Source organism: Bombus vancouverensis, unplaced genomic scaffold, assembly GCF_051014615.1.
Source record: "Bombus vancouverensis nearcticus unplaced genomic scaffold, iyBomVanc1_principal scaffold0028, whole genome shotgun sequence".
Classification (NCBI taxonomy): domain Eukaryota; kingdom Metazoa; phylum Arthropoda; class Insecta; order Hymenoptera; family Apidae; genus Bombus; species Bombus vancouverensis.
Window position 1 is genome coordinate 445,428 of NW_027468919.1, and position 72,089 is coordinate 517,516.

Consider the following 72,089-nt stretch of genomic DNA (forward strand, 5'->3'; position numbering starts at 1 on the left):
ATTTCAATTTAATTTATGGTTGGAACAAAAGACAGTTATTTTTCATTAAATGAAATATTGCAATGCAGAGTACTTTCCAAAATACGCCGAGAGTATTCCTGATGGTGAAACGAGCGTTGTTTCATCGAACGCAGCTAAAGAAAACATCTATGTAGTTGGTGGTACGATGCCTGAAATAGAGGGCGATAAATTGTACAATACCTGTACTATTTGGGGTCCCGATGGAACTTTGATAGCAAAACACCGAAAGGTAAGTAATATATTCCTTTATGGCTTTGAATTTGAAAATAATTTAGGAATATACATATGTACATACGTATACTATAACCAATACTATAATTTACGGTTTATAAAATACGTTATGATACGGGAAACGCCCATTTTTGTTGTAATGTGTTTGTTGTTGTATAAATTTTTCACATACGAAAATACTTATTTTTTCTCCTTTTTAAACATTATTAAATGATAAGATTTTTTAATAAAAGAAAGTGATAAAAACGCTGTCAGTTATTAAATAAAAAATAATTAAAGTTTAGGAGTTGGTAACTTTGATATTAAATTACAAAAGTTGCAGCAATAGAATTAGCGATTACATTTTTATGTTATTAGGTACATCTATTCGTGTTAAGGAAATTTGAGGATTTGGGAATACAAATAATTGACTATATTTCCCACACAACAGTTATACATCTATATTACACTCTGAAGAACGTCTTGCACGCACGCTTGTCGCCAACCGACTATCCTAGATTCTTCTAACATCTGGCAACAGTCTTTTGTCTCAACTAAGGCCTGGACGCCCTCTGACCCTTACACACACACTCTCATGTACAGTGTAAATGTACCACTTCCCTAACAATTTTTATGATTAGATTTAAATTATTAATATTTGTATTTTTAGTAATATTAATTAGTTCTTTTATTTAATTATATATAATTAGATATATAAATTTAAATAATAAATATTTAATTAATCGTTTTTATTATTTAATATTAATGTTTTTAATATCAATAATTTTTTAAATTTTGAGACCTAATATATTAACTTTATTATTAGGATGAGATGGTCTGGGTTTAATTTCTTATTGTTTAATTATTTATTATCAAAAATTTTTATCATTTAATTCAGGAATAATTATAGTAATTTTAAATCGTGTAGGAGATTCTAGTTTATTAATAATTATTTCTTTTTTAGTAATTTTTGGTACATGAAATTTAATTTTATATAAAATAGATTTATTAATTTTATTAATGTTCTTTTCAATAGTATTTACAAAAAGTGCACAATTAATATTTATGATGTGATTACCAGCTGCAATAATTACTCCTACTTCTGTGTCTTCATTAGTTCATTCATCAACTTTAGTTACTGCTGGAATTTATTTATTAATCAATTATGAGATAATAATTGATGTTAAATATAAAAGATTTATTTTAATAATTTCAAGGATAACAATATTAGTTTCAGGAGTTATAGCTAATTTTGAAATAGATTTTAAAAAGATTATTGCTTTATCAACATTAAGTCAATTAGGTCTTATAATAAGAATTTATTCTTTAGGAATAACAGATTTAACATTTTTACATTTATTTATTCATGCATTTTTTAAATCTATAATATTTATGTGTGTTGGAAGATTTATTCATTATATAAATGGTATTCAGAATTTTCGTTTTTATTCTGGTATATTTTATTTATATCCAATAAAAGGATTATTAATAATATTTTCATTATTAATATTATGTGGATTTCCGTTTTTAGTAGGATTTTATTCTAAAGATTTAATTGTTGAATATTATTTTTTAAATATGAAAAGAATTTTTAGTACAATAAATTTAATTTTTGGAACAATTTTTACAGTATCATATTCTTTTCGTACAATATTTATAATAATGGGAAATAATTATATAATAAATTTAATTTATTTAAATGAAGATTGTATTATAGCTGGAATTATATCAGTAATTTTAATAATTATATTAATTTTAAGAAAATTTATTTTCAATTTTTTCTTTTATCAATTAAATATTAATTTAATTTATAGTTATAAATATCTTGTATTTAAGATAATATTATTAGGATTAATATTTTTAGTATTAATATTAAATATTTATTTGAAAGAAATTAATATTTATCAAAAGATTTTTTATAATAGAATTTTTTTATAAGTTTATAATGAGTTATTTAACAAATAAAATAATTTATTATGAATTTTATTTTGAAAAATGTTTAGTTGAAACATTTACAGGAAAGATTATAGGATATGTTTGTGATTTATTAGAAATACATTTTAGATTTAAAATTTCTTATTTATTATTAATATATATTTATTTATTAATATTAATAATAATAATTTGATTATAAATATATTTATAATTAATTATTTAATTATTATTACTAATTTATATTTAAATTAAATAAAGAGAAAGATGAACTTGTTTAATTTAAATAGCTTATACATTTAGAGCATAATATTGAAAATATTAGGGAAATTTAAAAAATTTTTGAATATTAAAAAAAAATATTTAAAAATATTAATATGTATGTCGGATTAGCACTAGGAGTAGGGTTGTGGGCGTCAAATGAATCCTCACGGGAATTAGCCATTGGTACGGTACACGCATGTGTAGTTTATTACAATAATAGAGTTATTACAGTCTTGACAATTGATCACGACAATTGGCACTCGCGACACTAGTGACGATGGTCTCAGGCCCGATAACGAATCCGCGGCCAACGGGATTACAAAAGAACGTGTCGGAGATGAAAGGAAAACCGGAGCCTTCCCTTTGCAATTTTGCGAGAGTCTTCTGGTGCTTTAGCCTGGATTTTGTCATAGCTGTAATTAAGCAATTGTTGTCATTTGTAATTGTTCGATATATGTGATGGCGAGGGTGGGTTCGAGGTGGCAGCTGGTCGCCGAGCGTAGCCGCGGTCACGGGATAAACGTTTTGCCTGACGAAGGTGTGGATCGGTTGTATTGTTCTCCCTAGAAATCACATAGAATTGTACTTTGGAGATGTCGATATAATGGGACACACGTTGTATTAGGAATCAGACTCCAGACAGAGGCTGCCTAGCTACGACGTTTGGATCTTTCTCGATGCTTCCAAAGAGTATACAACAAACTCTTGGCAGAGTCTGCCTAGCAGCGGCGATTGGAAGCTTCTCGATGCCTCCAGCGAGCATATAACGAACAAAATGCAGTCGTACAGCGAAAAAGATTTTCATCAGATATTCATTCGTGTGATCGCCTTGGAAAGTGATACATCGAGCAATTTACCGAGTGCCTCAGCAACCGTATTTTTTTTTTGTGTTTAAATTATTCTACGCATAGTAAAGAGTTATCCCGTTGACCGTGGATTCGTTTGGAATCATTAGTTAAACTTATCATTTGTTAATCTTAACGCCTTAAATTCTAATGTTAACCCGACATATATATATATATATATATATATATATATGTCGGGTTAACATTAGGATTTAAGGCGCGTAACGATTCTTCGTTTGAATTAGCCATTGTTTTACAAAACAGAGAGTATATTTACACGAATAAACAAGGTTTTACAAATATTATGAATAATGAATTTTTATAAATGATATGATTGATTAACAAATGATAAATTAAATTATTAATTAGATTAAAGAATAATAAGTTTTATCGAACAATAAGAAACGAATAATATATCTTACGATTTACTAATTTAACGAATAATGAAAATTAACGATTGATAAATTTACAAATATTGAATTTAATTTACGCTATAAACAATGATCCGGGGTTCAAACGAATCCACGGTCAACGGGAAAACTTTAAACAATTTTATAACACAAAAAATACGTTTGCTGAATCACTCGGAAAAAATTACTCGATGTATCACTTTCCAAGGCGATCACACGAATGCCTCTCTGCATAAAATCTTTTTCGTAATCCGACTGCATTTTGTTTGTTATATTCTCGCTGGAAACATCGAGAAGGTTCCAATCGTTGTTGCTAGGCAATATCTGTCAGAAGTTTGTTATATACTCCTTGGAAACATCGAGAAAGATCCAAACGCCGTTGCTAGGCAGTTTCTGTCTGGAGATTGATTCCTCATACAACGTGTGTCCCATTATATCGACATCTCTAAAGTACAATTCTATGTGATTTCTAGGGAGAACAATACAACCGATCCACACCTTCGTCAGGCAAAACGTTTATCCCGTGACCGTGGCTACGTTCAGCGACCAGTTGTCACCTCGAACCCACTTTCGCTTTTCACAAATGTCAAACAATTACAGATGACAATTACTTAATTACAGTTATGATAAGATCTGGGGTAAAGCATTAAAAGGCCTCCTCAAAATTGCATAGGGAAGGCTCCGGTTTTCATTTCATCTCCGACATATATATATATATAATATTTTAAAATATTAAGAAAAAGTAATAATATTACTATAAATATTTAATTATCTATAAAATTAAATTATAAAATATTAATACTTAAATATTCTACCCTTTATTTTTAAATTGTTTAATATACAATTTTTTTTATTTTGAAAAATGGAAATTACTATAATATAAATTGTATAATATATAATTTAAAAATTTTTTATTTATGATATATATATATTAAATTATAAAATATCAAAAATTTCAATTATATATTAATATAAATAAAAAATATTAATGATATTATAAAATTAAAAATATTAAAAATTTTAAGATTGTATTTTTAATATTAATAAAAAATATATTAATAATATTACTATAAATATTTTATTTATAATATTTAAATAAATATAATTATTAAATTATAAAAGTATTAAAAATTTTTAAATTATATTTTTAGTTCTAATAAAAAGATATTAATAATATTATTATAAATATTTTATTTATAATACTTATATAAATATAGTAATTATTATTATTATTAAATTATAAAAATATTAAAAATTTTAATTTAATATATATATATGTCGGAGATGAAAAGAGCACAGGAGCCTTTGGAATTTTGGATAACCCCGCAACATTGTAACCTAGAGTCTACTATAGCTGTAATCAAACAATTGTAGTTATTCAACCCGATTGTAATTATTCGAGAATTGTGATAATGAGCTTGGGCTCGAGGCGACAGTCAGTCGCCGAACGTAGCCGCGGTCACGGGATGAACGTTTTGCCTAACAAGGTATGGAGTAATTCTATAGCTCTCCTTAAAAGAAATATTCGTGGCGACACGCGACAGTAAACATTCCAACGGTTTCTGTCCCGTGGCTCGCCACACGCAGACCCTATTCTTCGAGTAAGATGATTGCCAGAAGTCGATGCGTCTCCGCAGTACATGTTCGGCTAGCCCGAGGGCCCGTAATAAATCTTAAGGTTTAGTTAACTAAAGTCCTTCAAACAGACAAACAGTCTTTGTCCCAGCTACGGGAAGATAGGGGAGACATATTTTTTAACGAACGGCGTCTCCCACTAGCAACTTTCCCTCGAGGGCGGCTAACATCCTTTTCTAACCACCGATATAGAGATTGACCAATTAGCAGCAACGCCAATTTCCCTTACTTTCTGAACGAAGGCTTTTCTCGACGAATCCGATGATCTCGTGTCCTTAGACACACCCCATTATAGTTTTCCTCTGTGGCATCATCGGGACAGGAAAGGCATTCTCGCTCGCGATCTCATCGATCAAGGAGTAACGCCTTCGCGATCAGTGATTATTTTCAGACTTAGACTTTGTGTGAACGTTCTGTCGTCATCCCGTTGGCCGCGGATTCGTTATTGAGCCCGAGAACATCGTCACTAGCGTCGCGAGTGCCGAACCGCTGTGATCAACTGTTAAGACTGTAATAATTCTATCATTGCAATAAACTACGCCTGTGTGTACTGTATCAATGGCTAATCCTCGAGAAGATTCATTTGACGCCCACAACCCCATTCCCAGTGATGATCCGACATCAGAAGTGGGATTCGAACGGTTGCGAACGCTGGAAGGGCAGGTCGCTACCATGAGCAACCTGATGCATACGCTAATGCAACGACCAAATACTGGAATCACCAAATTCCCACATTTTAACCCAGAAGTCGCAGGCGCCGACCCAGCCGCGTGGTGCGCGGCTGTTAGTATGGCCATGGAGGACAACCCCCTGCGAGGTGGCGCGCTATACTCTGCCTTAAGTGACTCTCTACAGGGTTCTGCAGCACATTGGCTGGCGCGAACGACGGGAAACGGAGAAATTACTTGGCCTAAAGTTAAGGAACGATTCCTTATACAGTTCGGTGGCCGAGAGACGACGTCCTCATCGTTAATCAAGGTATTCAGGGAACCGCGGGGAGCGGGCGAATCCACGGGGGCGTTTGCCGGCCGTGTCCGCTCCCTCCTGCAGATACAGTGGCAACATTCTACGCTAGACGAAATACTTAACGCTGTCACTCTCTACATATTAATTCCACACGACCAACGTCTTAAACGACTGGCCCTCACGAGCGATATCAGAACGGAGGACCAATTCCTGAGCGAAATGCGACCCTTTTGTTACGAAGAAGAGTCGACATCTTCGCCGAGATATGCACCGGCGGAACCCGAAGCTAAGCGACGCAAGTTATCGGGCCACCAGACGAGGTGTCATTACTGTGGTACTCTCGGACACAGAATCAAGGACTGCCGCAAGAGGATGCAGGGCGAACAACAGAGGGATGCACGACGCCAGGAAGGAAACCGACCGGCCGCACCGTCCAAGGTGGTCTGCTACAGGTGTCATGCGGAAGGCCATATCGCACCTAACTGCCCGGCACGACGGGACGGTAGACCAGGCCTCAAGGATGAGCGTAAAGTCAACTCCTGCGTGGTGGAGTCCCCAGCCGGTAGTCTAAGTCATCTGGGTGAGTCGTTCCCATTTTACTTCGATTCCGGAGCCGAGTGCTCGTTAATTAGAGAATCTGTCGCTCCGAAATTCTCCGGAAGGAGAACGACAGATATAGTAGTTATGCGAGGAATAGGAAACACCTGCGTTAAGAGTACCTCCCAGATCTTATCTACGGTGCGCATTAACTGTTTTACATTGGAGATAACCTTCCACGTTCTGGCCGATAGTCACTTACATTATGATATCATGATTGGCCACGAGATCTTAAGCCAGGGTTTTGATGTAACTATTACACGGGATAGCGTCGATATTTGTAAAACGAAGACTATTAATGCCTGTAGTAAAACCTCCGAGGACGAGATCAATATCAATGCGGTTGACACTGACGTAGTTGGCAACGATAAAAGTCGGTTAATTTCTGTCCTCGAGAAATTCAAAGATTCATTCATTACGGGCTTCCCACGTACTCGCGTAAGCACGGGCCAGTTAGAAATACGGTTAATCGATCCTAATGTTACCGTGCAAAGAAGCCCCTACCGACTTAGCGAAGAAGAGCGTAGGATAGTGCGTGAGAGAATAGACGAGTTAATTAGAGCAAAAATCGTGAGGCCGAGCAGCTCGCCGTTCGCGAGCCCTGTCTTACTTGTAAAGAAGAAAGACGGCTCAGATAGACTGTGCGTAGATTTTCGGGCACTAAATAAAAATACGGTCGCGGACCGGTATCCCCTACCCCTCATCGCGGATCAAATCGCGAGATTGCAGAAGGCGAGATACTTCATTAGCCTGGACATGGCCAGCGGATTCCATCAAATTCCCATTCATCCTAATTCGACGGAATATACGGCGTTCGTTACACCCGACGGGCAATACGAATACGTGACTATGCCGTTCGGTTTGAAAAACGCACCATCCGTTTTCCAAAGGGCCATTCTCAACGCCTTAGGCGACCTCGCGTATTCGTTCGTTGTTGTTTACTTGGACGACGTCCTAATTATCGCCGACTCAATAGATCAAGCTCTAGAAAGGTTGAGCACCGTATTAGATACCCTCGTGAAAGCCGGATTCTCCTTTAACTTTTCGAAATGCTCCTTTTTAAAGACATCGGTACTCTACTTGGGATACGTAATCCGTAACGGAGAAGTCCGTCCAAACCCGGGTAAAATACAAGCCTTGAGTTCTTTACCTGCACCGTCGACCGTCACACAACTTAGACAATTCATAGGTTTGGCCTCTTATTTCCGAAGCTTCGTTCCCAAATTTTCACAAGTAATGAAACCCCTGTACGCACTTACCTCGAGTAACAAGAATATACCTTGGACGGATAGGCACGAACAGATAAGACAAAAGGTAATTTCCGTCCTGACTGACGCGCCGGTTCTGATGATATTTGACCCCAATTACCCCATAGAACTACATACGGACGCTAGCTCGGAAGGATATGGAGCCATTCTAATGCACAGGGTCGAAGGCAAAAATCGAGTAGTGGAGTATTATAGCAAAAGGACTAGCCCTGCGGAATCTAGGTATCATTCCTACGAATTGGAAACGTTAGCAGTTGTAAACGCCGTCAAACACTTCCGTCATTACTTACACGGACGAGAATTTCTCGTCGTCACCGATTGCAACTCCCTGAAAGCATCCAGTAGTAAGGTACACTTGAACGACAGGGTTTACAGATGGTGGGCTTACCTGCAAACTTTTACCTTCGACATTATGTACCGGGAAGGTAAACGAATGGCCCACGTAGATTTCTTTTCGCGAAATCCCGTAGACTTGGATCGCAGTACGTTTAGCAAAATCGTAGAGAAAGAAATTAACCTAACCGAAATCTCCGACGATTGGCTACTAGCGGAACAACGTCGCGACCCACAAATTGCCGAGATCGTCGATAAATTACAGAACGAAGAGCTCGCGGAAGATGTCGCGAATACGTATGAGTTACGGTCCGGCACCCTTCACCGTAAAATACAGAGAAAAGGTAGAACTCTCTGCCTGCCCATCGTTCCGAGAGGGTTTAGGTGGTCTGTTATTAACCATGTGCACCAGTCCATTATGCACTTAGGTTGGGATAAAACGCTTGAGAAACTGTACGAGTATTACTGGTTCGAAGGAATGGCGAAGTATGTTCGCAAATTCGTAGAGAACTGTCATGCTTGTCGAGTTTCAAAGGCGAGTTCGGGTAGAGTACAAGCCGAACTACACCCCATACCTAAGACCAGTATACCTTGGCATACGGTTCATATGGACATAACGGGCAAACTAAGCGGTAAAAACGATTCGAAGGAATACGTCGTTGTATTGGTCGACGCCTTCACCAAGTTCGTATATTTGCACCATACCCGTAAGTTAGACTCCGTTAACACCATTAAAGCGCTTAAGTCCGCTATATTTTTGTTCGGCAGTCCCTGCCGGATAATAGCGGATCAGGGAAGATGTTTTACGGGCAAAGAATTTCGCGACTTTTGTCAAAGTAAACACATAAAACTCCATTTAATTGCGACCGGAGCTAGTAGGGCCAACGGGCAGGTAGAGCGAATTATGAGTACGCTAAAAAACATGTTCACGACAATAGAAACCACCGGGCGGTCCTGGCAAGACGCGATCGGGGAAATACAACTAGCCTTGAATTGTACCACCAACCGCGTGACTAAGTCAAGCCCGTTGGAACTACTAATCGGTAAAACAGCGAGACCCTACGGCTTATCCCTACCCGACAGTATCGAAGAAAGAGAGGTAAATATCTCCCATGTAAGACAGCAGGCGATAAAGAATATAGAAGCAAGCGCCAAATACGATAAGGATAGGTTCGACGAAAACAAAGCTAAAATAGTTAGGTTCAACCTTGGCGATTTCGTATTACGCAAGAACGAGGAACGGAACCAGACGAAGTTAGATCCGAAATTCAGGGGTCCGTTCGTAATAGCAGAGATTTTGGAAGGAGATAGATATACCCTAAAAACCTTAGACGGCAAACGATCATATAAGGACAGACACGACAGACTGAGAAAGATGCCAGAAGGTTGCGTCCCTGCTGAGTTAGACGTCTGCGGTGATGACGACGGCGGTGATAATAACGATGCAAGTACACTGACCTCAGAGGATCATTAACACTGCGTTGTGGTCATAGTAATACACCGAGTGGTTTTATGTGCTTTTGTTGTAACCCGGTGAGTGGGTTGATGTGCTTTTGTTGTAACCCGTTGAGTGGGTTGATGTGCTTTTGTTGTAACCCGTTGAGTGGGTTGATGTGTTTCTGTTGTAACCCGTTGAGTGGGTTGATGTGCTTTTGTTGTAACCCGTTGAGTGGGTTGATACGCTTTTTGTTGTAACCCGTTGAGTGGGGTACGTGCTTTTGTTGTAACCCGTTGAGTGGGGTTACGTGCTTTTGTTGTAACCCGTTGAGTGGGGTTACGTGCTTTTGTTGTAACCCGTTGAGTGGGCCTACGTACTTTCTGGGTGTAATGCACCCAACGTGGCAATATGATCCAACAAACTGAGGTTCACGAGTGTACGAAATCGAAAATGATCTGTTGTGTCATTACGGTCTGACTGGCGACTCACAGAACGCACCTGACACTTTGAGTACAAATTATAACATTACAAATTCCTATTCTCTTTTATTTTTCTGTTGTCAAACCTCCGAACGAAACTTTGTTATTGCACTGGACCCTTGACTTACTTAGACATTTAGTTAAATCGTAAACAATGTCGGTTGTAGCGAATCTAATGTAAGAAATACGATATTTTAGTTACACACGAGGACGTGTGATAGTCAGGATGGCCGTGTCGGAGATGAAAAGAGCACAGGAGCCTTTGGAATTTTGGATAACCCCGCAACATTGTAACCTAGAGTCTACTATAGCTGTAATCAAACAATTGTAGTTATTCAACCCGATTGTAATTATTCGAGAATTGTGATAATGAGCTTGGGCTCGAGGCGACAGTCAGTCGCCGAACGTAGCCGCGGTCACGGGATGAACGTTTTGCCTAACAAGGTATGGAGTAATTCTATAGCTCTCCTTAAAAGAAATATTCGTGGCGACACGCGACAGTAAACATTCCAACGGTTTCTGTCCCGTGGCTCGCCACACGCAGACCCTATTCTTCGAGTAAGATGATTGCCAGAAGTCGATGCGTCTCCGCAGTACATGTTCGGCTAGCCCGAGGGCCCGTAATAAATCTTAAGGTTTAGTTAACTAAAGTCCTTCAAACAGACAAACAGTCTTTGTCCCAGCTACGGGAAGATAGGGGAGACATATTTTTTAACGAACGGCGTCTCCCACTAGCAACTTTCCCTCGAGGGCGGCTAACATCCTTTTCTAACCACCGATATAGAGATTGACCAATTAGCAGCAACGCCAATTTCCCTTACTTTCTGAACGAAGGCTTTTCTCGACGAATCCGATGATCTCGTGTCCTTAGACACACCCCATTATAGTTTTCCTCTGTGGCATCATCGGGACAGGAAAGGCATTCTCGCTCGCGATCTCATCGATCAAGGAGTAACGCCTTCGCGATCAGTGATTATTTTCAGACTTAGACTTTGTGTGAACGTTCTGTCGTCATCCCGTTGGCCGCGGATTCGTTATTGAGCCCGAGAACATCGTCACTAGCGTCGCGAGTGCCGAACCGCTGTGATCAACTGTTAAGACTGTAATAATTCTATCATTGCAATAAACTACGCCTGTGTGTACTGTATCAATGGCTAATCCTCGAGAAGATTCATTTGACGCCCACAACCCCATTCCCAGTGATGATCCGACATATATTATTTATTCATTAATACGTTCATGCTGTAGTACACGAACATATGCGTTACTCTGCTACTCACGATGCATCGTAACAAGTATGCATTTTTGTATGAAAAACCGTTTATTTTCATTTTATGTTCGTTTTGAAAGTCAGATGCGATACGAAATAACGTCAGTGTTGTTTTCTGGCTGCTCGCGAACATATGATATCTATTCCATTTTCAAATTGATTTTATCTACACGTTAAAGCGAGCTGTGGAATAAATCAAACTTGCTCGAGCCTGCTTGAATCTCTGTATCATTGCATCATAACGTGAGAACTTTCACAAGCCTAAATCCTGGCAGTCTGACGATCGAGAATATTGCTATCGGAAGAATCGCTCTCATCCGTAAACAAGATATTTCCAAGGATTGCGTTATAATTTTCTTAGCGGCTAACCATCGAATATTCGTCAAACGACATAATTTCGCACACGGCGAACCTTATAACGTACACCTTTTTGGCGTATTATTTTTCCCACTTTTTTTTTTTTTTTTTTTTATTAACGTGGAGGAAATCCGCACGGACACCAGGTCGCTTCTGGGAAAAAGCGGCGTGGTAGTGGCAGACGCCAACGGACTAAAACCTCCACGATGACCGTCCCGGCAGCGATCTAGAGGGGCCCGGGAACTGGTGTGAGGGATACACCCCCTCCGCGCTCAATACACCCCCTAATGGAGCGATATGCGGCCACGTTACACCGCGCCTCGTCGCCGGAGCCGCCGTGCCAGACAATCCGGTTCCCCTGCCGGGCAGATTTGCGACGGACCTAGCGCACCTCACCGAAGCGCTTCCATGGCCTCTGCCGCGCCCTCGCCGGTCAATTCTCTCAGGGTGAGAGTATTATTTTTCCCACTGCTGCGTGTGAAACCCCTATTGGACAAACTGTTCTTTGCAATACATCGATGGATAAATACGCGCACAAACACGCAATACGTGCAATAGAATGCTCGAGGTCAATTTTGTGATGCTCTTTTTCAACAGATCTTCGCAAATCCGAAGGTGTAGAATTACCTCCCAAAGACATAGGATGACAACAAACACTTTCTTGACACACTGTATAACATTGAGGTATCCAGTTTTGCCACATACAATTTTGTCATTGTCACGTTTGACTTTGTTCATTGTAAAGTCAAATTTGCACACTCCATCTGTGAAATAGTACGAAGAAATCATAGTGACTTGTATTCCTTATGATATCATGATGCCACATAATATATAATACAATACAATAATTCGCGAACAGATCACTCGTTAATTGCTTTTAAAAGAATTACCACGGAAGCTTCCTAACACGCTACCCGGGGGCCAGGGATTTATTTCGTCGATAAGTTAGGTTATTAAACTTATGTTCTTTCATTGAAGACATCGATGGACGCTGTGTTCCAGAAATAGCCAATCACACTTGGCGAAGCATAATAGTAATTTACAATAACAAATACTTAAGAATGCCTAATTTTGTTAAACATAGGGTTCAATTTACAATTATGTAAATATTACTTCTTGAAAGTAACTTCTTAATCAATTTTAACAAATTTTGTAAAATCATGTAATAAATCTTATTATTTATCATACGCGTGTATTAAGCCAATTGCCAACCGAACATGTTCAAACTGTATTTTTTTCAAAACGGGACCTTAAGCTAAAAAGCTTTATTTCACATATTCGACTTGTTCTTGTATGTGGTATCAGCACCTAGTCGGATGCCCGCGTTATGCAGGACACCCTGATGGCGTTGAACGCAACGATTCAAATTGAACTGAAAAGTCGTTATGTTTTCAGAGGACTTGTGTGTAGAGGATGGTTGATCGTGAGATTTATTAGACAAGATTGCTCGTTGTTGAAACCTTCAAGTATATTTTCAAATGACTAAATAAATAATTATAGATAATGTTCGCAAAGACGGTAGATACTCGTAGATACTGATCCATAACTCTCGTGAACTCTTTACGATTGCGTCCGTTTAAACTGGTATAGTATAAACAGATCGGGGGAGAGTCGGAGAATTCAAATTCGTCTTTGTTCGACGGTTCGACGGTTCGACGGTTCGACGGTAACGTAACGGCGACATTGTTTTGCCCGGAGTTTATTTATTAATATATTATGTATGTCCTCACGATCTTGATACTCCGAAGCAAAAAAACAACAACATGATTTGAAATGTTCTCTAGCTCATGTACCGCTACGTGTACTTTCAAGGAGCAAAACTGACACAGTTCCGCTTGTGACGCGAGACGGAGATTATCGTTTCACTTCCTTTAACGCATTTTTGCCATTGAAAGACACTAATTTCTGTGACTTGCTTTATCTCTGTTATAAATCTCTCTTTATATTTAAAATTTTATAGTTTTTGTGCAAACGTAAAAGGTAAGTAAATATTAATAAATATTATAATAATATAATATAATGCTATATAATAATATTAATAAATACTTCGCTATTTACTTATTTTATTTCCATTAAGGTATATTGTATTTTTCATTGCATTACTTTCATTTTTATTTAGTGTAATAATAAACGCATACGTTAATATTCATTGGCATTAGTGTAATTGTAAGCTTCACTGTAAATTTAATAAAATTTATAAGAACGGAATTATTAAAAGGGTATATATGTGTAATTAAACTAGATTCTATTCTCAATGTTACTTCATTATTTTATTATTGTTTCATATATATATATTTTTTTTAATTTACATGTGCTTCTAAGTTAATAGAACTAAACACATGTGTATGTATTAATTGCTATATACGTCATAATTTCAACCATAATATTAAATTATGGTATGTATTATTAAAAAGTATAGTTTAATGTATATATTAAATATATATCATTTATTCGTAGATTTTAAATATGGATACTGGATCAAAGAAGGAGATTAAAGAAATGATTACCAAAGATATATCGAATATACATAATTACTTTCATTTCGAACTTTTTTAGTCTTATTGTTACGTCGATTCTTATATTTCAAGATCTAGTCTTGTATGTACGCTGGGGAGCGCTTTTATTTATTGATTCAACAAAGAATATCGTTGTAGGTGTCATACATGCGAGTAAAAGTAACGAAGTACGAGCAGTTTCACTGTAACATACTTCCTGATAATTTCTCGTTATTTATACCATAAGAAAGTATCAAAGAACTTGATCTCTATTGGATGCTCTTATCTCTTGGAACTCTTATCTCGAACGTGGATCTATTTGTCGATAATGCATGCGTGTAATACTCGAGTGTCGTTCATACAGCGTAAATATACGTGCAGATACGTAAACCTTTTATGATTTTTGTATCAAAGGCAGACCTGCTATAATACTCGCAAGTGAAATATAATTCTACGAAAGAAAATGGAGCAAAAGAGTTTCGTTGGTAATATATTCTTCCTTTTTCATCACAAGTTTCCTCTTTGTTGTGCTTCTGTTACATTATAATCCTGTTAGATTTACGCGCGTAAAATTTCACTTTGTTGCACTATATATCTCATCATCGCCATCTGCCGAACACCTGTGAGAAACGCGGTTTACTTTGTCTCAAAGCGAGCAAACGTCTAATTTTACAAATTGGATTTTCATCAACAGCGAGAAGGGCATATGCGATGTAAAGGAGGCTGTAAGGGTGTCCTAGGGCTTACGGTGGTTGTCACGATGCCGGAAGTGGCGCCGAGCAGACACGTCAAGGGAGAATCAGAATCGCTATTGGCAAAAACCATCACGAACATTTGTCCTTCGCGCCACCAAAATTCTATCTTCTGAGATATTTTTCGCGTTTCCGAGGTCATCGCCACTCTCCTTAACTTTGCCTTACGATGTATAATATCTCGATGTTACGGTAGTTAGAAATTTGTATCAATTTGGAGAACCTTGCAAAAGTACGCAAATCTGCTACGATAGTCGGATAGAGAGTATCGGCAGAGATCTGTTCCTTTATCGTGAAACTCTCTCGGACAACTTAGATGCTACCAGATATCGATTCTCGCATCCAACCATTTCGTAATAAACGTAGATCACCCAAGAAATTTCTCAATTGTCATCCGTTAATTTCGCGCAACTTTTGCTTTATTTTAGCTACGTGGGAACCTATTAGTGCGCAAATGTTACCCCGAAAATGTTACTCCTCTGTGCCAAATATCGTTCACGTGTATAATCAAAGTTGCATAAAACCGCGTACAATTGCATCAGGAAATTTCTAATAATTTGCTCGTCTCGCAGGACGAAAACAGGCTCACGAAGGATCCCTCTGTTCTGGCTATCGAATGTACCGCAAGCACGTAGTTTCAAGTGTCCGTTCTCTAGAAAATTCGAAACAATTTATGGTCGATGGTCGAGTGAACGGTGCAACGGTCGAGTCGGAAAGATCAGAAAGACAAATCATCATAGTTCGAACAGACCGGGAAGCAGAAACGCACTTCCATGATCATTTGTATCGTTGCTCGATCTGTTGCTGCGCAATGACCGAGCAAGCTGTTGATTTTTCTTTTTCTGCGATGCTACTATACTCTACACTCTATGCTTTATACCGTTCTTTTGCCCGCTATTTACCTTGTACGCGAACTTTTTATCGCTAGTGGATTGCAAAAATCCTTTTTTATCACGAATTTTACGTGACAATGCGTAGGTCAAGGTGGACGTAAGACAAAGGAAGGTGTAGATAAATAAGACAGGGTGTATTTAAAAATAATAAGTTATTTATTACAGTTTATTTAATATGTATACAGGCTATTCGTATTATAGCAGCGATAGCTAGTGTTAAATTAACAATGACAGTTTCTATCGTAGTTAATATTATATTGGTTATTAGCCATGACGAAGGCGAATTTTGATAGCCCTGGTCGAGGTCGGTGGTCTGGATCTATAACAAATAATACTATATTAATATAGCAAAGAAATGTCGTAAATATCGATATCATTTGCAAGGCTATTCTTTTTGGGCATAGTGAAATTATGTTGATCAGTTTGTGGATATTAGGTTGAAATTAGATAATAAAGTTATAGATTTACCCGTTTTAAGGGATTGTTCAGGCGCCGTTAATTCACTGGATATGTCGCCCTGAAGCAGGATGTTTAAATTTTGGATCATATATTGTACTGATAGGAAGTATTTTATCGATACAATTATGAGTTTATTTGATTAAAATATCTAACGTAGTGTCTAGTCACCAAACGAATTAGTAGATCAGCCGTGAACAATGGCAGTAATTTGTATAATAACAAAGGATAAGCCAAATATAGCAGAATGACTCATCGGCTAGCGGGAGGTTGTGTCTAATTATCAAAAGCGAAAGAAATATGAAAGATCCTAGTTTGTAGGACTTGTTGACAATCAATGTCAACAATTTTTTCGTTTGGTCCATAGAATGTTTTGAGTGGGCTGTATTTCGACACACGACAAAATTGATAACGTAAATAAATCTTATATATTTGTTTCAAGAAATGATAGCTTGTTTGTGAGCGGTATCTTTAGACAGGTTGTTGAAAACTGGATGTTAATTCGGATTTTATATTTTCAATAACTTCGCATGAGTATTTTAGTCAAATCTAGCACGAATCGAACAGGTGAAAACAATCTATACGGCGTTCGTGCTGAGGTGGTATGGAGATAGGTGCGTAAGGAACTACTCTTGGTGTTTTTAACGAACAATAGTTTATTTAGAACTAATCAACAATCAGAGTTAACAATTAACAATTAACAATTACACTTAACAGACAATTGGTAACAACTAACAAATAACGATAGACACCGCGAGATCATTCGACGCGTTGCTATGCAAATAATACCGAGGAGTTACACATTTAATGGCGTAAGACAGACTGCCTGTGCTTTTGTTTCGGATCGCGCAGATTCTTCCCTTCGTAGCCCATCGATATCGTAGCCCAGTGCTGGCACGTGTATGCTCTTCCGAGAATTCGGCGGAAAGAGTGTGAAGATATCGATGGTACATTGGGCACGTCGGTGTTGCGCTTTGGCGGCGTCGCGCTTTGCATCCGGAGCCGTTGAAAAGTTCCGTGGCCCGTGCCGCCACAGTGCTTGGCAGGCTTTTATTTTGTTTACCTAGTGGATCGGTATGATAGAGTTCGAGACATGTGGAAAGTACGGCTTCCAGGCAAGCAGGGGCTGATTCAGCGCATTAAAATAAGAAGAAAATTTCGTATAAACGTTTTCGAGTAGACGCTTGCTTTGTGTCACAGTACTTTCTTACCTATCTTTAGAGAAATTACTCGAATCGACCAGTTCCAGTTTCTACGGAAACGCGAATGCGTCGCGTCATAGATCGTCCATCTTGTTCGAACAGCTTACACGAATTTGTCGAAAATGTTGATCGTCACGTCAACTAACGTTTTATAAGTAAGAGATTATAAACGTCCCCGTATTTAATAATCGAACGGATTCGGATCCGAAGAGCGTATTGGTCCGGAAATAAGGCCGGCACGATTTATCTATTTTCCAAGAAATCGTTCATCTGTGTAATGTTTAGCATCGCAAAATAAGCTATAAGCGGAACGTATGGTCATATTAGGCATATTATGTTATATAAAATTTTCTTCTTATTTCAGTATTCAGAATCAACCTCTGCCATATTTTCTACGTGTTCTGATTCACCTTGTATAATATATAAGAATGATAATTGCAAATATATTTGTATAATAACTCTATGATAAGCGCTTAATAATACATACAGTGAACTTGTAGAGAGTAACGTTTGCTGACTGTCGGAAGCACATTGTTGCTGTCTATGCAAAGACAAGTGCCCATTTCTTGTCGAAGAACTCCAGTCAATTCTAGCGTTTCACCCACATAAGTTTTCAACGCTGAAACATGAAAATATATAGTCGTTATTTTTTAGCTTTGCCTCTATTTGATCTTCATCTTATCTGCTTACGCGCTTAATAATAGAACTAGGTTTGGTCTACGTAAAAAGTAACTTCTTTTTATTAAGACTCATATTTATTAAGATTTAATAAGATACAATTTATTAAGATACATGTAACGAAAGGCAGGAAGTAGTAACATTTTACGTGAATTTGCATGGATCGAATATGCTGATGTGCTTACGAATAAGAGAGTATTGATCGATAATTATTAAAGCCAATTGTTTGTGACATGGGAATAAGCAAAAGTCATTTTTAAGTTTAAAAATCTTTAGTTTAGTATTGAAATGTGTTTAATGTATTTTAGCAAAAGTAGATAAGATAGGAATATTAAAAAGTTGTGTTTGGAAGACAAAATTTGACAAAAATGATGCATATACAAATGATATCTGTGGTCATTAATATATTTTTTCGTTATCGACAGAACATTTTCCCTTGATTTTATTGACATACTGGATTAATCACTTCTTTAAGTTACTCGTTCTTGAAACAACATCAAAATCGTATATTGTTTCGTGCTAAAAAATCTACTAAATCCATTGACAGCGAAACGATATTTCGTATACGGTTCTTACAAGAATTATTATTATTTAAGACTTAGGAAAACGTATATACAGTAGCCACGCACACTGTGCGTATTTCTGGCGCGCGTTTCCGTTCAGTGACAGTACTTCGGCGGACTGGATTGCCGAAGCGAAAGGGTTAAAAAAATACGATAAAATCACATGTAGCTCTCTATTTGTCTAGTCGCTTTTGTAGCAATATCACTATGTCCTCTGACATACTTGAGGTTTCTTACAATTCATAAATTAAATGAACAACTGTGCAAGCGAAATCGCTGCTGTAGAATCCCCGCTTCTGTAGAATCAGTCGTATGGATTTCAAAATTTAGTGTGTCGCCGGGATTAGCGTTATCCAAAGTACGCCACAGGAATAGAACATAAAGATATTTCTCAAAATTTGTTATTGCTGGTATGATATTGCTGAAATACAAGGCTGCAGTTTCGTAATGTCGTCAAAACATTCAGTTCTTTTTTGGTCAGTCACTTTTCGCGTGCTTTGTATTGCTCTGTCGAATTTGAAAGTTTCTATTACGATAGCGGATGGTGCGAAAGACGCAAGTTTCTAGTATTTTAGAGATGTCTGAACGTCAGCTGCGTGATTATATAACAAAAAATGGAGATATCCACTGAAATATTTTAACACGCAAGAGATTTCATGTTAAGACAATACACGCAAAGTAAATACACACGAATATAATAGTATATCCCTTTCGATGTCATTCGATTTTTGTATCATTCATTTTTTCCCCGATATATTTGAGCGATTCGAGATAAACAGGATACACTTCTAAACAATTTCTCTCAAAAGTGGCAGGAATTAATATTTTTTTATTCTGAAAACAAATAACTCTGGAAATATTGAAAATGTAAAAGAATAGGAAGCTTAAAATCCGTTCACTTGTCGATGCAATGAGCAGAACTATACATATTTGAGATAATAAGAAGAATATCTCTAATGATACTTTTAATACATCAAAAGGCAAATACTATAAAAAGATTCGACGCGCTCTTTGAATACAGCTACTATCAAGATGTATAAACATTAGAACACATAATTAGCCTAGATCGTGTCGAAGTAGTAAGTACGTATGTACTTTTGACGAATTTTTAAATTCAAAATTCTTTTGAAATCACGTTTAAAATACAGTTATTCTTAGAATATGATTTAAAATATAATCTTCTTTTTACTTTTTGCGTAATTTATTACGCAAATCATTACTAAAGAAAGTTACTTTCCAGTTGTGTTACAAAGTAATCCACTTTGTATACAGGTATGTAATAAATTGCCAGAAACTTTGATGAGAACGAACTTTTTATTAAAAAAAGTGACATCTTTCATGTATGATTTCCTCTTCAATCTAATATTTGCTTGGTAGTAGTATATCAAATATTTTTGAGCTAAAAGTAAGTAATAAATATTCGGTAGGTTTATATGCGGAATGCATAAATAATTGTTATGAATATTGAAAGTATTACATTTTTCTGTCTAAATCGTTTCGGTTCAATTTGGAAAATCTTATTCTGCGTGTGCAATTAATACCAGCAGCATGTCAACTCTAAAGTTTCATATCACGAAAGGAGTTTATGCAAAAGACGAATAAGAGTTAAGTTTGACATCGAGTAAAGAAAACCCAATTTGAAATTGATCTAACAGTGTTTTTCTAAATTATTTCTACGTATTGTTCAATTTGTTCTTTTCTCAATATTGTTGGATTTAATTAACGCAGCGTCATATTTACGCTAATATCTGCTTGTTAAGCATAATTTTAATATATAATAACATGATCTATAACTCTTTACAATTTATATTTTATCATGGCATATGTTTTAGAATATTCTCCGGCTTCTTGTAATTTTTATTCATACCTATTCCACGTGTATCATGTTCTCTTTATTAACTTGAAACGTTTTACACGCACAGGTGTACGCGAGTACTATCAATTACACGTACATACAGAACTTCCTCAAGCTAATATTATCAACTCTAGAGCTATTAATAAATGTTCATAAAGGGGATACTTCTTCACGACATGTAGTTTAATAGTTTATTAACACATTGACTGCCACGCGTGTTTTCAAAAAAATCTGCGTCAGGCCACGCGTACAGCAGTACCAAGCGTTCTCTGCTAGGTGCTCCTATCGATATTTTAGTAATGCGAATCGCTCAAGTGGTGGTCTCAAGAATGATCTTTCGTTTCGCTTGTTCGCTACATTAAAACCGCTAGCTGTTGTCGAATATAACGAAGGAAAGTGTGGTATAGATTATTCCGATCAAATGGTTTCTTATGCCACCACAATTAGAAAAGGAATCAAATGGTACAGAAAACGTGGCATTCAATTCCTTCTGGGAATTTCTGTTGTAAACGCTTTGACGGTTCACAAAATTGCAACAAGGAAAAATATAAATATTGGAATATTTAGACAATTACTAGTTGCAAAATTATTAGGGTTGTCTAAAAATACGAAGAATCCTTGTCTTCGACAGAGTCAGCACAATATCGCCGTTCGGAAAAATGATTCCGGAAGAAGCATTAGACGCGCGTGCAAACTATGTTATGCAAGTAAAAGACGTCGAATGGACCGAACAAAGGCACAAAAGAATTTGAAGAAAACAACAACTTCTTGTCCAAATTGTCCCGACCAACCTCAGCTATGTATAGAATGTTTTTTTTTATTTTATTTTTATTTTATATTTTTTATTTTATAACAATTTTTATTTACAACGTATTACAACGTATTTTTATTTTATAACAATTCAACAGTTTTATTATTATGAAATATCTTTTCAAATACCTACGACGATCCTTAGCAAGCAGTCAAATAAGCGACACCCGAATATGGGTTACGCGGCCTGACCAGAAACTTTGCTGACACCCGAATGCGGGTGTCGTGGTGGTCAACGTGTTAATAAATGTTCTTCAGTAAATTACTAATTTGAATTAAAATACTGGTGGAACTAATATACCTAATTTTGTTTTTATCATGTATTGTTTATGTAGATAGCTTGCTGAAAAAATTGTGCAGGAACGAATCGCGTAACAAAGTACAGTGCATTCGAGATGTAACATTTCAGTGCAAATAATAAATTATTTTCAAACAAATAATCAAAATTTTTATTTAAATCTTCTCGAGATTTTTACGTATTACAAGACAATTGTTATTTTATAAATTCAGAAACATAGTTATATCCACTGTATATGCTACGTACATATATGTATAAAATATATGATTTTTTAGGAATATCTCTCTACTTTAAACTGTTACTAGCAAAAATACTTTGTAAGTAGCATTCTTATATGTTGGATTACAAGCTATTTCAATTAGCCTTGTAGTGAATATACTGTACAATATTTGTAATTTTAGCGAATGTCGTGATATTGTTCTGTAGGAGTACCAAAACATAGTTATCTTCTATTAGCAAATAAAATTCTATTTTTGATGAAATTTAGTAAAAAATATTAAAGTATCCGAGGAACAATTTCTTTTGCCTGCAAAAGTCACTTTGAGCAGGTGAAATCGAATCCTCAAGATTTTGATTAACTTGTGATGATCCGAGATACAGTAAAACTTTGCATCGCTCTATTGAAAAATATTCGTGCGCTAGGAATAAATCTCGAGTAAATAATGTGTTTGCTATTTTAAAGATAAAACGTGTAACAGGCATTACATGTAAGAAATACAATGCGGGCAAAATAACAGCTCACTTAACACTTCTGTTAATTTCTAAATATATAGGATTTTTCACCAGATATTAGCGCTTTTATTGGAACAAACAAATGAAAATGAACAATTCCGTGTAACATATTTCGGAGCCATATTGATCTGATATGTCAAACATATACATTGATATTTCGAAAATTAAAAATTATTTTCTAGAGTTGACATGTTGTTTTTCAGGTAAGTAAAATGTTTTTTAATGTATACTATATCTAATTTATTAAGTGTAATTACTAGTTATTTGCCCCACTTTTATAATTTCCTTTGTATATTATATACATTATAATCTAAAACGTATTTGTTCAACGTATTTGTCGTCCAATACCGATGATTTAGTCATAGACCGAATTTCTTTTACCTGTAAGTTCAATATTTTGGCAACTGAGACTAAATTAGAAGATGTCCGTTTAATTTTTCTTCTACCTTTTCCCATAGAAAAATGTTTGAAAGTCCAAAACAGAAAAGAGAGAAATGGTCAGAGGAGAACATGAATGGGGGCTTCGAAGCTACTCTTCAAAAATAAAATTGCCCAAAGACAGGTCACTGAAGCTTTCAATGTTTCAAAAACGACGAATGTGAAGTCTGGGCACACGTCGAATGCGCAGATCAAGAAAATATTAAGTATTTTCCATACGATATACATAATAATCAAATTTGAATAAGAATATGTATACTGACATCTAGAGGACTTTTTAAAACATTATTAACCATTTAGAGCAAAAGATCAAATAATTAAATAATTGATCGGTACTGGACGACAATTTTTCGTTTCCTACAAATTCCGACATTACTATTCTTGCACATTGTTAATTCGTCAATTCGTATTATTGAATTTCATAAAATTAATTTTCCTACTTTTATCAAGTTCCATTTGTGCTATAAAGTCACTTTGTAAATTTTCACTTTTATCAACTCTAGCACAAGGTACCGTGCGACTCTCCCCTGCATCTTAATTTGTATGTGATTCGAAATCCAAATTATTCGATATTTTTCATACCAAACTACGATAAAGATTCTTAACAACTTCTGCAAGATTACCTATACTAGCATTTATGACGTTCCTGTCTCACAAGATCAATAACCAAGCCTTTTCCTCGATTCTTTTTCTCTGATGAAACGTTAAATAGTTTTCTTCCTTCTTTCTGTCCGGATGAATTTTATCTTTTTCGTAGGTCATTGATATCTGGTCGCTTTTTTAAATTACTTTTTCCGTAGTTTTCATGTCACAATAAAGAGATTAAAAAATGCTGGATCAAAATTCTTAATGCTTTTCTCACCCACTCCGTACTGTTATCTTTCTGTTCATGTTCAAAATAGCGAATAGAGGTTGTAATTTCGACCAATTGCGGGGAGACGTAATCGCGAGGAGAGACGTCAACGGGGGTCGTAAATCCCCGTTACGATTATAACAATCGACACCACGAATTGATCGATCCCCTGATTTCCGTTGAGATAATAGGGGTGATTGAGTTTGTATAACACTGTGATTCACAGAATTATAAATTATATATTTCCAACACTTAGATTACACTGACGTAGAGAAACAAATAGTCAACAACTTGTCGCACGAAGATGCGATAGATATGTACGCTAGAGCAGGGCTCTTATAATGGAAATTAATGTATTAATGGACTTAGCACTATAATATATTTAGGAGAGAAGATGTATGTTCGACAACACCGAGAACCGACAAAAGATTTGCGTGAAGTATGCGACTCTCGCGCTATGTGTAGACTGCCGCGTTAGACGTTAGTTTTTAGACTGACCGTCGCTCCTTTTTTCATACGGAAGAAAAGTTCGGTGTGGGTGTGCCCCTGTGCCTAAAGAACGCGGATTCGTTGTTCCCAATTTCGTTAGGAAAAGTGAGGGTAACGAACCGAGGTGTCGATTGGTCATGACCTGCATTACTGCTCGAAGGGATGAGTATGGAGTCTCCTACCATCGTGGTGGATAGATGACTGTGTGCGTGAGAAAAATCTAGCTTGTTTTATTACAGGGCTATTCAGATTTTCCTCATGGGTGCATACCCGCTTTCTCCGTGTTTTAAGTGCGACTAATAAACCCAAGGACCTCTCTAAAAAACCAGATGTGCGTCGAACATACTTTTAGGCTTAAGACATTCTTCAGGATAAACAGATTGACGACACATGGCGAAACAATACAGGAAAGTGAAAGTTATGGTGGGCCCTTAGGTTTATTGAGGGTCGAAGTGACGTTACGCAGGTCGGTTGTTGTCCGGTCGCGCGGGCTGGCGTGCAGATGTTTTAGGCGGCGTAACAGAGGTACATATAGAGGCGAATACTTCTGTGTTTAGTCTATTGACACCCCCTCCCTCTCGCCCCTTGATGAGGTTGACTCGTGTTAGATTACAATATCAGTTTGCCTAACAATCAGAACTACATGGAATTTTGGGGATATACAGGCTGAGTCTTCAACAGCAAACCACCTGAATAATTCTTTCAATTTTTTGAGACGCAGGGAAATGTTTGAAACAAAAGTTGTTTGGTTTCGAGGAGGCTATTACGCGATGGAAAAAGTTTTTCTCAGATGGACGCGTTTACGAGTTTCAAAGAACACTTTAATAGGCTTCGTTTTTTTTTAAGTGTAGCCGTGTAGTTTTGAATACCTATTTGTCCCATTGTTGCTCTTTTGAAGACGGATTTAAATATCGCGGTCATTTAAGGTCACTCAAGGTCATAAAACGTAGTAAAATAGTCCAATCGAACGTAATGTTTCAATATTCCGAAACAAAGGAAAATGGATTTACCATTTTCAAGATAAGCGGCCCGTTTATAAAACACCATTAAACTAGGAGACGCAATCAATTGGAGAAAAGATAAATTTTCTGTGACTACTTATCGTACTCGAATTCGACTCTACATCTTCGTTACTTTGTCGAAATTGCTATGTATAATAATTATTAATTATGAATAACGAAAGAAATCCTTAACCGAAAAATACTTCGTTATTCAGTATTCGTTGTTTAATATAATTATAAAACACCAATCAATAATAACACAGGTACTTCACCGTGAGATATTTGAATTATTCATCTAATATAAAGAATAAGAATTTTGGAACAAAAAATTAAACGGTTAGTACAAACATTCGATAATTGCACGAAAAAGTCCTCTACGTAGTTACACAGCCGTCGTGTCCACTTTGAGAAGGACAGATTTCCCTGAGGTATCGCGGAAATTTGGCGGTCCATTGCGATCGAGCAGTGTAACATGATCCAATATTATCAGTTATCGTTGAGACAATGTATCCGAGTAATCTTTCAAAACTGAAAATTGCCTTATTTTAGGCTTTTTAAAATTAAATTTCCACTAACGCATTTGTAGGATTTCCCCGACTAAAATAAGATCAAACATGATATAATATGAATAATATTTAATTATCAATTATTAAGTAAGCAAATATGTTCCAAATTTTATCGTGTTTGGTGTCATTTTAACCAGTAAAACGCGAGAAACATATTAGCAAAAATTTCATTGATCAAAAATCGCAAATAAGAATCTTTCAACTTATCGCCAGTCTTTAACGAGGCTCTCTTTCTCTTTCATTCGCGTTGTCAATTTTGAGGAATAGAGTCGTTCCTACGTCTCCATAATTGTAACGTTTCAGTCCCGATTTTTGTGCAATTATCGAATGTAATTATTAAAATTGTATACACGACATATTACAAACATTGAATCGAATCTTCTTCTGCAAAACGTTATCGAACACGAAAAAACGAACACGAATAATCGAATCGAAAATTACTAAACGATCGGCTGTTGGATAAGTGTTTACTAAGAATCTGACTAAGTACACTCTCTTAAATGCAAATGACTCATTGAACTTTTTTGATATTAACTTTTTAATGAACGGCAATCCTCGAATAAAATCTTACTCAAACTGATAACATTAACAAAATATTTAAAAAAATGTCAAAATCGGCGGTATCTCCTTTTTTTGTAAATATTTACCGGCTATCGAATCCATTGATTCTCGATTGCCTTATCTGTTTGCTTGTGTATATCTTTTATATATACATAGATGGATACACAAATAAGTTTCGTCTATGGCGAGATCAATTTAGCCACCTGAGTAACCAGCTATCTTTCGAATCAACAGATACAATACCGATACAATGATACGACATGCGATGTACATACTCGAAACGTTACAGATTGAATCAATGAATTAATGAATTAATGAAGAGTAACTGCTAATCATTGGTAGGATACACGCTTGTTAAAGATCGAAGATGTCCGTGAATTAATTAGCTTTGAAATTAAAAGGTTAGGTACGTGGGAGATTTTGCGTTTGAGGAAAATTATTCGAAGATAGCAATATGGTTGATGATACGGAAGTGTAGGGGTAATAGGGTGAATGCAACGAGCAATGTATAATAAACAATTGATAATTGGTAATAATGTATAAATAATTCGTAACGATTAAGAATAGAAGCAGATAGTAATATTTAATTAGAACCCATGTTTTTTGTTTCAACTTCCAATTTATGTTCCTTTGATAGCAAAAACTAAAATAGAATTGATTATAATAAGTTTTGAATATAGAGATTGAAAATTGAAATGGTTTATCAATTGGGCTGATTTCAAACTAATCTCGTAAAAAAGTTGTAAAGAGGGGAAATATAGCTTTAAGAAATACGCAATTAGTCGAGTGTTTACGGTACGTGCCAATAACAAGACAAGCTTTTGACTTTTGGAGAAGTCGACTGTAACAAAAATATATTATATTATATTATATTATATATTATATTATATATTATAGCTATAATTTTAGCAGATACTGTTTATCTATTTCGTTTTGCGTGTATTAACGTTCTCATGGTGTATCGTATAGTAATTAATGCATCAGATTATATACATATCGGTGTTTGTAGGTAACACGTTATACAGAGTGGAGAAGCAGCATCAAATTGTCACGATTGCAAAATAAAATGAGTGAACGGCTGGTGAACGAGCAAAATATTCCTACAATAACAAGTGAATGTAAAGGGAGCTCTAAATTCCAAGAAATTCCATTTTATCAGCCGAACAAAATGTATAATCTGATAACGTTTTGAGGATAGTAAGTTAGGCAGGCGAAAAAAATAGGTGTTAACGATCAAGTATAACAGATACAGTAGTAAATATTCAACAATTTTTCAACCGTAATGTATTTATACACAAATCTGCGTACTTTGTATCAAAGTTTCTGTTGAAAATGACAACGTGAGTTCGTGCTCGCCATCCATATGCAGATGCGTTAGTGATAAGAAATAGTAACTAGAGGATGATGCTAGTTACAATCGATAGATTTAATCGATAGGCTTAAGATGCTTTTTTGTTTTTATCCCTAGTTTTTGTAAGCGTGTGCAATAAAGGCTTTTTTGGTTCAGAACGGTGTAATAGATTTATCCATTCAATAAAATAATAACTACTCTGATCTTACCTCTGAGTATAGAAATAACAGCAGTTTCGATACATATATTTTTATGTACAGCATGTATAAAAAGTGTCAGGGCGTATAAGTGTCCACTAGCGTGATTTCGGAGGATCGGAGCCTCTGGATCGATTGATTCATGCAAAATTTTGTAAAAATTGACGTTTGCTGGCACCGTATGCTACTTAGCACGAGGATCAAATGGAACTTTACTGGGAAAGTATATTTGGATACCATGATGTGCAAGATATTATTCTTGTATATGTAGGATTTGTATACATTTTAATCAATTTACTTTTTTTAATCAATTTAATCCTCATTTTATCAATAAATCCAATTATTTTGCCATCTATCTCTATTACCGACTATCGAATTGTTCGTTGTTCCAAAAATGTGTTGCGCGCAATACTGGGCACTATTAAATAAATTTTTATTTAAATAATTGTTTAAATGTTAAAAGACAGAAATAAATTATGTGCAATTTCAACAAGTTTAAATATATTATTTAAAATAATGAGATTAATTGTTATTTACAAATTTTATTTTCTATTTATTCTAAAAGAAAGCTAATAAAATCAGAATCTTTGTTTGAAAGTCTTTTTTCACACAGTAGATAATTCTGTAATAATGTGAAATCATGCTGATTGCTCCATTCTGTTTATCACGGGCTATCCCACCTGCTAACGAAAACTTGTTGTTTTCTCGTTAATGTCACATTGCTTACTTTCTACCTGACTGCGAAATATAAACTTGTTGCGAATAATCTCGATGTAAGACCCAATGGAATTTCAACGTCATTTCTCCAGAAAACGGTTCAATTGCGACTCATAGCTTATTTTGAAAAGTTGGCAAGTTGGTCCTCGCGATGAGTAGACGTTTGTAAAACTGTATGATCCAGAGTTGTAGAATTAGGGTGGTCCGGTCAAATAAGTGTATTTTTTATATACTCTGTACATATACAGGCTTTTCCAGAATAATTCCATACCGCCAGACAGGATAAGACGTCAAACAAGAAAAAAAACATTTTTCTTTTCTTCAGCTTATTTTTGCGCGTAAACTTTTTGTATTTAAAGCTAAAGTTTGAAATAGTTGTCGATACTCTGTCACACTGAACGTATTTCATTGTAAGCTAGCTCAAGCAGAAACAAAGCCTTATACAAGAAAACTTCATCCTCTTCCTTTGACTTACTTTTGCATACAGAAAAATCTGCAGTCTAAGTGTGCTATCCTGAGATTCCTTGATTATACATATCTTTTCTAAATTTTTCGTTTCTGTTAACAAAACTTCCATAAATGATAAAGTGCAGGTATTCCTAAAGGAAAAAAATGTAAAGAAACTAAAATTAACGCCCAAACACCCAAAATTTCAACATTGACCCGCCATATATATATTGTTAAATATGTAAATTCGCACGTTCATGGGGAGACGCGATCTCGAGGAAGTGCGCCAACGGGAGTCGCAAATTCCCGTTACGATTGACTAATCGACGCCACGAATCGTTCAATCCCTTATTTCTTTTGGGATAATAAGGGTAGTTAACTTGAAGAGAACGCTGCTATTAACAGGTTATTATATATGTCGGAGATGAAAGGAAAACCGGAGCCTTCCCTTTGCAATTTTGAGGAAGCCTTCTAATGCTTTAGCCTAGATTTTATCATAACTGTAATTAAGCAATTGTCATTTGTAATTGTTTGACATTTGTGAAAGCGAAAGTGGGTTCGAGGTGACAACTGGTCGCCGAACGTAGCCACGGTCACGGGATAAACGTTTTGCCTCACGAAGTTGTGGATCGGTTGTATTGTTCTCCCTAGAAATCACATAGAATTGTACTTTAGAGATGCTGATATAATGGGACACACGTTGTATTAGGAATCAATCTCCAGACAGAAACAGGTCGTCCCATATAACGTAATACGTTATAACGTCATCCCATATAACGTAATAAGTTATAACGTCATACCATATAACATAATACGTTATACCGTCATACCATATAACGTATTACGTTATAACGTTATAACGTTATAACATATAACGTAATACGTTATAAAGTTATATCATGTAAAGTAATACGTTATAACGTTATACCATATATCGTTACATATGTCACGACCGGCGTACTTCAAATCCGACGGACTGACGATAGAGATAAAGCACTCGGCGACAATGTATATCGCTGAAGTGCCTAATGAACCATCAACATCCCAACGGTCCTTCCACCGAAGGTTCTCGAAGAAAGAGCACGTGGCAACGATCGCGGACGCCTAGCAAATGCATGGACGGTGGGGATGTTGAGGGATGACAAAAGAAAGTAATCGGATCCGATCGAAAGTAAAATCATAAGAGTCAGTCTTAGAAAGTCACGCCTAGAGTTCGGAAGTAGATTGTAAAGTGTATTGATGTTAGAAAAAAAATAAAGTTTTCTTTTTTTATTTTTTACCTCAAATTCCTTTTTTATTTTGTTATTTTACGTGACACATACATCGACACTCTGTGTTACCACAGATTTTATACGAAATAGTGAAATTGGAAATTGAATACTGTATTCAGAGTTAAAATATAATGCTATATGGAAATGAAATAGCACTTCAAAGACTTGATAGATTTCGTTAATAAAATAAAGCAAAATAAATCTTTAATTCACTCACCACGAATTTATGGTATTGATTAAAATCAATGAATGTAGAGTTACTTCCGATTAAGGGTACAACTGTTATAAATTAAGAGCATAATTACATTGAATTAATGGGAAAATGTTGTTATAAATTATTGGTATAACTGTTAAGAATTAATGATGTAATTGTTTTAGATTAATGGCTTAAATGTTATAAATTAATGGCTTAGAAGGTATAAATGAATAGCTTAAATGTTATAAATTAATAGTTTAAATGTATAAAATAACAGTTTAAATGTTGTACATTATTGGCTTAGATGTTGAAAATTAATAGCTTAAATGTTATAAATTAATGGCTTAAATGTTATAAATTAATAGTTTAAATGTTATAAATTAATGGCTTAAATGTATAAAATAATAGTTCAAATATTGTAAATTAATGGCTAAGATGTTGTAAATTAATAGCCTAAATGTTATAAATTAATAACTTAAATGTATAAAATAACAGTTCAAATGTTGTAAATTAATGGCTTAGATGTTGTAAATTAATAACTTAAATGTTATAAATTAATAGCACAAATGTTGTTGAGAATTGTGGATCTTTGAAGTCGAAATAATGTTATAAGAACACTAAATTTATACTGAGGATTAATTTTAAAATAGTAATATATTTATTTCATGGACGATTTCTTATATATTCATCGATACACACTTGCACGCGTCTCAGCACTTTCTTCTATACCCGACTGTTAACCGACTGAACATTTTACATTCATCTGTTTTCGAGATGCCGCGCACACACATACATCCACACGCTGATATTCACATACAAGTATCTCTACTACACATTTAACCCAGTCCAACACAGAAAATTATACATATCTCAACAAATGTTATAAATTAATAGTTTAGACGTTATAAATTAATTGCTTATATGTTATATATTAATGGCTTAAATGTTATAAATTAATAGCTTAAATATTATAAATTAATTTCTCAAGTATTGTAAATTAATGGCTTAGACGTTATAAATTATTAGTTACAATGTTGTTATTTGATATTTTTTTTTATTTACCTTATATTTAAATTCTTCTTGGATGTTCACTGTCCGGAATTTCAGGCATGAAAGAGCTCGCGCGCGACTTCCGCGTTCCTTATATATCTTGACAAGGTGTCGAGATGTCAATCAAACGTTAACGATCTCTTGACATAGCAAAGGACGGGTTTTCCATTATAACAAAATCAAATTGAACAATTTTAATCGTAATTTTTAATTTTTATCGTAAATTGGCGCCTTCGACGATTTAATACGGTATCCATTTTTATCATTTTAATAGTTTCTACAAACTAAGACTAAATTCACACCTCCTTGATACTAGTTTTCGACTATCAATTAGTTTGAACAAAAAGGGAAAAGAGCCTAACGGCAGTCGATGACGTTACTGTGAAATATGTTATGGTATTTAAATAATCAGCCAGATAAAATTCACATTAATCATTATATTATATTATCGATATTCGTTCATTTACTCGTGCTAATTACAAAATAAAATGTTCTCTTTTCTTGAATAACACCTACATCACCGTCTGCGCAATTTAAATTTCTTATTTAATGCTTATTTAAAAGTCAGGTACCTTTTTAATTCCTCTCAAGTTAAACGAGTAAATTTACTCGTTATAGTTGTAACATAAAATGGCTATTTTCTTCAATACCACTTGCATCGCTGTACGTGATACAAATATTAATTATGTATCGAATAATATGTACCAATTGGCTGTAATCGCGGTTAGGTATTTCTTCGTTTGATCTATCAAGAGATCTATTAGGCTATTAGCGAAAGACTTATTGATTCCTCAAAGATGTATCTTAACTTAAATCTTAAAGATTAACTAAATGATTATATTTGATTAGTATTCGACAGTGTCTATCATATTCAGCCACCTTCTTTTATAATTGATACTGCTCGGATCAATTATTTTATAATAAATTGCAGATTATGCCACGGTATATTATAAGATATTTGTCTATAGCTCTTTTTTTCTAATTCATTGATTTTATTATTAGTCTCGTTGGTTTTTCCTGTGAGTATCTGCTGTACGTACATTGGAAATACATAATGGATACGTACATTATATATATATTTTAAAATATAAAAATAAAAAATTAACAATACTATTATAAATATTGCTATTATAATTAATTAATAATAATTTTATTAGATAATTAAATTAAAATAATTTATAAATATTTAACGTAATAAAATAAAATTTTTTAATAAAATTGATAAAAATTGAATTATCTTGTATATAAGTATATATTAATATATAATTATTAATTTTAAATATATCAATATTAAAATCTTTATACATATATTTAATTTTATAAAAAAATTAAAATATAAATATAAATATTTTAACTTTAAATTGAAAAAAATGTATTATATATAATTAAATATTTATATATAAAAATTAATATAAATTATAAATATTTTATTATCTTGAGATATATAATTAAATTATTATTAATAATAGGTAATATTAATTTATAATTATTTATTTATATATATATATACGTCGGGTTTACATTAGAATTAGGGTTAGGGGCGTGAAACGAATCTTCGTTTGGGTTACACGTTGTCGTTATGCAATAGAGAAGACATTGACTAGTGCAAATACGATTACCATAGAACCGGACAAGTAACCGTGGTTATTAGATATTCGAGAAACTAATGACAATGATCCTACGTTCAATAACGAATCTGCGGACAACAGGACGGTAGTCGTACGCACTCGCAAAAAATCTAAGTCGGATTCTGTGTTAATATTCGCTGACCGTAAGGAGTTAATCCTTTTTTGTCGATGAGACCGCAAGAGAGAGAGACTTTCCGACCCGGTGATACCCCAGAGGAAAAATATGACGGGGTGTGTCTAAGGACACGAGATCATCGGATTCGTCGGGGACATCCTACGTTCGGAAAGTAAGGGAAATTGACGTTGCTGCTAATTGGCCAATCTCCATATCGGTAGTTAGAAAAGGATGCTAGCCGCCCTTGAGGGAGGGTTGCTAGTGGGAGACGTCGTTCGTGGAAAAATAGGTCTCTCCTGTCTTCCCGTAACTGGGACAAGGACTGTGTATCTGTTGAAGGATTTTAGGTAACTAGATATTAGTGTTTATGACGGTCCTCGGGCTAGCCGATCAGGTACTGTGGAGACGCGTCGACATCTGGTAAACATCCTGCCCGGAGAATAGGATCTGCGTGTGGCGAGCTACGGGACAGAAACCGTTGGAATGTTTACTGCCATGTGCCGCTACAAATCTTTCTTTTAAGGATAGCTATAGGATTACTTAATGCCTTTGTTAGATGGAGAGTTCGTCCCGTTGACCGTGTGACACCAATTACCTCTCAGAGAAAAGACATCGACTCCCGACTGTCGGACGCCAACGCCGCGACGCATCTTAGTCCCCATCAGAGATAAGGCCCCAACCCCGACTTTCGGACTCCTTGGAATCCACACCAAACCCCCCAACATCCCCAAGCCAGGGTGTATATAAGCCGAGACTTCATCCAGCCCGGGGAGTTCTCGTTCTAGTTGCTGTTCTTGTACAACACCCCTTTCTCTGTTCAACGTTATTCTACTGTAAGTGCCAAAGTCATAATAAAGTTCGATAAAAGAGAATTAATAGTTGGGCTACGACTCAGCTTTCTTTTCTCTCGCAACCCAAGTATCCATTTTACGTGACATTTTGGCGATCCGTGCCAGGATCCATCAACTTCAAGAAAACGAAATTACGCATTTCGGATGCGATCGACTGCAGATCAGCTCACTTTGCGTGAAAACGACTTCTACGGAAAGCGGACTACGGTCATCACCAAAACTGAAACTGGTCACAAAAAGAAGAATATTCAGGTAAAGAACTGGATTCTTTTAAATATTATCGTACTCGTCGCAATAGCTTCGCTAGTACAGACTCCAACAACAGTACAATAACCACTATGAGCAAAAAATCAGAAGACACATCTTCTGTTAGCCCTATGGCTACTGGTGTGGATCCAAGTATTCGGGCCATACTAGACGCTATGCAGAAGCAGAACGAAATCAAGTTAAGAAAACTGTTAAAGGAGACTATTAAAGCAGCGACTAGTCGGAGTTATCAGGGTAGTTTAGTTTCTAATAATTTGAACAAAAGCTTGGAGAAAACAGACGTTACTGTAGGAAATGGTTTTGATAGAATTTTCAAAAGAATTGCAGTCTAATGTAGAAAATTCTTATGAAAAGAAAGTATCAATTGACACCGCTTCACAGGATTATATTTTCATTAAAACAGACTTAATGTTTGATGTCAATAGCTCAACAGAATACCAGAAAGAGTCTGTGAAACGAAGGAAAGAAGATATTGCAGTATTGTATAATGATTTGTCACCATCTTCGTCACAAGATACTCAAAATTTACAAGAATGGTTTGACAAAAAAAGTAAAAGTTTAGGAGAAGCAGCAAAAGATCATAACAAGAAGGATAATATTTCAATGAGAAATATTTTGGACGGCGATACAAATAAAGAAAACCAAATTGAAACGAAGGAATTAGAAGCAGTTAGTAAATCAACTGCTGAAAATGATACAAAATCAATAGACAACGTTGAACAAAATATATCATTAGAATCCATACAAAAAGCAAGAGATAATGCTTACAATAATGAACATTTGCTTATAGAAGAAGACCAAATGATGACAGCGAAAAATGCGTGTGACACTACAGAATCAAAAACGTCAGCAGATCTTATGTCGAGAAATTTAGATGCTAATACACAAGAGAAGTCTTTAGAGAATAAAGATGACAAGAATCCATCTCCATCTATGTTAGATAGTAGTAAACGGAGCAGTCGTTATAATGTTGCTGCAAAGCCTGCTACTTCGCCAAAATTTGAAGAAATTGTTTATAATCAAACCAGACAATCAAACACAAATAAAATTTTGCGAAGCGCTTTAAAGACGAAATTAATCGAAGACAAGTCTGAAATAATTAATAAACAAAAGGCATCGGAAAATGTAGAAAATAAATTTGCCAAAGAAGAAAAAAGAGGTGTTAAACAAAAATCAATTTCAGATAGTGAAAACGAAACAACTGATACTCGTCAACGAAGGGAAGTTCTTTTAACGAACACAGCTAGTGATAGCGATAGGTATAAATCTGTAGAAAATGATAATGCAGTAACGGGTGTAATAGCAACTGATGAAGCGAAACATAGAGGCAGACCTAGGAGATCGGATAAAGTCGAAGTTAAAAAAGATGAAGATACAAGGAAGATCCTACAAAATGAGAAGGGTGGATTAGAAGAACAAAGAAAACTCGAAGAAGATACAAAAGAAGAAACTGCAGAGACAGAAGTCAATTCAAAAGGTATATTAAATAATAAGTGCGATTTACTTGATACCGAAAGAGCTATTGAAATTAATGATACGGTTCAAGATATTAAATTTACTGAAGGTAGAAGCCGCATTCAAAATGATATGGAAGATGTAGTAGAAGATTCACAAGAATTATCTAATAAAAGTAAGTTATCAGAAATAAGGATTGCACTTAACAAAATTGAATATACAAAAACTATTTTACGGAATAAAAAGAATTCATTAGAAAGAGAAAGAGGAGTAAGAGAAAAGAAGAAAATGTACAGACAGAAATTATTTCAAAAAATATATCAGATGATAAATGTGATTTGCTTTAGAAAAAAAAAAAAAAATATTATCCACAAACTACATTAGGAATTTATCTATTTTAGTGAGGAGAAAGAGAAAGGATAGAGGAGTTGATCAATAGACTGTGGATTTTGAAGCGTTTATGAAAAACTCACAATTTTAATAAAATATTCAATGTAAAGTCTTTGTTATAATATTCAAATAAATAGATGAAAAAAAACTGAATTTGCATAATTACTCATGGCTTATTGATCAATCATGCGACTCGTTCAGAGGTAACTCGAGTTGTAAAGGCGACAATTTATTAAAAATGGTATATCTGACGTACGATGCATTTGCTCATGTTAAACTATTTAAATAAGTATAAAAATCACGCGAAAAAAAATCTACTGAAAATAATGTTGAACTAGTTAATAATAATAAATCATATAGTGAAACACAAACCTTAAATCAAGATTTTAAGTTCAAAAAAAAAAAAGAAAAAAAAAGAAGAAAGAAGTTGATAAAATGACAGCAACATGTAGCAGCAGGCGAGAGAAAATAAGCCAAATTTCTAAAAGAAGAAACGATGCTCAAGAACTCGAAATTTCTCGAGTGGATGTGCTAAAAAACGAATTTAATGAACAGTTGAAAGAACGTGAAACAGCAATAGAAGACTTACATCAAATGTTAAAGCATCAATCGGAAATTCATAAAGTTACCTTAAATGAAGCAAGTTTGAAAATAGGAGAACTCTCTGATAAAATAAAATGTTTTAAAGGAAAAGATAGCCAGATACCGAAACGTAATGAATTACTCGAAGAAGAACAGAATAAATGGAGAAGTTTAGAAAAAATGATTACAGAAAAACTTGAAGAAGAAAAATCCCGTTAGGAAACAGCTGAAGACGAAGTGAGAAAGCTTTCCAAATATAACGAGCAACTTCTAAAATATTATCAAGAAATCCATAAAAAAAAAAAGGTAAAGAATTAAACATGTACCTCAACTGAAAGATAAAAAATCAATCGACAGGATTTATATGCGAAGAACATAAGAACACAATATATAGAACAGCACAAGATGATCGAAAAATTGAGAGCAAAAGGAAAACGTGTGCATAATAAAGGTAAAGAGAACACATAATGTATCTCCACCAGGGGCGCATGATCCAAAATTAAATAATAAAATAAAAGGTTTTGTTACTGAAAAGTTAGAGAGATTTCATGACAACAAAAGCATTGCCTGTGCAGAGTGCAGTGTATCAATGTGCACTAAAAATGCAAGCAACGTGACGATTACTTTTAGAACACCACAAGCACCACGAAAACACAATCAAGACCAAACAAGATCAAGTTCAAAAGTGAAGTTATGTGAGCTTATTACTGCTAACGACCAAAAATTGAATTACGATCCCGAGCATCAACTCGCTGATCTTCAAGTAGAATGTTCCGACAAAGACAGGACGACACAAGAGCTCGAGAAGCACATAGAGGACATGAAGGAGGAAGTGCAAAAATTATAATTGCAACTCGACGAGTTACAAAAAAAAAAAACACACACGCACGTAAAAAGAGTTCAATCTTTTGGAATACAAATTGAAGAACTAACAATAAAATTAGAAGAAATAACATAAGTCACAAATATGAAGTTGACTTGCTGGAACAAAAAAAAAAGGCCAAACTTAATTCATGTGTTAGTAATTCAATGGAGGAACGTGAAGCTGGAGCTAAAGATGCAAAAGAGATAAAATGTAGTTCGTGAACCACAAGGACAAATAATCTGCCCTTCAATGTGAACTAGACGAACTAAAGGGTGAATATGAAAAAGTGGGTGATTTTGGATATAAATATGAAGAAGAAACTAATAAATTGAAACTGGATTTTAGTAAAGTAAAAGATATGAACGAACAAAATAATTTTCTTAGAAAAGAACTGGGAAACGTCCAAAAACTTTCCAAAGATGTTAATAATCGCTTACTCGAGGCGAACCAAGAATTAAAAGATTCACATAGAAAACACACTCTTATTTGAAAATTGAAAAAAAAGAAAAAAAACATCTGGAAGAATTAGGTGATATAATAAAACTTCATGATGAAGAAAAATATAAACTGATACAGCATTGGTATTCTGTAGAATGTCAAACTGCCATAAAGGGTTACATTGATGGAAAAGTGCAGTAAATATTTAAATAACAATCCATGACTTCTTAAGTAATTGTAACAATCTTGATGTTTTACTATGGAACAACTAGATGAAGTGCACAGTGACATTAATAAAGTAGAATCATCGATAAAAGTAGATGTATCTTCTTCATCAATATCAGAATCAACGACTGATATTATAAAGAATGTGTATGATATTCCAGAAAATCAAAAAAAAAAAAAAATAAGTCACAGGAATGTACAGATAATACAATTCAAGATGGTTTAGTAGTAAATAAATGTGATGTAACAGATTTAAATAAAAACAAAAAAAAATTTTTAAAGTAAGGAAAGTAGTGAGACAGAGAGCATAAAGAACGCTGCGATTAATGAAGTAGAACAAGAAATAATAAATAAGGACCCACAAATTGATGATCAATATAAAAAAAAAAAAAGATGAGAAATTTCAAGAAGAGCAAGCAGAGAATACAACTGAGATTGGAGATCATTCAAGATATGCAGGTGACACATCTTTAGATAAAGAAAGTACGAACGATGTTGAAATATTTAATACAAATGAGGGTGAACAAAACATTGAGAAACACAACGTTTGTACAGTGTTAAATATAGATACAGTTAGTGTTACTAATGCTCAGTGTCAAGCATTAATTAAAACACTTGGTGAAACTTTTGATGATAAAGCCCAAACATTGCATGTCACGGATACAGACACAGATTTGTCTAAACTAGTTGATAGTAGTTCAGAAGTAATGGTACTGACTATAGAAACTACTATATATTAATGATATGAATGAAAGTACAGAAGAAAATATTGTTTTAACTGTACATGAAAAGGATGCTGTTGTAAATTCCAATGAAGAAAAAAAAATGTTTCTGCAGAACAAAAAGGAATGAAGAACGCTGAAATTGTAAATGAAGAATTTAATTCGATAGGTTAAGCACGAGAAAGTGATGGAACAATTATAGAAGTAATTTCAACAGAAATTGTGGCCCAAGAAGTTTCTGAAAATTGTAGCCAGAAATACAATTATGACATATTAAATCATACAAAGACAAGAAACGATTCTATAACTCCTATTACCTCAGGAGTAATTAGTGATCTAGAAACTGCAGATGACATTGATATTAAAGAAAAGAATAACAAGAAACAACAAATGGATATGGCAAGATTGATCTTTTGATAGTTCACATAAAATTAATTTAGAAAAGAAAATTATTCATAATAAAATTGTCGTACTTATACATGTTGCTAATACAGAAGGAAGGAATAAATCTATAAGTGAAGCAGATAAAGTGCGCATAACTAACAAAAGAAGTGTCATTCAGGATATCTTTGATGATTGGGGCATTGAAAATGCAGAAGATGACAGTCAGTCGGTATCTAAAGCTCCAGATACTGTGGAAATTGAATTGAAAAGTTTACTAAATGACACAAAAACACGAACTATAGAGGAAAGCACAGTTGTACTGGTTGAAGAAGAAATTACATGCATGGAAAAAGAACCAGTTGTAGATGCTGAGAAGGCTTTAGAAGTTGCTAAACAAAACAAAGAAATGCAAGTATCAAAGGAACAACTGGATAACAATCAAATTATAAAGAAACAACAAGATAGTATAAAACCATTACTCAAAGACCACTAACTCATTCTATATCACAGGCTGTTAGAAAGTCTACAAAAGATTCAACACGTGATACTGCGGCATTTCGTCAAACTTAGCAAATTATCCCTATTAATCGTAGTCGAAATTTAACCAGCCAACAACCTTCACAGGTTGAAATAGCAAAAGCATATACCACGGCGAAGAAGAACAAGTACAAGTCGAACCAGTCAGAGTCCAATTCCATCGCTCCATACTGAGGAAACACTAAGATTTTGGAGGACCAAAATCAATCTAAAGATGGGGGTATGTGACATCAATCACATCTCAACCTACATCAGTGATAATACATCGACACCCGACCTTCGGACACTTTTGGACACATCACCACCTTATCATCATAGCATACACCAAGGCTGTGACGCACCTCCGTCCACATCAGAGATAGGATATGGACCCCCGACCTTCGGACACTTTTCTACATCATAACCTACACCTAGCCCCTCAACATCCTAAAACCAAAACGTATATAAACCGAGACTTCACCCAGCTCGGGCAGTTCTTGTTCCTCTTCTAGTTGCTGTACTCATACAACCCCTATTCTCCGGTTCGGTGTTATTTTGTAAGTGTTTATAATAAAGTTTTATAAAGGAAAATAAGTAGTTGGGTTACGACTCAGCCTTCTTACTACCACCCAAGTACCAACTTTACGTGACAGGAGCCGCCTCGTACCTAAGACTGATAATATAGGACTTGGGTTAAGTAGTAGAAAGGTAGTCGCGATACACTGTGTGGTTTTTAATAGTTCTTACACACGGTGTGTACGCGAACCTTTCCCACCAAACTAGATTAAGAGTGGGGCCGCTCCACTGGGATACGTCGCAAGAGAGGGTAGGAGATCCGACCGGCCTTGGATACAGTGTCCGGCCGTGGGAGGGAGGAATCCGTCTTCAATGTCTCTGCCATGTACATAGCTTTGTTTCCCCCTCCTCCCATTGTGTCTAAGGCATGAGCCTGCTAGATAAGCCTTACTGATGAGTCCACTAGCAGGCTCTGGACGAAACACACTTTTTTTCTTCTTTTTCTCCGTCTTCCTTCATATATCCGTGATAATTGTAGGCTGCTGACTGTAGATGTCGCTTGCCGGGGTGTAGTACTGCTGTATTTCCTTCTTATTTAGATGTCGTGGAAGAAAAATCGGACTTTGGAAAAGTACGAGGCGCCGGGATTTGAACCCGGGATCTGAACGTTTGTACTCTATGGCGCTAACCACTGCGCTGCCGTCGTCCGACACTAGTTGGTTTCGAGTGGTGAGATTTGCGTTCTCGTGTGCCGCCACGAGAGGAAATCTCAGTGTGGGTGTGCTTTCTGAACGAAGAACGCGGATTCGTTGTTCACACTTTTCGTTAGGAAAGTGAGGGTGCCCATTGATTATAGCCAACGTTAATGAATGAAGATAGGAGGAGGAAGCCTCCTACCAACGTGGCTCGTGGGTGACATTGTTTATTGGAAAAATAACTACCCGTTTTCTCCGTTATTTGTAAGAGTGCGCAATAAACCTAAGCATTGTTCTAAGGACCATCCATAAACCGAAAACACTTACAGGGTTAGAGATTCCTTCAAGCTATTAAGATTACGTCAAAGGATTCAGTTTATAGTATATAGTATGTAGTAGATCAGTATATAGTATAAAGTTTCAGACGACGCACGGACCATCGTACGCGCCGTAACATAGAGAGTTATAAGAATATACATAAAATATAATTAAACATCGCAAAAGTAACTTAATTAGAAATGACTAGAATGTATGATGTATAATATAATGAATTCAAATTGTCTAAAAAATATTACAAATTTATAGAGATTTTACTATAAAATGTTTTTAACAGAAGCTGATACAGTTATATAGCATTTTCAAGCATTTACGAACATTAATGTACGAATTTGAAATTAGCAATATTGAAGCGCGGTACTCGGAAGGACGAATGTACATGGATAATTGTATGCACTAATCAACGATACGGTTATAATTGCATGCTTGATAGAAAAATATCATCGTAAAATTGATATGATTTCATGGAAACGCGTTTAACTTGGTATCTCGAAAGTATCTTAAGCAAACTAATTAGCGTGCCTGTTATGTCTTTTAAAATGTAAATTAACATGTAACAAAGAAACATTCATCAATTTGATTCGCTCCAAACTGCGCAAATAAGTAGTATAAATAATATTTGTGATAGATTTGGCATCAATTCCATGTTTCCTTTAATATTTGCCTTTAGAAAGTCCAATTCGTTTCACGATTATACAAATTACTAAAAAAATGTCTATATTAGTAATTTATTTATTTTGCATTAATCGTGACATGTTAGTTGCATTATGTTATATGTAAACTACCACAGAGGAAAAATGATAATCTTTCAGTTATTAGTTTTCTGATTTTAATGTCATTTTATGAGTACTTTAACACGAGGTACTTGTAAATGAAAACAACCAATTAGGTCTAAAAACATAAGCCTGTTACCAAGACTCTTATTAAATTGAACAAGCTTTTCAAAAATCGAACGTGTATATTAACGCGAATTTATTATTTGACTGATTTGACTGACATCCGAAATTGGTGAGATCATATGAAATTTTGCTTTTCGCGGTTCGGTGTATAAGAACGCGTCACCGATTGCTCAACTTTCGATATAAAAAGCGGATCAAGTCTACCGGATTATCCTACAGACACGCATTAATTCGTAAGAGTTAGTCATCATCTGGATAATAATTATCTGAAGAAACTTTCAACGTGAAAATATAAAATTTTCATTGATTACATATTGCGTTCGCCATAATTGAAAAAATGGTAAACCTTCGATCTCATCTTTCTAATACACATTTTCTTTACCTCGTGATAAATAAATTCTTGGAAATTTAGGAAAATTTTCAGTGATCATTTTAAGGAATTTAACAAATTTCCAACGAGACTATGTGACACCGTTAGGTAAAAGTGATTCAAATGTAGTAGCGATATTAAACGAGAAATCTATAAAGGTGTCATTAGAAATTCTAAGAATGTCTCTGCATCTTTATCTTAGGTATTACGCCAATAGTATTCATTACCGTGATGTAATATTTATCATGCTTATTTTGTACGTAAAACGAATCGTTGGAATATTCCCGAAGCTAACGAAGCATTTCCCAAAAGTTAAACCGAAGAAATTAACGCGAATAGTTAAGTGAAATTTTTCCATTAACTTGCTCGCTCTTTTTAGAATTAAGGCTTACAAATTCTTAAACGTAAACGATAAAAATAAAAATTAATCTAGGAGAATAGAAAAATAATATGTTCCGATTTTTTCTCGTACAAAAATCGTCAGACTGATCCGCTTGTAATATTGTTACTTCTAAAAAAACACGAATCCTCCTTCGTGCTTTTTAATTGAATTATTATTAAAAATCAGATAATTATCGTTCACAGGAGTGATAGTGTTGATGTCCATTGAAGTGTGTCTTATGGTAGCAAGGCAACGACCAGAAATGTTGGTCCCTTCCGAATTCTTCGCCTTGCTTGATAGTCTGAGGAAGATTCTGGCGGACAGTTTCCGGCAGGAACAAAACCAGTGCAGCGCCAAAAAAGGACACCGTGCTGATAATGAGCATTGGAAATCCCTCCCAAATTGCAGCCTAATGAACAAATATTAATTTATATGAGCAAAGGTTAAATACCATGAAAATCTGGTCAAAGTATTTCTCATTTAAAAAGTTTCATTAGAAAGTTTCAACCAATATAGTTTCATATCTTAAGTTATTCCATCATTTTTTATTTTAAATTTCAATTTTTTGATTAAAGATCAGTTAAAGAAAAGCGTTGGTTGCAACTTCCAAAACGGGCTTTCTAGAAAGTGAGAAATATTTTGATCAGATTTTTATAATATTTAACTTCTTCAGGAAACAACATGTTTTAAGGTAAGAAAAAAACTATTTTACATTTTCATGAGAAAATTTACATGAGAACTTTTTCATAATTTCTAATAGCGCTTATTGTATCTTTTGGAATAAATTAAAGAGAAGTTGAACGTGGATGTACTTAGCGGTGTTTCAAAAATGTTGTAACAACAATAGTAGTATAAATATGTCGGAGATGAAAGGAAAGCCGAAGCCTTTCCTTGGAAATTTTGGGAACATCCTCTAGTACCTTAGCCTAGATTTTATTATAGTTGTAATTGCTTAAGATTTGTAATAAGCGAGATTGGGTTCGAGGTGACAATCGGTCGCTGAACGTAGCCACGGTCACGGGATGGATGTTTTATCTAACGGAGATCTGGAGTGGTTGTATGTGTTTTCCGAGAAATGTGGTTGTGGCGGCATGCGGCCTCGAGAGCGGGCCGAGCCACGTGTGATGTTGCCTCGGAGGTGCCGATGCAATGGGACATACATTGTATTAGTAATCAAAACTCCAGGCAGAAACTGCCTAGCAACGGCGTTTGGAACTTTCTCGATGCTTCCAACGAGTGTGCCTAGCAACGGCGTTTGGAACCTTCTCGATGCTTCCAAACGGGTATAGAAAACAAAATGCAATCGTACAGGGAGAAAAATCTCCACGAGGCTGGTATTTCTTGCGATTGCCTTGGAGAGTGATACATCGAGCATTTTCGACGATCGCATTTGCGTCTAAGTTAGTTTCGCTTAGTAAGGAGTTATCCCGGTGACCGTGGATTCGTTTGAACTCAAACATTGCTAATAGTATTATTTAATTTAATTATTCGTAGATCGTATTATTCATTAGGCTTAGTGTTTGTTAGACTTATTATTAGTTGTACTTATTATTTGTTAAGCTTAGTGATAGACCTGTATATACGTGTAAATAAAATCTCGGCTTTGTGAAACGATGGCTAGTCCACATGAAGAGTCGTCGCGCGCCCAAAATTCGAATCGTGACCCGACAAATATTTATTTACCGAGTCAGTGATATATGGCGCCAAAGAGTGTGCAACTATTCCGAAAATATGAATGAAAGATACGCCCTGCGATCTGACTGGCGTGGGCAGAAGTTCTGCTGCATACTGAAGACCAACATTGGCTGCCATGTTCAGACAGAATCGCGACAATATTGACATTACTAATTTCGCGAGCACTGGGGAATAAATTAAAAAATGCAAAATTAATCCTGGGTACGCAATACTTGATTGTAAGTTTAATTAAAAATATAGTCCGATCGAAGCTTAATCAAAATCAAATTAAAATTTCACACAAACTTTAAACTTCTATAAATCTCCAAATTCTAGAAAACCAACATATAGAAAATTATTGCTTCTAAAATGTGCACACCTCTTTCAATTTCGCCACTAAATTAATTCCTAATAATTCCTAAATTCTAGTTCCATCAAAATAATTATTTTCCAAGATTAATACCTTCGAAGTTGCCAAAATTCTTTTACATTCATCATCAACTTAATTTCAGATTTTTCTCAATAATACGTCATTATAATCGTTTTAATTTTACTTTAATAAACAGATCGATATATTTACTGGAATGCAGCATAAGTTCAGCGATACTGAGTACACAGGTCATTGCCATCGTGAGAAATCCGCAGAGTCTACGACCCCATCGGTCGAGCAACAGGGCGAGTAATAACCCAGCTGGAAGTTCTGTGACACAGGCGATCGAGAACGACACGAACACCGAGCTCTGGATAAGTTTTAATGAATACACGTGACCGTCGAACGAGATCAGGGTGAAACACCTACAAGATTGTATCGGTTATTTATGAAGGTTTTCTCGCAACATGAACTCGTATCTTATACTTGCCAGAATGCAACTAGAAGAATAGTGTTTCTCGCCAACCGTGGCGTTTTGAACAGATCGAGCAGCGTCGCTGATTCTTGAATTTTGTCCGGTGCCTCCATGTTACTCTGCAAGAATTTATTTCGAGAATAATTAACGAAAGATATAATACGAGTCGTGCCTTTAGCCCTTACACAGTTCAAAATTCATAACACACTGAAAAGAAATTTTATTTTCATTTTATTCGTCATTAATAGATAGCACGAACAGTGGCACTTTGCATTCTGTTTTATGGAATTAGTCGGCATGGCTTTTAATATCGAGATTTATTAATATAATGGGTGGTTGGTTGATTAAATACTTTTCTGATCCGAAATACAGTCGGGAACAAAACTAAGTGGATTAGTGGAGAAAATGTAAAAATTCATTTCAATCATTTGCTGAACTATCTGCATATTATTAGAAGGAAATATAATAAATAAAACTCAAGTATATGAGGCTGATACTAATTTGATTATACTTTCTTCACATCTATTTCCATTAACTATAGCAGCTTATTTTTATCCCCGATTGTACTTGTAAATTGTAAATATTTTATAATTTCTATATAAATTCCCAGATTTACTTCAAATTTTGTACGAGATCGATATAATACCACAATGGAATCGCGACAGTCAAGTTTCATTTCATATTTCATTTTTCATCGCGTTTCATTTTTAAAACCTGTCTATGCATGTTAAAATACATTCGCGAGTCTGTGTGTTTTCGACGTGAATCAAATATATCTGTCAGCACAGATTCAAGTACTGTACCGTATGATTTCGCGTAAGCTTTCTAGAATTCTATTTGATCGAACTTACGACGAATATATCGCAAATACGCGAGTCTGGATTTCTGCGATTGATCCTAGCTATTCTCCGTAGTTTCTCAACAACCTTGACCATCATCCCGTTGGAAACGTACCAGCTTGAACAGAGCAAATACGAGTGATATGGATCGATAAGTAAATTTGCATAAATCTCAAAGCGCAAGTTGAGAATTCGAATAATCGAACGATTAGGAGTTTACTTACCGGGCGCTCTCGGGAAGAATCCACGGTGTGATAGCGACAGATAACAGCGGTATGGCAGTAACGTAAGTAAAATATCTCCAGTTCGCGATATAATAGGCTATCCATGGTAAAATTGTACTGGCCACTGCAAAGTATACGCCAAAGGCGATATTCACGACCAACGTTCGTTTCGAAACAGCCATATATTCGAGCACTGCGGGATAATTGATCGTCGATGACTCTCGGAATAACTGATTATTATATCAAGATACTTAACGACGATTATTCTTTATGTTGCAATAATAGAACATGGAAGATTTATCGAGTGAAACCGGTTATTATTAATATGGAGCAATTGATGACGAGCCGAATGAACGATACCATCAACATAATTGTAGGATAATTGTAAGATTATAAATATAATTCCGATTTTAAATTAATCCGTTTACTCTGCAAACGTGAATGTTCCGAGTTTGAGCTGGTCCGTATAACAAAAAGCGCTACATAATGCACGTGTTTTGCTTCTAACGTATTTAAACGAATTACGTGTTGAAAATTTTGTGATAATTTTCATTTCGAACGAATATACAGAGTGGTTGGTAACTGGTGGTACAAGCGGAAAGGGGGTGATTCTACGCGAAAAAAGAAGTCGAAAATATAGAATAAAAATTTTTCGTTCGAGGCTTTGTTTTCGAGAAAATCGACTTTGAATTTTCGCTCGATACGCGTGCACTTTATCGCGTCTCGTTATAACGGATCTCACTGTAGATCGTCGTCTCGATGGAAGAATTAAAAAAAAAATTTGTATTCTATATTTTCGACTTCTTTCCGCTTGTACCACCAGTTACCAACCACCTTGTATAACTCGATTTAAGAATATCAAGATATAACTATCCTCGACGACATGAAAATCGATGAAACGATCTTTAACAATAACAAAATCAATATATTCATCTCTGGTGGTGGCAAAAGCTCTTGAATCAAGAACTCGAACCGTATAGTTCAATCGAGTACAGCAACGTCAAAATTATCTTCGAGGAACAATTCATCAAAAATTTCTCACGCAACATCATCTTTCACGTAATAGAAACATTGACTTGATACTAACGTTATCTCTCGCGTGACTGAAACATTGGCTTATCGGTCGAACCTCTCGCACTTTCTACTTCGTAGAAGGCTTACCGATAATCAGAGGAATGTTGATACAGTTATCGAACGCCAGTCCAGTGAGAAACCTACAGACGGCGAATGACCAAAAACTATTTGCGCTGGCAGTGAAAATGGAGGCAAAAAGGGCGATACCATTGCAGAACATTAAAGCTGGGATACGACCCTTGTGATCGGCGATCCAACCGACTAGGAAACCACCGATGATGGATCCGCAGAAGAAGATGGCCTGCGCCGTCGATACGAGGTATTCTCGGTCGCATACCCAATCTAGCTAATCACCAAGGTTAAGAGTTAGTCAGCGAAAAACCAGATTCATATTTTTCAGAATATAATTTTAATCCTGCTGCGGTCTTCGAATTTTTATATCTCGATTCTGCTCGCAGTTCGATGAATGAAAGAGTTCTTTATGCTCTGAAAAAAACGTTCGCGTAAAATCGGACCGAGGAATCATCCGTACTAACAATTATCGTCTTATACTTTCTTTAAACTTAAGAAATTTACTATAACAAGGTTAGATTAGATCGGAAATGACCCAAAGAACGCAGCAGAAGTGTAAGAATTTCGAAGCATGCGATTCAGACAACGATGTGAATACTTCACCTCAGTTCCTATACTAGGATATGGAATCTGCGTAAAATTATACTCCCATTGAGTACATTTTATCGTTTTGTTTGTTTGGAAGCCCGATGAGCTCAGGCTCTTATCGCTCTTCAACAGCTCTGTGAAGTTTACGTCCTTCCGTTGACATTGTTCGTAATAAGGATAAACGTTCGTCACTGGAATCGCTATCTTAATCCTAAACACCCCATACGATAGATGATTGATCATTTTAATTATTAAAATAAGAACCAAAGTCCAGACAGAGTAATCCAAAAATATCTTGTATCTTATCGTGAAATTTTTCTACAATATTTTCTAATAATTTTCGAAATGTTCGAAAATTCGAGAAATTCCAGAAATCGCGATATCTCGCATATTTTTCACAATATTTTAAAGTCACTTTCTACGAACAATCAAAAATATTCCTTCATTATACATACCTACCTCTCTTCTTCGGTGAAATTCGAGTTTACTAATTCGTCTATCCTGCACCAGTGTTCCGTGGGAATAATCGTAATGAAAAATTGCGAGAAATACAGAAACGCGTACGTGGCGCCATAAGGTAGTAACGACAATAACAACAGCCATTGATATCTCCCGTAGTCACCGACATACGGCAGAACATCATCGAAACTTTCCAATCTTGGTCTCAATCGAGTCGCTTCAGTGGGCAATATAGAGTTACTCTTCTCGTCCTTCATTTCGCTGAAACAGAATCCATCCTTGATTTCCAGGCGTAGCAGTATAAAAGTCGTATAACAAAGTTTTCAGTCTTCTAGTCTTTGAAATAAATGTCATTCGGCAGTTCCTTTGATGTTTCACATTCTGTGATTCCAATTACAATGCTCCTTTCCTCTCCCACAAACAGGAAATTATTTTCTGACAGAACGCAGGAACAATCTTACCCGTCATTCACGTTTTCCCCTTCCATAGTTCGAGCAGCAAAGTCTCAATTATGATTTTAGATTTTGAAAGGCAACGGAGATGAAAGAGGAGACCCGATATGCTGATCGAAAGACGTTCGGAAATGAACTGAAAGAACGAGCGAAGTCCGGCAATTGTTCGCTTTGTTTTCGATTCGGTTAAACGTTAAATTAAGTGTAAGTGTTTGCTCGAGTGCCGGCCAATTACTGTGCCGGGAGTCAAGTGAATCGTGACACGCGACTCGTTCAAATTGAATTGCATACGAACCACGCTCGCGAGATCATCTTTAAAAAGGGCTGATTCGGTATACGCGGCGATGTCAACGTGATATCTACATGTCTGAGGAAAGTTTCGACGAAAGAAATAGCCTCGAGTGCTGGTTAATGGTGTTCGAGTTATCGTTTGGATATCGATATTATAGATTTGCAAATGAGATAGAAGAACCGAAGGAAAGTTTGTTGACTCTGTCATATTTAATTAAATGCAGGAGAAAAATTGAATGGAATAATTTTCTGATTAATATTGTTTGTTTATTACTCGTAATCCTCTTACCCGGCGACTTAAGGATGACTTCCGGTTACAGTGCTTAACTAAACTAAGTTTTCGATCAATATATTGAACTCTATTGGAAAATAACCGAGAAAATTTTAAGCCATCGAAGGCTAAGGATAAATGAAATAATTGAAGGTTTTTCAAACCTGTTTTAACACTAATATCAGGGATATAAGAAGATGGTACTTCTGATGTATCAACGCAATTATTTGATTATTTACCATTCGTTAAAACAGACGGTCTTAGGGACTGAGGTGGTTAATTAGATATTGAAAAATTAAAAGAACGATTTCCAAGTTAAAAGTAAAATAATATATCGATCTTTCGCAAAATTTTTATATCAAATTGTTCATTTTCGTATCAGATAGAGCAAAAGGTTAAACTGATATGTTTACTTGAAAATGGATTCAGGGAAATTAATCATTTGCCAATTAAATTTAAGCGAATACGTGAAACAATATTGTCATATAGAATAAACACGAAAACGAAACAGCTGACAGAAAAACCATCGATTTCGAGACATCGATTAGAATGACTAATGTCATTGTCAGGAGCGAGAAAGTGGTCGAGTGCTCGAAATAACTGACCTGTTTGGAAAATACGACGAGAAACGTTCGTGTCTACGAGCCATCGTGTCTACATAATAAATACTTGCGTGTGTACGTCTACACAAATGGTGGCATTTTTAAAATCAAAACTATATGCAGAATATTCTTCTAGCGAAAGACAGACAGTCTCTACTCACTATGTACATACGAAGAGAAAGATACACACTACATTCCAAACACATGTCTAAACACAGGAATGACCTCGTAACTTACATAACACCACAACTGAAGAAATTACACCATATAACATTGAATGTGACGGATGTAATATGGCACATCAATTATCGAACAAAAAGTTTCATAAAATTCAAATTAAAAGAAATATGGGATCGCGAAACACACAACGGGTGTGCATAAGTTATGTACGTAACTTCCAACTTACACACATGCAATAGGTTTAACCGTTACTGGCGTTGATAATAACAGAAGCACAGTCATGGATCCGTTACCATGTCTAGCGTTGTTTCAACGAGTTTCATTCCCACTTGATTTAGTGTCGCTCCTAACCGCTGGTTCACGCAACAGAGAAGGATAAAATGAACCACGACAGATATACAATTACATACTTACGTACTATATGGTTCAAAGTCTATAAATAATATTGTAGACGGTATAATTAGAGGCCTTCTGTACTATTTCCGCACGCAGTAACGTCCTAAACGTATACACGGAAAACTTTAAATCGTAGCACAATTGAAGCCAGAAGAAATTTTAAAGTGAGCCAAAAAATGAAAAACAAGCCGAAGAATTCAAGAATAACAGAATTACACTGGAAACTCTATTTGGGTGGGGGGAGGGGAGGGTGCGTTTGAAAATCGATCGCGTATTACGCGGTAGGTAGTAGTTGACTGATATGATTGGAGTAATAAATGTCATTACGGATTATTTGATATCACTTTTGAATAAAACTTTTTGAATAAAATTCAATGTCAAGATTTATTCATTATCGATACTTATCTTGTTTACAGTAGATTGTAGAATCGAGATATTCTGTTCGTAATTTTTTATGAAAATGTTCTTCGCTTTGATGAAGAATTTTTATTTTTAAAATGATATAAATGTGATATCTCGACGATATAAACGATGCTTTTCTTTATCTGTATATAAACTAAGCAACTTCTAGTTTTATAGATTTTTACACAAAGTTCGTCAAAATCATACGTAAGAAATATTTTCTTTAGATCTTGTACCGATTTACTGAATTACATATAGTAAATCATGCTAATATTTAATAACTAAATATAACTAGATATAAGTAATTATATTAAATAACAAACGGGATTACAATATTGTTTATGGGTACAGAGACCTTAGAAAAATTATGATCGTAGTCACGTAATTACATTGGTTCCTCAAGAATCCTGTCTACCTTGATAGATCATTAAGCAACGTGACTGGAATCGCATTGCGTCGTCGAAGGAAAATTTTTTATCTTTACTTTGTTGTATGAAAATGCTTTCACTGACTGTGTAGAGGTCGGACTGAGGGAAATCTGTGTTCGCTTCTGGTTTCCATAACAGTAGAACGATGGATCTTGAATAATAGATACATTTCTGTTATGTATTATAAACACGTAACTAAAGAGAATTCCATAATATTACCCAAAAACAGTTCATTCAATTTTAATTTCTGACTAGAAGAGACGAGAAATTCGCTAATGGAAAATTTTCATTTTTAAAATGCTTTACATTTATTAATACTCTTTTTTCGAAAACGATACTTATCGCACCATCTAATACTCAAAGATCAACGCTTATCACAGTTTTCTGTTCCATCTTTTTTAAATGCTTAAAATATTAAACCTAAATTTAATATTTTTTATCATTTTATTAACACGAAATCTGTTATTAATTATTTACTGTAATATTGTACAAATATTTCAGTCTTCATTTTGCCATACTAATACATAATGATCGTGATCTATCTTGATCATCTATCTTTTCCAAACTGATAATGTATTCCTTCATGGAATTTACCAGTTTCACTTCCTTATTGTTCATTTATCACCTAGTATCGGTAACAGATTATGTTATACGTGTTTCGTCGGCAAAACAAACAGAACTAAAGGATCTAAGAATCGCTCAGTAAGTAACAATGCGATTATGGCTGATTTCAGACAATCTGCGGCATTAAATTTTCTCACGTTGTCTCGTAACGATTGTGATTTTCCTTCTGATCCTTCAGATTAAACGTCCTTGAACATCGTTAACTAAATCATGAATTTATAACGAACCCCATTTTTCATTATTTTTTAACAAGATTCCAAAAGTTTATCTGAACAAAATATTTATCGAATAAATCGAAATTTTATTACACGTATTTAAATATTTAAATAATCTATCATTCGAGTGTGTAATTTGTAATTATAAAATTTTATAATTCGTAAACTCGTAGAAGGCAATTAAAAACTCATGAATACACAAGTGTGTGTCACTTCATGTATGTACTTGTTGTATCGGGTATTTATGACATTCAAATAATAATATCTACATTTAGCTTTCGAAAATTAACTTGCTAATACGAAGCGTATTTACCTTCATATTTTATAATAAACTTAATTATTTCGTTAGCAATGAAACATGTGCGTCTCGCAGAAATGTAAAAAATCGTAGACAAATATAATGTTCCTAGTTTTACTTAACTTCTTAATTTTATTTACAATGATTATTGTAACGAAGTGTCTTCAAGTGGCAATAACTCAAATTTAATCCAATTTTTACGAACGCATAATCAAACTCGAATTTTATTCTTTAAGATATAGTTCATTCGAGTAACTCTGAAACGTAATTAATTAAAGCTTAGAAACGAAAGATTAAAAACATTTAATCCCCAATGGTGTATCTATTCCACTCTATATTAATATTAAAAAAAACATACAAATCGGCGTCAAAAGATGTCAATATTTACAATCATAAAAATCGCCACGTTAAATCATCTTTTCATCTACTAATCCCACTCATAACAGCACACTCACCAAACAAACTATCAATGATCGCAAACGAGTCACAATGCCTTTCACATTTTACGTAAGCAAAAAAAGAATACAACGATCGTGATAGAAACTTTACAAGTGTCCCATTTACATATGTGCGTGTCTGTGTCAAGACTGCAATCAGTAAGATTAATCTCGTCTGTCGTCGACAACATGCTTCTCCGCAACTTTACTAGTTGGCACCGAATAATGGTACAATCGTCTCGTAACATGTATGATTGATAACTCGTCACGCTAGAGGGGCATATTCATTACTCGTCGCTTCAGATTGCATCACGTTAATATTAATTAGCGACAGAAACTACGATAAAGGTCGCGAACTCTCGTATGTTGAACCTTAACATTGGGGCAGTGAACGATATTTATGGAGTAGAGATGATATAGCACTGCACGTACGTAGCTGTGCGCATAGCATCGGATTCCATTGACTGTTAAGGGAATTAAAATGAGAAGAGAGAAGAATTTTCCATAACGATGCTACTAAACGGTATCGAGAAGAATCATTTCGTCGATGGTCTACAATAAAAGATTATAATACATACTTGAGGCGGATAAGTCTCCTACGTGAAAATTACATTGAAGAAGAAGAAGAGAAAGAGAGCGATATAGAACCATGCGTTCCTTCAAGAAAAAAGAAGAAAAAAACCGACTAGATGAAGTAAGTAGTTCGCAAAAATATAACGTATCGTACCTTCGTGACTTTCCATACGAAAGTCGTATTCAGCTCTCCGCGGCTCACCGAATTAAAAAAAAAATCGTGTTTGTAAGTGTGCTTTAGATACCGAAAAAAACAAGTTTTAAAAATCATGTGACAAGCGCATTTTTAAATCTGAGACGTTATCCTCTTTTGTTCTCCCGCCCCTGCCTTTTCTACGCCCGTCGAGATCGAATTCTCGCGATATTTTGCAATTCGTAGCTGCCTCTTTGGCACGAACAATTAATGTCACGTTTTTAGAGGATTAGACGCTGAAACTATTAAGAGCTGCTCGTCAGAATATTCCTTTTAATCTTTCACACGATGTAAACTTCCGTGGTAATCGACTTTGAAGTTTATTATCTCGTAATCTTTTCATCGAATTTTAATCCTTTTAGGCTTAAATCTGCCGAGTTTCTGAGCACTGCGTACACATGCAAGCAAAATTTCTCTGAGAAGTGGAAAACTTCGAAATTTTTGTATTTATCTATAACGGCATTATTTTGCATTTGTATTTGTATTTATCTAAATTTCAAGAATGTCTGAAAGTTGCGAAAATTAAGACATCGATATTTTCTTGGTTGCTTGTGGTAGCTGGTATGGCAAAGTAAGTGTACGAAATTTCTGGGATCTATGGGAAAATTCTCGTTTAGCAGTTACGCGTAGGAAAACTTTCAGAAACAATCGTAACTAATAAATTGACAGTGGAAAAAGTAATTGGCCGATCGCGAATGGTTTTTCCACGCTTATTATAGCTTTAAATCGCGTTACATCTACAATTAGTCTTGAATTGTACCTCCGTAAAAACAAAAACATGTTTCTCCACTGTAACAGCACGAACGACTCCCACGCATACGTCGAATACTCGCTGCGATTCGAATTCCAGGTATTTGTAGCTCGACGATATTTCTCGAAACACTCTGAAATTGGAATATTCTTCGCGCATTTCTAAGATTCTCCAAGAAGAGATTTCAAGCACTTCTAGGGAGAAATTTCTTGGAAGATTATCTCTGTACTCTTTATGAACATAACGTGAACTTGGCATTATAATATACAGCATGTTGAATGCTGAAATTATCGATTTTATATACAGATTGTTACGACCGTTCGCGGAGAGACGTTGTTGGAATAAACTGTGATTTATAACTTGTTATATCGGTGTCTTATTCAATTCAATAACGCACACAAATACAAAGGAAGGGTATTGCAGATTTATGGAGATTATGAAGAAAGATATTAAATTTGTCAATAAATGCTTTGTTACAGTTGGTACGACCGTTCGCGGAGAGATGCGGTCGCGAGGACGCGTCAGCGAGAGGCGTAAATTCTCGCGACGACTATGTTAATCGACGCCGCGAAATAGTCGTTCCCCTGTTTCGGTTAAGACAACAGAGGTGGTTTAATGAATGTAACACTGTATTAACAGGTTAACATAGAATGATATATTTTACAATAATATGATGAATATGTTACAGAAATTTGACTCGACTTTACGATATCTCTAGATAAATTCGTTTGCTCGTCAGATTTGTCGAAGTGTCACGTTTGACTCGTCAGAAGGAACTGATCCCCTTCGATTATTCCTTTGTCTCATTTGGAAGATGACCCCCACTATGCTCGGGTCACGCCACCGCTCGCGCCTATGATCACGTATGCCTCTTCTTGTGTGAAAAACGTAACGGTCAAAAATCGACGTTTCTAGAGCTCGCTGCTTGGCAACAACTATGCTCTTGTCGATACATTGTATATGATCCGACGGGCAGATAGGGTGGTCTGCCTGCGACACTGTAGGGCCGCGAGCGACGGTTAGAAAATACAGCCTGTGGTAAGCCTCGTGGCGTAACACAGATTTTACGTTAATTTTATTCGAAAAATTTAGGTCAAATTTTTCCTTCGAAGAAGATTTTTCTGTCTTCAAAAGCGATATTCCATCATTAATCGAAATATCATTTTTGCAATGGCTTGCTAGTGGGATTACGTGTTAAAACGTTCAGCTTTAAAGAGGATTATCTCCATCTCGGCGAGACTAGGCTCTCTAAAAATTGATGAATCCTGTACAGACAATATCTATAGTAAGCAACGCGTCGTCAAAACTTCAAAATATTATTACCCCGCTTTTACGTCGCAGATGTCGACAAAAATATTAATGAGATTACCTAAGATAATCTCATACTTATTTGTATCGTTAATTCAATCGACTAAGGAACAAGTGGTGAAGAACTATTAGCAGAATCCAGGGAAGGTTTTACTGGCAAGTTTTATTACAAAACATCTAAGAACGATTTACATCATAATAAAAATAATCGCGCTATCTCGTCGCGTGACATGCGCCCGAGGTCTCTGCGATTGCTAATCGATCTACGAATACTTACACGTACATATGTACAAAACTCGTGGCCATACACCACGTTGTCCATATTATTTTCATCTCGTTAATATATTTTGTATATTTATGATGTTATTATTTTACTAGTATAACGATTATTGCACTATATTCTATAAGATGGAGCTTTTGTACGAACAATTTCAGGAACTTTTATAACAAAGGAAAGTACTAATTTTTAACATTAACTACCCACGACAATTTACGACAATTACTTTAACCTACGTTCTTACTCTAATTTTTATTCGCTCGCCTAATGATTGAATTTTTAATCAATCATTGTTGATGAAAAATTGCGATGATAATTGCATTGCGGATCTTTATGCAAATGCATATTTTCGTGGATACAATAATACAATTGAATGATTTGATACAATCGAAAGGACTTGGGCAAAAGTATGTTTCTATCCATTAAATATCATCGATAGTGCTGTACTTTTGGATATTTTACAAAATTTTGCGTCATACGCATTCTATAAATTTTCGTATCTTCGAATCACCCATAATTGCATAAAAATCCGCTGTTTTGTGATAATGAATATTAATGACGGTGGAATTTAAGATCCCTGGATTCAGTAACTTGTCTTACTCTAATACATGTATTGCACGTTTTTGGAAGACTAAAGATTCTTTGCTCGAGATCAACGCGACAAATATTGTACTTCGTGGTGAACGTTTCGCTACAGCCTTTCGACCTCTGTGATCGAGTTTTCGCTTTTCCTCGATTTTATACTCGATCTCCGTAGCATGCTACTCCTTAAAGGTTCACGGCGAAGCGACGCTCTCATCGAATTCCTCGCACTGCATCTAGAAAATGATCGGAACATGGCGACCGGTGGTGTCTCCTCGTCCTCGCGTTTCCTGTCAAAACATTGCGTTTAAAAATATTGAATCCAATCGCTTAAAGATTTGAATAACTTCCCAACTCGATCCTTCTCTTCTGTTCAAAAGATTTAAAAAGCATTTGAAGAAAGAAGATAGTCCAGTTTTCTTTTGAGAGATTTAACAGATTTTAAGAAGAAAGTAATACGAAAGCATACGAAGATGTAGATCTAACAGAATGCTTGAGAATCTTGAACTTCGAGCTTGAAGATCTGTGAATATCTTTGAAAAAAGGAGACCGAAAGTTCCTTTATGTGATTTTACCTTCCGATACAAGGTACATCCCACATCTTCTGATCTTTTCCAAAATCCTCGCTGTCCTGCAGCGTCTGCGGAAGATCCTTATTCAATGTTTCCGGCAAAAAGAGAGTCAGAAGACCGCCCATAATTCCGAGTGTGCCCAGCACAAGAAGAGGTAGGAACGAGGACACAACATTGAGATAGACTACGAAGGGTGCGAGGATACTAGCAACGTATCCCATTATATGTATCAAAGCTACACCCTGAGCTCTAACCACAGTTGGTAATACTTCAGCCGCATATTGGAGACCGATATTGTATGAAATGTTTATTCAAAATCTACCGAGAATTGCCAGAGAAGCTGTATATATACCTGAAAAAAAAATTTTAGCATTAGTTTTTAATTCTAATTTTTCATGAAATAATTTTAGAAAATTTTAAGGAATAAAAAGGGAAGAAATTATTTTATCTGTCTGTAATTTGTCTGGTTGTCTGCAATAGTTGATACAAGCATTTTCTAAGCTTAATATAAGCATGCTTAGCTCTAAGCTAAGCACAAGCAATAAACTTCTTATCTATAAAACGTTAATCTAACCAATTTGAATCTAAGGGATTGTATTATGGATTACGGCTACTGAAAGTCATATAGCACTGCTGGAGCGCTGAAGCCCATCATTTTGAGGACTATTGCCAACGCCCTTTGATATATGCGGAAATACGAAGCGATCTTATGATCAAAGCAGTAGAAGGGGAAATAAAATATCTATACAACGGATACATGATAGGGCTTGGAAACTATTCTAGCAATGTAGCAAATAATCTACAAGCATTTGCATGTTATAAATATTCCAAAATATACATTTTCTTCCTTTCAAAAAGCACAATGTTATACGAATGAAAAATATTCGTCTGATTAAGTCAGAATTATCGACTTAGGTTATTTAGAAGATTGATCAGTAATATAGAAGGGTGAATATATAAAAACGAAATGTACGAACTATTGGAAACGGCAGAAGCCCAGATGCTGAAGATACCAGAAATGACGAGGGAACCACACGCCAGCCATCTTCTGCCCCATCGATCAAGAACGAGCGTGAGGAACGTGTCAGCAGGCAGCTCGGTTGCTGCAGCAATCGTGAACGTAACAAACACGTCCAGGCCTAAATTATCGACGTTTCGTACGTGACCATCGAACACCAAAGAAATCGCCATCCTATATTTCGTAAAACAATTTCATATGATGAAGAAAAGCACGCTATCATATTTCATGTGAGAAGCAAATTCCTTGCTTCAGAAATGAAGTATTTTTAGACAAAAGATATAAAACTGTTCGTGAGATTTTTACAAGATACAATTCCGATTTTACGTCAATCTATTTGATATCTGTTTAATAGCGATACGAACCAAATAACAATAAATAGAATCGTGATATTCCGTAGTCGTGGCGTTCTAAATAGATCCAACACGGAGTACGTTTTGTCTGCTTCCTCCTCTTTGCAGATTCTGGCACAGGTTTCCTGTTATTAGCAAATTTTTAACTAGTTAATGTCGTTTGTCTGTTTTTCTTACAAATTTATGTGAATCTGTTATGTGTACAAAGATTACGATAAAATCCGGAAGAAAGTTTATGTTATATTTGTATGAGACGATCCTTTCGAAATAGTTTACTTGGACGTTCGCAAATTTTTTCATTTTACTTTATAAAACATGAAACCTCTGAAAGTCGATTATCTCCTTATATCGTACATTAATGTTAATATTGCCATGATCTATTCATAGACTGAGCAGTTTCCAAATGTTTAATCTATTTGTATAAAAATTTTCAAAGATAAAAACAATATACAAATTCAATAAATAACATTACAGAAATAGACAATAACAGACAATAACAGAAATTGACAGCAATTTATCGCTGGCAATTTAGGTGATGAATAAGATATAAAATTACTAGGTTGTAAACAAGTTTTCATTACGTAAAAGACCCAATTAGACTTCTATTCAAAGAAAATGATTATATGATATGCTTAAAGGCATATAAATTGGTATTTATAGAACGCACATAAAGCAGGAAAGATCATAAAAGTAGAAAATACGGAAAAGATTGCGGTAATCGGTTTATTTACCCGGAATCGTCTATAGATGTCATCGGGCACCTTGGTGCCGTTGATTCGCTCGAATTTTCCAAGGATTTTAATGGCCCTGTCTATCTGACCTTGGCTGACCAGCCATCGAGCGCTTTCCGGTATCAACCATGGCGTACCTACGGCTAGAACAAGAGGAACTGAGGTGACAATACAGGTCATCCTCCAGTCGGCCAAATAATAGGCGATCCAGGGTAGAATGCAAGTTGCAAATGTGAAGAATATTGCGATCGACATATTCGCCACGAATGTCCTCCACTTTGGTCCAACGTATTCTAATACTGGAATAAAAAACATAATATTTAGAAGAATCATCTGTGAAAGAAATATTCTGTGAATAAAGAATGGAACAATATATTAGGTTGTCGCAGAAATTTCTTTCGTCTCGTAAGGAGATAATAGACGCATACTATTTTTTGTTTTATATTATTTTATTGAATTATATTCATTGGGACAAAATAGATCATACGTAATTCAATAAAATAATATAAAAGGAAAGAAACTTTTGGGGCAACTTAACGCAATATGAAGAAGAAAAATTTGAGTTACAAATATATAAAAAGTAGATATACAATATATAGATTAATTTAACAAACGTGTTTAGTTCTACGATTAAATCGTGTTTAGATCTAATAACAAGGACTTTAATAATTTCCCGATGATTGTTCGAGCCCATTTAAATTTCCGTAAGTGTTTCGATACTTATCGACAAGAATACGTTTCTATTTACGAATTATACAGGGTGGTTGGTAACTGGTGGTACACGCGGAAAGGGGATGATTCTACGTGAAAAAAGAAGTCGAAAATATAGAATAAAAATTTTTCGTTTGAGACTTTGTTTTCGAGAAAATCGACTTTGAATTTTCGCTCGGTACGCGTGCACTTTATCACGTCTCGTTATAACGGATCTCACTGTAGATCGTTGTCTCAATTGACGTTATTTTTAAAATTTTTTAAATTTTTAAATTTTTAAATTTTTATTCTATATTTTCGACTTCTTTTTTCGCGTAGAATCACCCCCTTTCCGCTTGTACCACCAATTACCAATCACCCTGTATTTCTTAAAGATACAAAAGGTAGAATCACGCGTAACTAGCAATATCATAAATTAACTGTGAATAAACGGATCGTTAGAGTCAAAGGATCATTTACATAATTCAAACACGAGCGTGTGTTACCTTGTTAAGCTATTTATGGTAGATATTGAAAGATCGATAAGCCTGAGATACATATTTATGTCGAAACGAACATTCTCTACGGAAAGTCGAGTCTAATTCGATGAAAACAATTGACTTCCTGAACGAACATATCGATATATATCCACAGTGCAATGACAAGTAAATATTACTCTATTTTCGTACAAGAAAACAGATTAAAACGATGAGAAGTTATCTTGAACAATTGAACTGACCTTCGCGATGAATGAATCTCGCAATTTCACGAATACGTAGACGAAATTAATGTCTGGTGCGTATACGTCCAATAAATTAGAAACGCAAGGCTGTAACTCTTTAATCGCATAACAGGACAAGATGCGATAAACACGTGGAAATATATCATAGTGAACAACGTCTATTTGTAGTTGCCGTAAAATAGGGAGTAATTGCTCTTAATGAAGCAACCGTGTTAGCCACTTAATAGTGGCTTGCTTCTAATCCGGAATCACCTTCAATTAGTTGTAACTAGTGGCTTCCTGATAATTACCGCTCAGTGGTTGTTTCTTTTTTTTTTTTTTTTTTTTGCTTTATTATAATTGCGATGCTCGAACCATGTTTACCATGGAACTCGCTTCCTTATTTAAAATCACTTTGTACCATTGAATTTTACTTTTCATGCTTCATAATGAACCAATTTATAATTCATAATAAACCAAAATGACGAACGTTCGTTTAAATCACGAGTTTCAGATATTTCTATTCTCTAAAATTACCTGAATTAATTTTTATTAAATAAAATAGCTATAGGATAATTCCACAAATCAGATATTTTGAGCAAATATCTCGGAATTTCCTGTTTAATTCGCCGTAAATTTTTCCAATACGCTCTGGACCTCCTACATATATATAACGTGTCTATACATAACTGTTAATTCATCATTTTCTCGTAATCCTAACAAACAATGCTTAAAAACTTTAACTACATTTTGGATTATTATCTCGCACGAATAAATTTTAAGCTATTAATCGCTTTCCTGAAAATCTGGGTTGGTTATCAGCTTCGGTACGAAGTAACTCGGTACGCATGAACGGAAATAATCTCCCAGTTATATCCAAATGTTTAATAATTTTCTACATAGAAATTTAATGAAAAATAAGAATAGAAGAACCTCGCATTACAAAAATCAACTTCCGTGAAATCTAAATATTATTTATGCTGTCTGTAATTTTCAACATCTTCTTTCGCAAATCATCATCACCATCATCATCATCATCACCATTGCGACAGCCATTCTAAAATATATGTATCATTAATTTAATAGAAAATAAGAGTAGAAGAACCTCACGTTATAAAAATCAATATTCATAAAACCAACAAAATATCGTTTTTTAAATATATGTATCATTCAGTTTGTATTGCCTTTACAACGCGTAGATAGGGCGAGGAGATCTCTTCTGAAGACGAGATATTATTCTCATAGAAAGGATACAGAAAGGAGAAGAAGACGTAAAGAAGCTTCTCTGAGACCACTCGTTTCATCACTTCGCCTCTGAAGGTTTACTGCCTTTAACATTACATTATTCGCGCAGAAAAAGTATTCGCTTTTCTCCCAGCTGTTTCCGTCACCCTGTAATTTCATATCGTGTTACCGTTCGATCAAAAGCGACAACTCATTTATTGTAAACGAAGATTCCGTGCGGCACAGTTAGCAAAGATAAATTACAGACGATCGTATTAATAATAATAATCTGACCGATATCTCACAATGCGACCAATCGATAAACGCGAGCACCGTCCAACGCAAGGACGTTGTTAACGTTTCGAAACTGATTAACGTTCGTTCTCTTCTTTCTTTTCTTTCGTTTCTTCCTTCTCGCCTGTTGGCTCGTAAAAGTATCTTAGCATTTATAGACATTTTTTATTTATTTATATTTATTATATATGATGGTATCATAATTAGTACAACAAAGTATTATTACGTTTCTGTTATATATTCATGAATATATTGGAATTTCATTAGGATCGTAATAAAGTCATATAATAATTATATCGAATATGACGTCAGAATTATAAATACGGTTATTATAATGCAGAGTTTCAATTAAGTAAATTTAAAAATCTATATACAAGATACAAAATTATTTAGCGTAATTATATATTTCACAGTAATTACAAAAATATTTAATTATAAAAATAGTCAAACATTTATTATATTAATAAATCCCGATATTTGATAACCATTTATTACATGTTTAAGATAACTATTTATGCTGTATATTTGTACTAAATAAATGTTTGCATTAAATATCTCGTAACTTCTATGTGCATCTTCAGAAATGCTTCAAACTTTACCAATATAATCATTACAATGCTAATGAAATTTCAAAATGTTTTATATAACACATATTCTACATACATATAAATTTTCTGTGGCAAATATGTAAATGCTTTCATAAACTACTAGGTTTATACGCTTTGCAGTCTCATATTTTCCTCCCACTGTTAGCATTATCTGCAGTTTGTATGTGAGTTGTATGAAGTTGATCGAATTCTACGCTTTCAACGAGCTGGTCGAGTGAGGTTCTGCTTGAATAAGTTATAAATCCTGGCAGGAAGAAAGGCACGTGTTATTGATATCGACTGGTTAGCTGGAATGTTGAATAGGAATTTAAAGAACCAACTCAAACTTTATCGATAATAAAATATGGAAAATATGACTGCAAATAATACGTGAAAAATAATGGAAATATTCTATAGGATATTTGAATGTTTATTAGAGAATTTTAATAATAATATGGAACATAAAGAAGAAAGAAATTCGATGATACTAAATAATGATGATACTGAAAATTTCAGTGATTTTTATTAATATAAAATTAACATTAATACAAATAAAAACAAAATATATTATAAATGATATAGACGAACTTTTTAACTAAATATCGTTAGAAAGAAAAGTGACACAAGTATACATACGAAACAATACAAAAAATCCGCATCTATCTAGAGAAATTTGTTATGAATTTCAAAGTCTGTATAAATACGTATACTAATACATAAAGCTTCTAAAGCTCTAAAGTTTTAATGTTTAAAAAAAAGTACAAAAATATTTCTATTAAAATATATATGATATTTTCCACGGTATTTTCTACGCAGTTTCTACAATTAAGGATTTCCTCGTTCCCATCGATTTTCCTCTAGTTGTGAGACCCTCGGATAATCACGTCCCTTTCATTTTATCTTCGCTACGCTCGATTATAAATACGGAACTGAATATAGAATTATTTGCAAATCAATGAATCCGATGATGTAATTTGTTACGCGCTCGAAACGAATTAGTATCACTTATCTTAGTTTCAATCAATACCTCACTTTCTCAAGTCATTGATTAAAATACGATTTACACTCGTACAGATCGAGCCTTCTTTCTCAATATTTCCGTCGAATATTCGTGATCAATCGTTTAATCGACCTTGATAATTAGAATAGAAATAAGAAAATTCGAACGCCAAATCATTAACGAACCAGCCACTTCCTCACGAATCTCGTCAACTTGGCCTTGTTTTGTCGAACAAATTGTAAATTTTTCCAACCTCGGCTTGAGTCATCGATTCAGGGTTAATGCACGTCACCTGAGTTTCTTTGGTCTCGATTTTCACAATTGGAATGCTGTCTGCAGGACAAACTTGCTATTCGATCAAGAAAACTCGTTTCAATGACTCGTCTGATGAACTTTCAATCAGCGTTCTTACGTTTCAACAGAGTCTCTTCAAAAGTTTCAATCAGGGTCTTAACGCTGTACTTTCAGGGTATAAAATATCTTTCAAGACAGAGACTAGTCTAGATTTTCTCTTCAGTATATTGATATTAGAACAATAACTGGAAAATATATTTCTACAGTATTATAATTTAAATTTTTTCATGTAGAGTTATAATAAAATTTTGTATTATAAATTGCCTGTATTATGGATATCAGACAATGAATTCAGCATGAATTATATCGATCTTATATTAAACAATTTATTAGAATTTTCAATGGAATATTTAAAATGTTACTTGATTGTTTTATATTATTATGTGATATTTTTACGAATTTTAAATAAGTTTGCTAGAAGAAGATGTTCATTTTAATTAAAACCATATACATGTATGTATGTATATATGTAGTATCGTGGACGAAAGGCCTAAGAAATATCGGGCGAACTATGAACAATGTCGCGAGAGCCGAGGCGCCGTCGGGCCCATCAATGTGTCATCGGTCTTTTCAAGTGCATAGTTTCGTGGAAAAGACCTACGTGACCCTGGCTACGAGCGTCTGCAGAACACGTGTGCGGTGGGCCTAGGAAAAAGGCAATAGAATGGGACAATGGCCAGAGAGGGTGAGTCGAGAAACAGAGTGTCAGTCGAGAAACAGAGTGCGAGTCGAGAAGCAGAGTGCGAGTCGAGCGGAGACGGAGGTTGCGAGTGGCGTTGCCGAGAGAGTGTGGATTGCGCTGTTTTCTGTACGTTTGGTGTGAATAGTTCAAGTTAAGCAACAATCGTCTTTTCTGTCTGATTAACATCCCTATTGTCCACTCTTTGTAAACATATTACATCACGATATTACATATATATACATAGATTTATAGTTGTGGAAGCGTTCGTTGTAGAACCATTCATTCGTTACCTTCGCTTTCCGTTGGGAAGTGAAAATTTATGAAAACCCTGGTATGCTATAGTTGTCCAGAAATGAAAAGCAATTATGAACAACTAATCCTTTGTAATCAGAATATTGTCTCGTTAAAAGAGAAAACAAAATTATAATTGATCGCGAGTACAGAGGGAAAATATTAGTATAGAAAATGATTGCTGTTACGACCGTTCGCGGAGAGACACGGTCGCGAGGAAAACGCGTCAGCGAGAGGCGTAAATTCTCGCTACGATTCGGTGAATCGACGCCGCGAAGCAGTCGTTCCCCTGTTTCGATTAAGATAACAGAGGCGGTTGAATGAATATGACACAGTAGTAAGTTATATTTCACCGTTTATTCCACAACTTATAACGAGGATAGTTACACTGGTGCGTATGTACGAGATGAGTGAGTGACTGATCTGCGGGTGTGTATACCCGCTCGAAGGATGTTGACCGTTTGAAGGATGTAAAATCAGTACAGTACTGGGAGACGATGATGTGTCGGAGGAAAGCTAAGGATGGGTGTGTCTAGCGCACGGGACCATCGGATTTGTTGGTGTCGATGTTATTTAGGAGAGTGAGGGAATAGGCTTCGTTTCTAATTGGTTAAACGAAGGGTCTTAACCGCCCTCGAGAGAAAGTGGTTAGTGGGAGGACAGTTACAGCGTACGTGCGAAAAACCAACTTTCCTTAGTTAAGCCGTGGTAGACAATAGTCTCGAGAAATTCCTCGGAAACAGATGTTTGTTTGAAGGACCTTAGCAGGCAAGTGACTCAGGTTTATGACGGATGCTTAACGCTATTGAGGGTACGCCGTACGGAAGAGCGGACATCTGGTGTCCGTCTGGCCCGCGGTGTGTGACCTGGACCAGGCAGAGAGTCTCCTGGCGTAACATCCTCCCCCCGTTGAGAGGGTACCGATCAAAATTTCATTAAAGGTGGAGTTAATTGGAGCAGCCGCCCGACTCCTTGTTGATTGCTGATTGTCCTTATTCTGCTTGATCGGGTTGGCTCGTTGGTAGGACGAGCTGTGTGGCACGTCGTTCCAAGATGCTCGTTGCCGTATGACTTGTGGTAGTCTGGATGAGGCCGTTGTCGCCAGGGTGACTTCGAAGATACGGTCGAAAGTCCGGTGCGTTGAGGATATGTTGTCTTCCTTGCGTTCTGGATCGCCGTGGTCATCTGCATTGCCTGGCGATTTTCTATTGCGGTTCGCGAACCAGGAAGTGTCGTGAAACAGCTCGGCCCATGAAGTATCGTGAGACACCTCGTCCCAGGAGGTGTCGTTGTACAGCTCGCCGATTTCACAAAGGCACGTGAAATCCGTGTGTGGTTGCACAATGAAGACGTGAAGGAGGTCTTCGGTGGATTGGGGGACGGGGCTCCCCCCGCTGACCCATTCGTATCGCATTCTCTTAGTGATGATCCCCGGTGGGGACTGACCGTTGGATGTCGTGACTGTGACTCGCCTTGGTGTTGGAGAGTATGTTGGCATTTTTGGAGCCGAGGGTGACTCCAGTGAGATGCCTGTGATACGCGACTCGTTCGGTACGGCGCTCTGTGAACTCAGTAGAGAATCGTTGGGATCAGATAGAATGTTCTGTAACAAATTGTGGGAGATTAAGCTCGGAAACGATTTGTCGTCTGGTGAGACCCTCTCTTTCTTCAGGTCCGAAGGCTCGTTGAATTTTTTCAAATTCAAGGTGATTAGTAGCGTTGAATCCGATTGTTCAGTTCCTGCCGATGCTAATGTGGCTGTCGTCAGGCCGCGTTTAGGTGACACGTTGTGAGTGTCACGCGATGAGGTCCGCATGGGAAGCGTTTTCTGATTTAAGGCGTTTGGCAGCGTTGAATCAGATTGTTCATGTAGCGACGATGCTAGCGTGATTGTTGTCAAGTCGCGTGTAGGCGACACGCTGCTAGTATTGTGCAATGAATTGCGCGTGGCTCGCGGCGAGGTCGGCGTTCGAGTCGATGCGATCTTCTCCGTCAGCGGAGTTTGAATAGCGTTGCGTGTTTTGTTTAAGTCATTGTTACTTCCCTTATCCGTGGGCCCTTGTGGCAATGGCGAAGGTGGCGTCTTCGCATTGTGTCCAGGAAAATGATTCTCCGGTAATTTAAACGAAGCAGACTCGCGACCGACAGCTGATTCGTCGTTTGTCGATTGTGCCGTCGTAGTTAGTCGTAGGTTGCTCAGTTGAGTAATTACTCGGAGTTCTACTTTCTCGTACTCGTCGGCTATTTCAAAGCCGCGCGCGGACTCCTCCTCGTCTATGCTTACGATCTCATTTTGAATGGCGCGGAGCTCCGTCTCGTATGTTTCCAGACGATTTTTGATTTGAATTAGCTCGCTCTCTCGCGTACTGCCGGATTGTTCGATTTCGTCTAGTTTTTTCGATAAGCGTGTAAAGTGGCCGATACAATAACTCCGGCGTCGACGCAAGGCGGTAAGCTCTTTTCCGGTGGCCATTATTTGTTAGATAATTGAGAGTGGAATGGCTATAACTTACTTCTGTTGAAGATTGTCCAGTTGCGGCAGGAGGTTGCGTGGTTGCGTTTTAACCACCGAATAATACCTCTTCAAGGGTGACGATCCTTGACGTTACTGACCTCGCTGGGGGGTAACGCTTCCGCTGCTGGTTATGTTGGATTCACGTGGCCCTGTATGATAGTGGGTGTCACTGGTATGCGCTTTTCACTTGACGCGTGATGCGGCTTTGAGGATCGAATGATTCGACCGGTTACGTGTCCACACTTTTCACTTGTCACTGAATCCGGCTCGAAAGATCGAATGTTTCGACCGGATGGGTGACAAAACTATCCACTGCCACTGATTATCCGGCTCGAAGGACCAAATGTTACGACCGTATGGGTAACAAAACTATCCACTGCCACTGATAATCCGGCTCGAAGGACCAAATGTTACGACCGTTCACGGAGAGACGCGGTCGCGAGGAAAACGCGTCAGCGAGAGGCGTAAATTCTCGCTACGATTCGGTGAATCGACGCCGCGAAGTAGTCGTTCCCCTGTTTCGATTAAGATAACAGAGGTGGTTGAATGAATATGACACAGTAGTAAGTTATATTTCACCGTTTATTCCACAACTTATAACGAGGATAGTTACACTGGTGCGTATGTACGAGATGAGTGAGTGACTGATCTGCGGGTGTGTATACCCGCTCGAAGGATGTTGACCGTTCGAAGGATGTAAAATCAGTACAGTACTGGGAGACGATGATGTGTCGGAGGAAAGCTAAGGATGGGTGTGTCTAGCGCACGGGACCATCGGATTTGTTGGTGTCGATGTTATTTAGGAGAGTGAGGGAATAGGCTTCGTTGATAATTGGTTAAACGAAGGGTCTTAACCGCCCTCGAGAGAAAGTGGTTAGTGGGAGGACAGTTGCAGCGTACGTGCGAAAAACCAACTTTCCTTAGTTAAGCCGTGGTAGACAATAGTCTCGAGAAATTCCTCGGAAACAGATGTTTGTTTGAAGGACCTTAGCAAGCAAGTGACTCAGGTTTATGACGGATGCTTAAGGCTATTGAGGGTATGCCGTACGGAAGAGCGGACATCTGGTGTCCGTCTGGCCCGCGGTGTGTGACCTGGGCCAGGCAGAGAGTCTCCCGGCGTAACAATTGCGAACTAACTACCTTTAAATATTATAAATATTCAATGGTATATATAAATCCAACTATCTTAAAGTTTCATATTTTTATCTTGCATGAAATTCTTATAAAACAGGAAAATTAATTTTTCTCTGTCTCTCTCCCTCTCTTTGATATAAACGCCGCAGTTAAAAAATAAATATGTATGACCTCATGTATATTCATATGTATTTAAGCATCTTTCTTCGTAACTTTGAATGGTTTTCAATTTCATTTAAATTGTTGCATGGCAACGTGAGTTCTGTTGCAAAATTCATATACTTGTAGAAACGTCAGTCGTAAATCAAGCATAACAACAGTTTTACAGTATGTTGTAGAGATTACTTTGTTATTTAAACTTAGAGATCTTCCTGCTTGCAGTAATTACAAAAAGTAACTGTACACCATCGTATTTAGAACGTCATTTATATATATACCAATTAATTAAGACTAAGTCTTAAGATAAAACTGATTAAAATATTAGCTTTCGTATCATTTGTAATACTTTCATACATGCTTATAAATAATTAATGCTATCAAAATGAAACGTAAAAACTGATTTAAAAAAAAGGAAGAGAGACGCTTCATTGGGAAATAAGGATACATACGTACAAGTACTTTTTGTAGCCACTGTGTGGCTTTCAAACTCAATTCCAGGGCAAAAAAGAAATTATTGAAAAACGGTTACCTAATATGTACATCATAGTGAAGCAATTATCAAAGGCGAATCCAACGAAAAAACGACACAAAGTGAACTGCCAGAAGCTACCCGTGAACGCAGTAGCCACCCCAGCGAGAAATCCAATTAAATTAGCTCCGAGCAAAGCTGGTATTCTTCCATATTGATCAGCAACCCATCCAAAAATTAATCCTCCGAAGATAGCGCCGATGAAGAAGATACTTTGAGCTATGGTTGGCAGTGCATCATACTGACAAACCCATCCCAGCTGCAACAGAAAACTACAGTCGAATGATTTACTTCTGATCACTATCAGCATCACGGGAATCTTATAGCAATTTCAACGCCTCGATTAAACGAATTTTCGATCAAAGTTTCGAAATTCCTAATGAAGCGCGCCTCTGTCCTTTTTCCTTTCCCTTTGAGGAAAAAAGAAGGAGAAGCTTAAGACCCTGCGCGTTCTCGCGTCCTTCTTCTGGATGCTTCCTACCCCTCGATGAATAATTCTCCTCCTGACGAGCGACGCAAAGTTCATGGAAATCCACTGGAGCAAAAAGTCTTGCAATTTATGTCGAACAAATCTGTGTGTTCGCGCTGTTGCTCGTTATAACGTTTTATTAAAGTTTCTTTTCAATCCGGTATTTTCATTTTCAGTTTCATTTTCAGATTGTATTTTATTTGGCAATGTAACGCTTGAATTTAGAATGTACTCTGTAATTTCACTACATGCACTAATTATTACTGCAATATGTACTAGTAATTCTGTTACGTACTATAATTTTCCTCTGTGGAAATCGACATTGTTAATTTTCCCACTTCTGAACTATCGATCTTTCCACAAACGTTTATTCGACCCTTTCCATCGTTCTTCTTTCTTTCCAAAAATTGTACACTACGCTTATTTTTTATCGAAATAGATCATGCAAATAATCGAATACGACATACACAGTATAAAGGGATTGATTGATAGGAACAGATAAAATATTCAAAAAGCAGGAAATTACAAGTCGAACATTTTCTGTCACCTCGGATGCCACAGACGCATAAGGGACGGTGGTATAATTAAATTCCCATCCTTGTTGGCAATCTTTCGTTGGCCACGATGGGTCCGGTACGTGGCTTCCATTTAGCAAAATTTCCGTGTAATTTACATCGTACATGCTGCATCTCGAGTAACCTTCGCGGTTGACTGGTATCGCCAGCGACAGCCTGAAACGAAGGAGAAGATAACGTAGATTGGTTCACGGTCTTCGATGCCGATGGACGTTCCGACAAGCGAGTAATTAACTTTCTATTTGAAACTCGACAAAAAACATTGGGAATCTCGAGTATTTATTGAGCTAATAATATTGATTGTTAGTCGAGTCTGATAAAACGTATTTGATTGGAATTTCATTTAAAGCGAAGAAAGTTATTTTCAATTGTAGCTGGATGTACGTTAATTGCTGTTTTCCTGTCTTTACAAATTACTCATTCCTTTGTTTCATCAGCCTTTTCGATTATTATTGTCTCGTATTATTATTGTCGAGTATTGTCTCGTGGTTATTATCTCAACGCTTTTATCGTGTCAATTTATTGCGTTGTGTTCATACGGGTTTGTAGAATATATAATAAACAATGCAATGAGAAATGAAAATGAGAAAATTTTGAAGAATTA

General features: G+C 35.8%; 3 protein-coding genes and 1 long non-coding RNA gene across 8 annotated transcripts; 2 read left to right on the forward strand and 2 right to left on the reverse strand.

Annotated features, from left to right (window-relative positions):
* Positions 1-5,989: 5,989 nt before the first annotated feature.
* LOC143304267 (uncharacterized) lies at positions 5,990-11,556 on the forward strand. The gene is made up of 2 exons (XM_076626674.1): positions 5,990-6,863; positions 10,597-11,556. The coding sequence occupies exons 1-2, from the start codon at positions 5,990-5,992 to the stop codon at positions 10,614-10,616; spliced, it is 894 nt and encodes a 297-aa protein (XP_076482789.1). The 3' UTR covers positions 10,617-11,556.
* Positions 11,557-43,563: 32,007 nt separating this feature from the next.
* Positions 43,564-51,590, reverse strand: LOC117164600 (carcinine transporter-like). 5 transcript variants are annotated; one of them, XM_033347741.2, is made up of 10 exons: positions 51,330-51,590; positions 49,308-49,568; positions 48,864-49,059; positions 48,276-48,534; positions 47,115-47,307; positions 46,903-47,008; positions 46,067-46,170; positions 45,787-46,001; positions 45,216-45,391; positions 43,564-43,941 (listed from the first exon to the last, which is right to left on the reverse strand). In XM_033347741.2, the coding sequence occupies exons 1-10, from the start codon at positions 51,383-51,385 to the stop codon at positions 43,723-43,725; spliced, it is 1,785 nt and encodes a 594-aa protein (XP_033203632.2). In that variant the 5' UTR covers positions 51,386-51,590; the 3' UTR covers positions 43,564-43,722. The 5 variants fall into 5 exon arrangements, with proteins under 5 accessions (XP_033203632.2, XP_076482760.1, XP_076482758.1 ...); XM_076626645.1 differs by lacking the exon at positions 43,564-43,941 and having other exon boundaries at positions 45,135-45,391; positions 47,115-47,238; positions 51,161-51,590; XM_076626643.1 differs by lacking the exon at positions 43,564-43,941 and having other exon boundaries at positions 45,135-45,391; positions 51,161-51,588.
* LOC117164601 (uncharacterized) lies at positions 47,302-50,287 on the forward strand. Its single transcript, XR_004465701.2, has 2 exons — positions 47,302-47,498; positions 48,302-50,287. It is a non-coding gene; the product is annotated as an uncharacterized LOC117164601 (long non-coding RNA).
* Positions 51,591-56,872: 5,282 nt separating the features above from the next.
* LOC117162387 (carcinine transporter-like) lies at positions 56,873-58,469 on the reverse strand. Its single transcript, XM_033344287.2, has 2 exons — positions 58,163-58,469; positions 56,873-57,877 (listed from the first exon to the last, which is right to left on the reverse strand). Exons 1-2 carry the CDS (start codon positions 58,378-58,380, stop codon positions 57,697-57,699), a joined length of 399 nt encoding a protein of 132 aa, XP_033200178.2. The 5' UTR covers positions 58,381-58,469; the 3' UTR covers positions 56,873-57,696.
* Positions 58,470-72,089: the final 13,620 nt, after the last annotated feature.

Bases quoted from the DNA above. Each gene is read 5' to 3' on its own strand.
- LOC117162387 (XM_033344287.2), bottom strand. From the start codon at position 58,380: ATGGGATACGTTGCTAGTATCCTCGCACCCTTCGTAGTCTATCTCAAT. The intron at 57,878-58,162 runs GTAAAATCACAT...ATGTTTTGACAG, and splicing joins GATGTACCTTGTATCGGAAG to GAAACGCGAGGACGAGGAGA.
- LOC143304267 (XM_076626674.1), top strand. From the start codon at position 5,990: ATGAGCAACCTGATGCATACGCTAATGCAACGACCAAATACTGGAATC. The intron at 6,864-10,596 runs GTGAGTCGTTCC...ACGATATTTTAG, and splicing joins CGGTAGTCTAAGTCATCTGG to TTACACACGAGGACGTGTGA.
- LOC117164600 (XM_033347741.2), bottom strand. From the start codon at position 51,385: ATGACTGTGCTTCTGTTATTATCAACGCCAGTAACGGTTAAACCTATT. The intron at 46,171-46,902 runs GTAAGTTCGATC...AAATTCTTGCAG, and splicing joins GTATTTGCGATATATTCGTC to AGTAACATGGAGGCACCGGA. The intron at 43,942-45,215 runs GTAAATAAATAT...TTTGTTCATTAG, and splicing joins CGCCATATATCACTGACTCG to GCTGCAATTTGGGAGGGATT.